Raw genomic sequence first — 72,089 nt, forward strand, 5'->3', positions numbered from 1 at the left:
GTCAAATCACTTAGCCTCGATGAAATTATACAGAAACAAAGTATTCGAGAGTATGGCATATCAAACTCGAAATTTGGCTCATCTTTATCAAATAAGTGCACAATAAAAAAGATATCAAGAGATTGATCTGAAATGATTTGCATATATATGATATTCTAATGTAGTTTGTTTCCTGAAATTTGGTGATAGGAAATGCTATACAGAGAAGCAATAATGAAGCAAAACTTTGCTATATTTTCGTCCTCATCCTCTCATCTTCTATCCGATATATAGGGGACAAATGCTTGTTATTTTGACATCGGCAACTGCTGCTACGTTGCTATTAGCTAGCTGGCTAGCATTTGCTCCGTAATTATACCAAGTGAGATTAAGCTTAATGTCCGTATTGATTAAGCTTCCAATTTAGCCGACTGAAATAATTTCAGCACTTAAATTTGATCATCTAATACTCCTTAATAGACTAATCTCAAATATGATTTAAGTAATAAATAGCAAAATAGGTGGTATTCATGCAATTTTACGTGTTTTCTGTATTTATATATATATATACTAGTCTTACGCACGTAATACTATCAAATTATAAAATGTTAATTTAATTCAATAATTTTATTAAAATATCATTAATAAATTAAACTAATTATTTATTATATTATACTAGTATAAACATTTAGATTTAAATCCAACATATAAATAAAACTTAGCATAAAATTCAAATATTAGAATATATATAATATTTATCTATTTTAATATTTTTATCTTTAATTATAGGTGAATTATTTAAAAGGTGAATATTATAATACTTTATTAATTAAAAATGATGTATTTTCAATTACGTATTAACTTAAAATTTGGTTTCAATTAGGTACTAAAAAGTGATTGATATTTATAAAAAAATATATCTTTTTACTTAATTAATAAGTTGTATAAATTTTTACAATTACAATTATAAAATTTATTATTATCTTATATTATTAATTATTTAGTTTTATATTAAATACCATTAACTATTATTTTATCTATAATATTTCACTCGTGTATTATAAAGGCTTAAGGGTGTAAAAAACCTTCAAACTTAAAAAAAAAGAGCAATTAAGCCCCTCCTTTTTTTTTACACTCAATTGAGCACCGGAACTTTAAAAATGCATAAAAAAGACCCTCAAACTTCTTCAAAAAAAATGCAATTAAACTCTTACTCTTTTTTTCACTCAATTGGGTACTTGAACTTTCAAAATACATTAAAAAGACCCTCAAAATTTTTCAAAAAAGCAATTAAGCCCATGCTCTTATTAAAAATTAGAATTTTTTTATAAAAAATAAAAAAAATAAATTTTAGAAAAATTATTAAATTTTAATAGAAACATAAAAATTAAAATTTATTAAAATTAGAATTTTTTATAAAAATCGTAAAAAATAAAAAAATTATAAAATTTTATAAATATCATTAAAAAATTAACGACCCCTAGCTTTTTTCAATTAAAGTTATCACATGTCGCAACACAACATGATATGTGGTGAAAAATGATAAAAAAGTAAAAATCAATAAAAATTATAGAAAACTTATAAAATATTTCTTTTGGTACGATAATTTTTATAAATTTTTTTTACGAAATTTATATTTCTTTACATTTTTTTATAATTTACTTACAATTTTATAAAATTTTATATTTCTATATATTTTATAAATTTTTACGATTTTTTTATAAAAATTTACAAATTTTTTTATATTTCTTTTATAATTTTTAGATATATTTTTATAATTTTTAATATTTAAATTTTTTTATTAAAATTTAATAATATTTATAGGTTTTATAGATTTTAATTTTTTATAAAATTTTTTTCTAATTTTTAATAAAAGCAGGGGCTTAATTATTTTTTTTGAAAAAAGTTTGAGGGTCTTTTTGATACATTTTGAAAGTTCAAGTACCCAATTGAGTGTAAAAAAAAAGTAGGGGTTTAATTGCTTTTTTTTGAAAAGGTTTGTGGGCCTTTTTGATGCATTTTAAAAATTCAAGTACCAAAATGAGTGCAAAAAAAAAAGACTTAATTACTTTTTTTGAAAAAATTTGAGGACTTTTTGCACTCTTAATCCTATTATAAAATATTTACTAAAATATTATGAAGTGTTTATGTCTTTGTTATTAATTGTTTATAAAATGTTATAATTTGCTATTATGTTAAAGATCATATGCTATTAATTTATATCTTTAAAATTATAAAATTATTAATATGCTATCAATTATTTATGCAAATTTTTTTTACTAATAAGTTTAATAAAAATTTCAACATCTAAAAATATATATGTTGAAAAATAATTATAAGTTTACATATTTATAAAAAAAATAATTTTAAAATGTGAAATTTAATAAATTAACCAATTAAATATTTATTAAAATTTTTTTTAAGAAAATAATTTTGTGGCACAACGAAATTTTAAAAATTTCATAAAATTGAATTATTGTTGTGTTATTTATGACAGTAAATTTCATCAAAATTAGTATATGTGTTTATAGACTAATGAGACTTGCATATTCTTGACTTTCAACCAAAATGATCTTTTTCACTATACTTGAACTCTTGGTTGCTAAGAGAGTGGTCTCTTATCACAAATAAATCACAGAATAAAATTATAACTTTCTAGTGGGGAAAGTTTACTTTATCTCCGGTAAACCAAAACCGAAAATTTACTTTATTTTGTAGTTAAATAAATTCTCCTAAAATTCAATAGAGTATCCATGTATATCATGTGTGTCAATTTAACTATCTCATAGTTTCTATTTATATGAAAAATCACAAGAGTTTTACTTGAGAGAGGGAAAAACAATATTTTAATTTAAAACCCATAATTCCCTTAGAATTCTATGTGGTGTGCGGCACTAGCACGCTGGAATACCTAGTGTGTCACCCACCCCTATGATTATATGGGCTCCTTGGGCCTTTCATATATTTGGTATAATAATATTTGCAGTCTATTTTTAATTTTAATTAAAATAAGCTCATATAATTATCCAACCCAATAACCAGTTTTTTATTATCAAAATATTATTTTATTCAATTAAATTATTTTCTAAACTCAATTCTAATTCTATCAAGACATGACGACTTTACTGTATTAGAATCAATTAACAAATAATTTCATTGTCCCGTTCAGTAAAATTATGATGACTAATTAATTTAATTTTCACTCTGAACTCAATTATTGAATTACAATCAATTAAATAACAATTGAAAGAAATTAAATTAAATTCTAAGTCATCTCTTGTTCCTTTCGAGAAATGCATTTACTGCAGATAGTAATACATGAAATATATTTCTCTTTCATTATTTTCATTCGTTCACAATATCAGTTCTTTTGCAACCCATGCAAAGTTGTGTTGAGCTAGAGGAAAATCGATTGAACATATATAATTAGAGTTTAAATAATTTGTAATTAAGTTCCGATTCTTTGTCTATTAATTACAACATTATTTAGTCATGGAATCAATCATCTAAAAAGTACCATAATTGGACTCCTCAATATACACCATTACAAAAGAAACTTAAATTTATGTTTTGTCCAATGATTTTGTCATTAGTGTGTTACCCCCATAGGGTATTGTTAGAGTTGTGTTACTCAAATTCTAAGAGATTGCTTGCAAGTCAAGTTAAACAAAATATATTTTCTTTTTAAAAGATTTAGTATTTATGAGTATAATATATTTAGCATTTATTAGCATAATATGTTTGAATTTGATTAGAATTAGATTTTTTTCAACCTATAAATAGATGTAGTTGAAACTTCTCTTGTAATCATTCGAATTTGAAATAGTGAATTTTTTTCTCCTCTACCCGTGAGTTTTTCCTCGAAAGGGTTTCCACATAAAACTCTGTGTGTTCTTTATTTTTATTTTCTTCTTTGCGATATATTGTCATTACCGACGTTCTATTTTCACAAATTGGTATAAGAGCTTTCGGGTTGTTCATCTCAATCATGGTAATGACGTCTTTGAAGTATGAAATTTCACTGTTGGATCGTAACACTAGATTTGCGTTGTGGCAGATTAAGATGCAAGCAATTCTTGCGTAGATGGATCTAGAGGATGCCCTGCTAGGGATAGATAAGATGCCTTCGACGTTAACAGATGAAGAGAATAAGCGTAAGGATCAAAAGGCATTAACAAAATTACATCTGCATTTGTCTAACAAAATTTTGAAGGATGTGATGAAAGAGAAGACAATCGCTACATTATGGAAGAGGCTGGAACAAATATGTATGTCGAAAACTCTAACCAGCAAGTTGTATATGAAGCAGCATCTTTATGCTCATTGTTTGAAGGAAGGTGCGTCTGTGCACGAACACTTAACAGTGTTTAAAGAAATTCTCTCAAACTTGGAGGCCATGGAGGTTCAGTATGATAAGGAAGATCTAGGGTTGATTCTACTTTATTCGTTGCCCCCGTCTTATTCAACCTTTAGAGACACGATTTTATATAGCCACGAGTCTCTCACAATTGATGAGGTTTATGATTCTTTGACCTTGTATGATGAGATGAAACAACTTGTGGTTAAACCCGACTCTAAGGGAGAGAGTCTCATTGTTTGTGGGAGACAAGAACGGAATCCTGATGATGATCGTGGAAGGACACAGGAACGGAATCCTAACAATAAATCTAAGGGTAAATCGAAGTCTTCAAACAGAGATAAAACTTGTAACTTCTGCAAGAAGAAATGGCACATTAAATTTGAGTGCTATAAGCTACAGAACAATATCAAAAGGGAGGTTACGAATTAAAAGGGAAAACAACCAGAAAATTCCGGTGAAGCTGGTTGTAGAAGACTACAGTGGTGGTGAACTTCTAGCTGCTTCTGTCAACAATTCTAAAGTGAGCAAGGAGTTGATCATTGATTCAAGCTACACCTTCTATATGAGTCCCATTCGGGATTGGTTTACAACTTACGAAACAATGTCTGAAGGTGTTATTTTGATGGGAAATAATGCTTCATGTAAAATTACAGGTGTTGGAACGATTAAAGTTAAGATGTTTGACGAAGTTGTCAGAACACTTAGTGACGTGTGACATGTTCTAGAATTGAAGAGAAATTTAATTTCGTTGAGTACTCTTGATTCAAAGAGGTACAGATACACAACTAAAATTGGGGTTTTAAAGATTTCCAAATGTTCCCTCGTTGTGATGAAAGGGTAGAGAAAGACTGCCAAGTTATATGTTTTGCAGGGTTTTACTGTTACTGGTGATGCAGTTGTCGCTTCCTCTTCCTTGTCAGATGATGATATTACTAAAATTTGGTATATGCGCCTAGGGCATATGAGTGAGAATGGCATGACAGAATTGAGCAAAAGAGGACTTCTTGATAGGCAAGGAATTTGTAAACTAAATTTCTGTGAGCACTGCGTTTTTGGGAAGCAAAAGAGAGTTCGATTCACTAGAGGAATCCATAACACGAAGGTAACATTGGAGTATATTCATTCTGATCTGTGGGTGCCATCTAGAGTGCCTTCGAGAGGTGAAGCTAATTATATGCTAACTTTTATTGATGAGTTTTCCAAAAAAGTTTGGGCGTTCTTCCTGAAGTAAAAAAGCGATGTGTTTTCTGCATTTAAGTCTTGGAAAACTATGATTGAAAAATAGATGGGAAAATAAATAAAATACCTCTGCATAGACAATGGCTTAGAGTTGTGTTCTGATGAGTTTAATAAACTGTGCAAGTCAGAAGGGATCGTGAGACACTTGACAATTCGTCTTACTCTACAGCAAAACAGTGTTGCAGAGTGAATGAACAGAATGATCATGAAGAAGGTTCGATGTATGTTGTCAAATGCCAACTTACCAATGTCGTTTTAGGCTAAAGTAGCCTCTACTACATGTTTTTTGATCAACTGATCTCCATCCATTGCCATTGAGAAAAAGACTCCACAAGAGGTATGGTCTGGTAATCCTGCAGACTATTCTAATTTAAAGATCTTTGGGTGTCCTGCGTATGCTCATTTTGATAATGGAAAATTGGAACCGAGCTCCATTAAATGTATTTTTCTTGGTTATAAAGCTGGTGTAAAAGGGTATAAGTTATGGTGTCCTGAAAATAGAAAAGTTGTGACTAGTAGAGATGTTGTTTTTGATGAAACTGCTATGCTACCTAACTTATCTCTTAAAGACTCTTCCAATAAAGAAAATCAAAAGTAGGCGGAGTATCAGATTAAGCCAGAATCTACAACAGAGTCGACTCCTCAAGCCAGTACAAAAATTTAGAATAGAGTTACTTCTTTACCACAATACTCTATCGCCAAAAACAAAACTAGAAGAGAAATTAAACCTCCAAAGAAGTATGCTGAGGCTGATCTAGTTGCTTATGCTTTAAATGTGGCTGAAGATATAGATGCAAACCAAGAGCCATCTAATTATTCTGGGGCGGTTAGCTGTGAAGACTCAGAAAAATGAATATTTGCTATGCAAGAGGAGATGGAGTTACTCCACAAAAACAGAACATGGGATCTTGTGAAACTTCCTAAAGGTAAAAAGGTTGTTCATTGCAAATGGATTTTTAAAAAGACAGAAGGGACTCCAGGAGTTGAAGAACCTAGATATAAAGCAAGGCTTGTTGCAAATGGTTACAGTAAAATTTCGGGAGTGGAATTCACAGATGTGTTCTCCCCAATTCTGAAGCATAGATTGATTCGAATTTTGCTTGGTATTGTGGCCATGCATGATTTGGAGCTTGAGCAGTTAGATGTAAAAACTACATTTTTGCGTGAAGAACTTGAAGAGGATATTTACATGCAACAACCAGAGGTTTTATAGTCTTAGAAAAAGAATACTATGTTTGCTTGTTGAAAAAGTCCATTTACGGTTTGAAATAGTCATCAAGACAGTGGTACAAGAGGTTTGATTCATTTATGACTTCTCATGATTTCAAAAGAAGTAGTTTTGACAGTTGTGTTTACTTTAAGAAGAACAGTGACGGTTCTTTTGTGTATCTGCTCCTTTATGTTGATGACATGTTGATAGCAGCAAAAGATAAATGAGAGATAAGAAAGGTCAAAGCCCAACTAAGTGAAGAATTTGAGATGAAATATTTGGGACCAACAAATAAGATACTTGGTATGGAGATTTTCAGAGATAGAAAAGCAAGTAAATTGTACCTAAGTCAGAAGGGGTACATTGAGAAAGTTCTTTGCAGGTTCAATATGCAGAGTGCTAAGCCATTAGTACTCCTTTAGCAACCCATTTCAGACTTTCATCGACTTTGTCTCCACAATCAGATGATGAGATTGAGTACGTGTCACATGTTCCATACTCTAATGCAGTGGGATCTCTCATGTATGCTATAGTTTGTTTATGTCTAGATTTATCATATGCAGTTAGTGCAATTAGTAGATACATGACGAATCTCGGTAAAGAACATTGGAAAGCAGTTCAGTGGATTTTAAGATATTTACGAGGTACTACTGATGTTTGCTTATAGTTTGGAAGAACAAGAGATGGAGTCATTGGGTATGTTGGTGCTGATTTTGCTGGAGACCTTGATAGAATAAGATCTCTCATAGATTATATCTTTACAATCGGAGGTTGTGCAATCAGTTGGAAAGACACTTTACAAACTATTATCGCTTTGTCTACCACTGAAGCTGAGTACATGACGATTACTGAGGCTTGTAAAGAAGCTATTTGGTTGAAGGCACTCTTTAGTGAATTCAATGAAGACCTTCAAATCAGTACAATATTTTGTGATAGTCAAAGTGCCATATTCCTTACAAAAGATCAAATGTTTCATGAGAGAACAAAACACATTGATGTTCGGTATCATTTTGTTCATGATATTATTGCTCGTGGTGATATTGTTGTGAGCAAAATTAGTACCTATGAAAATCCTACAGATATGATGACTAAGTCACTTCCTATAACCAAGTTTGAGTATTGCTTAGACTTGGTTGGTGTTCATTGTTGAAGTTAAACCCTTAAGGGGTTTTATGGAAGAGGTGAAAAACTTGTTTGTTGAGAATTTGTGTCAATGTAGAGATTGTTAGAGTTGTGTGACCCAAATTCTAAGAGATTGCTTGCAAGTCAAGTTAAAAAAAATATATCTTCTTTATAGAAGATTTAGTATTTATGAGTATAATATATTTAATATTTATTAGCATAATATATTTGACTTTGATTAGAATTAGGTTTTTTCAACCTATAAATAGATGTAGTCGAAACTCCTCTAGTAATCATTCGAATTGACATAGTGAATTTTCTTCTCTTCTGCCCGTGATTTTTTTCTCGAAAGGGTTTCCACGTAAAACTCTGTGTGTTCTTTATTTTTATTTCTTTTTTATTTGCAATATATTGTCATTGCCGGCGTTCTATTTTCACAAGTATCCTTAACCTCTTTGAGTTAAACTTGTTCACCCAATATGATATTATTTTATCTCATAGTCACTATTGCATCTTCCACGATGAAAAAGAGTATTACTAATAAATAGTAATAAAAATCACATGTCCCTGATGAATGACTTGTGGCCATGTTTTTTTTTTTTTCATAATTCATACAATGGTAGTAAGAGGATATTATTTACTCTTTAATGGAGTTATTATTTTCACTATCGTAAGTGAAGTCATGCCATACATACTTCATATACTCAACATATCAACTTTCAGCTATAATAATTACTGAGCACATGCTTCCAATATATTAAAGTATATGAGTTACATATGCATAGTTAGTCACTTACTTAGGAGTGAGGTAAATCACACTATGAATGTCACAAGTGAACAAATTCAACTTAGATGCTATCTGATATATTGTCAATCTAAACAATCACACGTATATCTCTATCTTTTTAGGAGTCATCTGTTTCGAAACCTAAGACAATATATCTCCCCAATTGGACTTGATAGAAAACATAACAGTCTCTTGAATCAATTGCTCAATTTTTATTCCTTTGACTATGAATAATTTAGTTTACCTATTGATATAAGTTGTCTTTCTACAACATAATCCATCCCTATAATGCAACTTAATATTAGTTAAACCTTAGGTAATCAATAAACTGATATTTGCTTTGTTATTTTACTTTTTGTGCAAAAACTAGTGAGGGCATTAATTATACAAAATATCTTAATTTACTATGGAATTTTATTAATCAATCTCTTTGAAAAAATACAAGTATAAATAAGGACACAAAATCTCAACAATATCATATTATAAAATTTAAAATATAATTAATTTCAGTATTATAAAATATGGTATGTAATCAATAGTTAATTGTATGTATCAATTAAAATATATCTTATAGGAACCTCTGATTCGTTGAAAAAATTTGGTTTAGAAAACTATTGTTGCTCAGCAAAAAATTTATTTTTTATAAAAAGCTCAAGTAGTTATATTATTTATAACAATAAACCCTTTACCAAATTCATACTTATGTTTTGGGATAAACAGTAAAGGCTGTTCTTAACTTTTGACCAACATGATCTTTTTTATTATTCTCGAACCTTAATTTATATATATGTTTTTAACTTTTATATATTATTTTAACTTTTAAAATTTATATTTATATATTTTATAATTTTATAAAATTTTATTTTTAAATAAAATTTTGAAAATTTAAATTATTTATATATTATATAGTTTAAGCAGCAAATTGAAATGAAATTAAATAAAAAATTGGGATAAGTTTATCAGAAATTGTATGGGATCAGTTTTCTTTTTAAATAAAAAATCGGCCATCTTAATTTGGGGCTGTTGGGCTTACATGACCTCAAAAAAGCAGCCCGACGGTCTCTCTCGCGTTTAAACCTAATGTATTTCTTTCGATATTAATTACATTTATTAAGTTTCCTTTTTGTTTTGCTTGGATTTTTATAGGTAAATTTTTAAAATAGTTATTTTTATGTTACATTTTAGTTATTTATTTTTGAAATGTTATGTTTTAGTCACCTACATTATCATTTTATAATATTTTAGTCACTGAGTTATTAATTATTGTTAACAGTGTAAAGGTATGCTGACGTGACACGTTAAATCATCATTTTAAACGAAAATTTTAGGTTAAATTCTACAATCAATTATCATATTTTTTTCGTTTTAAACAATTTAATTTTTTTACTAAAATGTAACTTGAACTAAATAAAATTGACTATTTTTGTACTTTACAATCTTTATATTAATTAATTATGTTTTGCTTACTTGTCAGTTTAACCCATAAAAGAAAAAGAAAAAGAAAGTGAGAAATGGCAGGAGAAAGTTATGAAGATCGTAATGCAATTGAAACGCCGGAAGATTTGGCGGTTCCTCTTCAACCCAAAGAGACAGAAATGCAGGGTGCGGGAGGAGATGGAGAAAAGAAGTGGCCTGGATGGCCTGGTGAGAACGTTTTTAGAATGTTGGTTCCCGCCCAGAAGGTGGGTACTATCATCGGCCCAAAAGGAGAGTTCATCAGGAAAATCTCCGACGAATCAAGGGCCCGGATTAAGATTCTTGATGGACCTCCAACTACCTCTGAAAGAGCTGTAAGTCCTCATCCAAATTCTTTCACTTCTTCAAACTTCCATCCACAATGTTTAATGCTACGTTATGATATGGCTTTTGTTTGTTTGTTTCACTTGTTTTACTGTGTGTTGTTTCTAAAGTCTCTTTTTTCCTCTTGTTTTCAGTATTAGGGATGCAATGCAATGAGGTCAATGTTTATCCAGTGGCTCATAACTGTTAAATCTTTTTAAACTATTTGAATTCGAATACTAATAGTATCATATTTAAACTGCAATACTAAGTAATCTCAGTTAATGTTTTATGTTCTAATGTTTGGGAAAGGAATTATCATCAGTGGTTTCAACAGTGTTAGATTGGACAAGACAGAGAGAGACAAACTAAACACAAGTTCTTAAAACAAGTGTTTGAACCTTAAATAATGTGGATAAGGAAAAGTTTTAAGAACAATGTCCAATTAATGTCAACTTAAAACAAAAAAGAAAACATGCAATATAAAAGCATGTTAGTATAACCGAAATGAATGTTTGCAGGTCCTTCGCAAATCTTAGGCGTCAAACCAATGACCAAAGTGGTTTCAAACTAGAAGTTAAACACTCAAGATTGCCGGTTGAACCTTACAAGTGCTGAAAAGTTCTTTTGTTTTAACAATAAAAAATGCCTTGTTCCCAAGAAGATTTGCACTTTATCTGGTAACTTCAGAACTTGAACAATTGATCTCTTTCCAGGAAAAACAAAAAACAAAAACCCTAAAATTGTCCAAGCTATTCGATTTATTATTTTAAATCGTACAAACTAACATCTACAAACATGTTAATTAAAGCCTGTTGTTATAAATGTATGAATCCTTATCACTTTGTGAGCGAAGTTCTATAGATATAGGTAAATTGTGCACAAGGATTCACATGGAAACCTGAATCAGCTACCTTGTTGATGGGCTCAGTTATATTTTACATGTCTAAGATATTTTGAAACTTATATATATATATGATGAAATGCTTGTTATAATGCTTTGGATTGTGTTTTTTGCATGTGGCTTTCATTATTATTGATTACATTCTACATTTAGTGGGTTTGAGATTTATTATTTGATGCAATCTATAATTTTGGGATCATTCTTTTTCATTTTTTTTTCTTAGATGGTTTCTTTCTTTCCATTGTTAAGACATACTGTTCTTACTTGATTCTTTTCTACTAAGTTGAATGATAGGGTTGTACCTGTTTTTATCCACCTGTATAAGCTCAGATAATTATGCGTATCAGTTGCTTGCTTTATCGAATCAAATTCCAATAACTAGTAGCATTAAAAAAAAAAAGAATTTGAAGAGGCCTTATTTTGATTTTAAAGCTCTCAATGTTATTAAATGAATTTTGTTTGCCTTCCTTTGAAGGCTAATCAAGATTGCTAATATATAGTCCTCTATGTTTTCTAACTTAAAATCCAGGGATTATCCCTACTTAGTGGATGAGTGTGAAATTGGTTACTTAATGATCAAATCTTTTTGTTCGCATAAGGTCATGGTTTCTGCCAAAGAAGAACCAGATGCTCCTATTCCTCCATCTATGGATGGCTTATTGAGGATTCATAGGCGTATTCTTGGTCTAGATGGTGATTATGATCATACTACAGCAGGTGCAAATGGCAGAGTTATCACACGTCTTCTAGTGGCAGATACTCAGGCAGGAAGCTTGATTGGCAGACAAGGATCCACTATAAAGTATATTCAAGATGCTTCTAATTGCAATATTCGAGTTCTTGGAGGAGGTAGTTATGAAAACTATGTTGATTGCTTGGCTGTTAGATACTGAGATGTCCTGCTCAGTAACTGTATTTTGTTTTATTAATATACCTGCTTCCACATTGCTACTCTTATCCTGTTGTTTCAACAGAACACCTGCCAGTTTTTTCTTTGAAAGATGATAGTGTTGTTGAGATAGAGGGTGGGCCCACATGTGTACACGCTGCAATTGAACTTATTGCAGGCCATCTCAGGAAGTTCTTGGTTCACCGCAGCATTATTGGGGTATTTGAAATGCAAGTAAGCCTTTTTTATCCCGGTTTAGTTGACTGGTTCCTGGCACCTATTTGGTTTGAAGGTTCTAATGTCAAATATTACCCTTTGTCTGTAAAAGCTCATTGTCAAGGGCTTTTTGTTTAGCATTACACCATGTTACCGGAACTAGGGCCTGTAGTTTATTCTCATGAAGGGTTAGCAATCCTTTGACCCAAATAGTTGGTATGGCCTTTAGCATTGCCCAAATTAGTCATTACAAATCTCTCAGAAAACTATGATGGTAAGCCAGCTTGGGCAAGTCAGCCTTGCAGATATTGGTGCTTGTGTGAGCTTTCCTAAATTTGGCTGTGGTTGAACTCAGTTTGTCCATTTTGCTTTTCATTTTGCTCGGAGATATATCATTACATGTGAGTTCTTTGTGCCTGCCCCAGTTGAACAATCTACTCAGAGTAGTTGTTATTCAACTTATTATATATAGGTGTATGATTCATAGAAATTAAATCGTACACTATAAACAGTGTGTATTATTGATTAAAGTTCTGCTTCTTGTCAGATGCAGAATGTGAGTGCCAATCAGAATATGGTCGTGCGTCAATCCCAGCACCATCTGCATGGTTTTCCGATTGCTGATAGTGAATCCCTTCTTGGTTCTAAGCCAAAATATACTTATCCTGAATCTCAGTTTGATGATTGTTATGAACCTCATGAGCTACCTTTGCATGACAAGAATTCCTATCAGGGCCCACCACTATATGGGACGCATGGTTCTATGGGAGGTCTTGCATCAAATGTGCAGGCCAAACAGTCAGTGGTGACAAAGGTGTAGTCTTCATGTCTAATCATCTTTCATTTTCTTTTCTTTTAGCTGCAGTAAACTTGCACCAGTTGTTGGGCTAAAACAGGTGCTAGAAAATAAAACAATATTGTTTTGAATGCAATATTTGGAAGGATATTAAGGTACAAATGCTTAAACACAACTAGTGTCCTTTGATGCCCCTTGAAAATGGCTGGGATAGAAGTTTGCACCCGTTCCTCTCTGCTGTGGATGTAACAATCTGTTAAATATTAGCTGATTAACTTGTTAATGCTGCTTCACTACTTTGGATGAACTGCTGAGTAACATTAGGCGGTAATTCACATGTTAGCATTAATCCAAACCTGTAATCATTGACCCTTAACATCTTTGTTTTCAATGTTGTTTAATAGTTGCTACTGATTTGTGAATCCTTGATCTTTGCTGCTTTTCTCTCCACATTAATGGTTGTTATTTATATTGCCTGTATTTCCTTTTACTTATTTGCTTCAGGTAGTAGTCAAATGATCCAAGTTCAAGAATGAATTACTAACTAGTGCTTATTATGCATACTGGATAGATCATACAACGCATGCAAATTCCTTTATCATATGCAAATGCTGTAATTGGGACATCTGGTGCAAATATAAGCTATATGCGCCGTGCCAGTGGAGCTGCTATAGCTATACAAGAGACAAGAGATGTGCCTGGGGATATGACTGTTGAAATTTCTGGATCTGCCTCTGAAGTACAAGCGGCTGCGCAGTTGATACAGGTAATCTGGTTTGAAAAGCTCTACTGTTATGTTGAATTTCTTCCCAAGTTTATGCTAACTTTTCAACTTTCCCTAGCATATTAACAGTGGACTTCGAAATATCTTTTATTCAACTACAACCTATCAGAACATTCAGTTTTGATCGGTATCAAAACACCATGAATTGTTTTCCTCTTTTCCCTATTTAAGACCTTTAAACATTCAGTTGTAATAACCAATATTCTATCATGCATCTTATGCATCACTCTTTTCTTGAATGATACAGAACTTTATTGCTGAAGCTGCAAGTGCGATGCAGAGTCTGCCAGGCGGATCAATCAGCGAGGAGTACAGTCCTTACCCGGTACATGCTCCTCTTTATGCGTCTTCTGATGCCAATGGTCATGTCAGCCATGCGCCTGTCATAGACTATGGTTCAATTTATGGCACTGGTTATGGTTGATGAGGTAGTACCGGATTACTTTAGGATCGGAAGTTTTGTAGTCCCAATCAGCACTTGATTACGTTTGGCCCAATTGTTCCTTCCTTTATTGGTTTATTGAATTTTAGGATAAAATTGTGAATTTTGTCTAGGATTGTTACTACATCTCAATTCTAATATATATATATTAGATTTATAGTTAAGAAAAACTATTAGTGATACATCATATCGACCGGAATATTCAGATTTAATACTGCAAAATGAACACGAGACAAACTGGTAACTGTTGGCTGTTTTCGAAGCAATCTTTTCGGTATTGCATAAAAATTAGAAAATCAAAACCAATGCTGATAACAAACAATATAACCACAAGGGAACATCTATTTTTACATAGCTATGTATCAAGGTATTACTGACTGTCGCCAAAAATGTGTTAATGAACTCACTTGAAGATCTTCTAGTAACCATTTCAATCTGATCCCAATCGTACTCGTTCTTGAGTTTACCATACGTATACTTTAAACCATTGTTGAGTATCTAATACCTGTTCCAATCCATCAACATGACAGTGTGCCCTCTAGTTGACTTGATTTAAGCTTAGGCAGCAATTCAGAAACTGCCTTTTGAAATGTAACACGATTCATCCTGCCATTGCTTCCATTTAAAATCATTTTCGACAGAAAAGTAACCTCTTGGGAGTCCAAATGTTCACCCAATAGCTCATTCCAAAATTCATCATCCTCGTTGAGGTTGGGTGCTTCCATGAGTTCTACTACTTGCTTCAGTGCTGCTACATTCCTACCGGCACCACAACCCATGGCAGTAGCAGCCCCCACAGCATTTGCAAATGCCAATGTTGTAACCAAGGGAATATTGTGTATAAAACCGAATGCAATAGCTGCAACAAAACTATCTCCACAGCCGACGGTGTCCATGACTTTCACCTGATGAAATATTTGAAATAATCGAGAGACATTAGAATGATTAATTTCAAAAGAATGGCCAGATATAACTTAATGTATAGTAATGGAAAACTTTCAGACAATAGATGTCATATTCGGGGACAAATAGATGTTTTAAGCGTGGCTGGTCTAAATTGTTAAGAGAAACATATATATGTTTTGTATGTCCCTAAAATTTTTGTAAATCATATCTTACAGTATCAAAGAGTTACAAAAGTACATTTTCAAGAAACAGAAAAAAACCACCTTAGCTTAAAGCAAATTGAAAAGATATTCAAGGAATTGCGACCTATAACTCACCTTAAATGCAGATGCACATGTAATATTTGACGTGGTTATCAGAATTGAACCCCTAGGGCCCATCTTCACAACCACCCATTTAGTGCGGACCCCTGTCCTCAGCAACTCCTGTCCTGCTAGTATTGGGTTCGCTATGCCAGTCAATGATTCGGCCTGAAAATTCATTAATGCAAATGCAACTAATTAGGTAAACAGCCAATAAAGCTAGGAGATAGAAAGATACAGTTCACATCAAATACTATAGAAGGCCAAATGGTTCCTACAGGAATTCAAAGTTCCAAACTCCATAGTAGCAGGCATATTTATTATCTATGAAGGGTAAGGAGTACTCCTCACCAACGCTCAATAATCCAAAAAACTTCGTTTTCAGGCAGACAATGTTGGCAATACACTACACATTACTCATCCACAAAGATCATCAGATTAAAAATGCCCATTGATTCAGTGAAAAGAAGTGCCACAAACCTCATCAGATGTTAGAAGGAGGACATCACTCATCCTCAAGAAATGCCTAAGTGCCTTTTGTTCTTCCATGGTTCCGCGTAAAAGACTCTTCCCACGCGGCCCTGGATCGAAAAACACTGATGTACCAGCTTCAATTGCATAGTCAACAGCTGACAATATCAAACCAGGGCAAAGCTCATCAAAATCATAACCATTACAAAACAGGATTCTCGATCGCTTAATCCCCCTCTTTACTTCTTCAGAAAGTGTACTCATCCAGCTAAAAGCAGGCTCCTCAAAAAAATCAGCTGGACTAATGAAACAATAAACAGGAACAGATAAAACGTTTAGCAACCATTTTCTCTAACAAAATTGGCGACCCTTTGTTGACGAACAGAGAAAAGACATGTTTTGATTTTTTACCTGCAAAAACCATGCTTTTGTAAAGGATCAACAAGCACCCAGCATAAGAGAGTTTGATGAGAAGCACTTGGACTGTTAACAACATCAGCTTCTTCATTCATTCCCACCATGCGAATTCCTTCGTCACGAAGCACATCTAGAAGAAACTTCCCATAAATTTCATTACCAACATAACCTATTGTAATACAATTGAGTCCCAGCCTTGCAGCTGCTATAGCTACATTACAGTTTCCACCAGCTTCCCAGTATTGCTATAACCCAAAAAGAAAACATAGACAAAAGTTAGTGATTTTTCCATAAAACCCATGAATTTGTAAACCCCCGTTTGAAAAGAGTATTTTTCTTTTACCTTGTCGGGAGGAGAAGAGGATAACTGTTCCATGATGGCTTTGCGAGCGCCTTTAGAAGACGGGGGTAATTTGGGAACATTGAGAACAATATCAACACAGAGATTGCCGAGAGTGGCGACATCGACGGTTTTGAGGGCGGCGTTTTTGGTGGAGTTGGAGGAGGGGAGGGAGCGAGGAGGGTGAGTGGGAAGAGGGATATGGAAACTCTGGCAGCTAGAGGCAGAGCAGGGAGAATAAGCGGTGGTGTTTAGATGGAGGGGAAACAGGCGGCGAGAAGGGATAGCGTTAGGAGGGTGAAGGCGGGGCGGGAAAGGGAATTGGAGGGGTTTAAAGGCTATGGATTGGTGATGCATTCAGCTGAATCAAATAGTAAACAACGAGTCAAAGAAGAAGCGTAAGGGGGAAATTGAGAGAAGTAATAGAAATGAGTGAAACTCGGGATAGTTGAAGTTTATTTAAAGGGAAAGTAAGAAGGATTGACTCGTTTTTTCTGGCAAAGTTGACGTTGCGAGTCTTTTAAGCATATTTCAAGTTGACATTTGAGTAGAGAATGGTTGAATGGAATGAAATTTCATTTTTCATAAATTTGGTTCAATAGGTTTCAAAAGATTGGAAATGATGGATGTCAAATTTTCAAACCCATGGGTTCAAATCAGTAAATTACAAGCATAACACTAACCAAAACTGGTTTATGAAATACAAGTATTATTGATTATCTTATTTAAGTGATAAAATAAATTCGAAAGTCCTAAATATATAAAATCAAGAAGTGAAACTGTATCATTCGAAAAACTCAACTAAACCGAACCAAACTCATCTCTATTGCAATCTTGTACTAAATTGACAGCGGGCACTAATAATATCTTAGTATAACAAGAATCATCTTCATGCTTGTGTCTGATGCAGAGACAAATATAGGTCATAGAGAATGCAAGAAATGTAGCATTAACTGCAAATTCAACACAGTGCTTGCCAGACAATGTTAAAAGATTAAAAAGCACTAGGAAAAGAAAGTTTCATGAAGATGTAACTCAATCTCCAAAATAAGTGCTAGGTGGAGAGTGAGACAAGTAGGCATAAAACTCCTGCAGCTAATTTTCTGCTGTTAATGCTTCTTTATTAGCTTGTGCAAAGACCATATTTATGAGTAAGTATGCATCCATGTGCCTATTATGGACTAAATTTACAAATATACGAAATGAACTTGAACATTATGTTAGGTGATCACAGATGACTGAACAAGCTATGTAACTGTTAACTCTGCAATGAAACCCACGAAAGCACTGTCAGATAAGACTTCTAATTACTTCACACCTGTTGCAACTAATGGATAATCAATTGATATGCAAATACAATTGGAAGAGAAGTATTAGTCTTTGTGGATGTTGATCATGGTTGGAACAGATGGTCTGTATGCATCATCATCATCAGGTTGCGAATTCAAACTAACATTATCCCCAGGGTGGCGTTTCTACCCCATTAGTCTGAATAGAATAGACCTGCAGTGGTACCTTCACCGTCCAGAAGCTGACGGTAATCACATCTTTGACTGTTAATTCTCAGCTAATCAGTGCTCAGCACTGCACACCTCCGAGCTTCTGCAAAAAGATGCAAAAAGGAAACCATTTTTTGATTTAACCCAAAAATGATGCTCAATTTCTCAACAAGACCAATGAAGCTTTAAAGCGAAACTAGAAACCAGTAAAAGCCAAGTAAAGAAGAAAAGCATTTTATCTTAAAACAAAGGGCCGCCTGAAGCCCTTCATTAGGGAAGAAACCCACCCACAAGTTGGAAATCTTAACTAGCAGTTGCCGAGTCTCAGAAACACATTTACAGAAAAAAATTCCATCTTCCCTCACCGACATGTTGGGTTTATTATTTATGTTTTTGAGTTACTTGTCCCACATCGTGCTGCATAAGGAGGTTAGTGCTAGGAGAACTTATAAAACGAATGTGAGCACCAACATTAAACTCACTTACCTGGACGGGGCGTATGGGCGATCAATGAGGCCCATGGCCTAGGTTGGCGACTCACATTGCACTCGGTGAGGGCGCCAGCTTAACATCTCCCCAAGTGGGAGAGTGCACGTCATAATTTGTGAGAGAGGGGGCCTGCGTACGCGCGGTCCCTGCCAAATTTAATATTTTAAAAATTTGTTATTTAGAGCATGTTTGGTTGGGAGAATGTAAGTAGATTACAGTCCAATTGTTTGGTTGATTTTCCCTTTACTCAATGGAAGATTGAGCGTGTGAAATAAAAAATTAACCCCAAATTCTCACCATCCAACCCGACAGCCTCGTTATATATACTTCTGAATATTTTAAGCATGCCCTTCAAGGGCAGCGTTAAGAGCTGAGCCCATGGAGTAAGTGTTAGACTTGGATATTCCAAATACATGGATTGGAGTATAATAGTTCTATTATATATACTTCTGATTATATTCCTTCTACATCTTTTGTTTCTGCGTATGTTCACTGCTTGCTCAAAAATTGCTTTATTGGCTGTGAAATTGTATTGTTCACAAAGCTTTATGGAATTTTGTCTCCTGTAATCAGTTTTATACGTGGTCATTTACAAATTAATCAGCTATAGTATTTACTAGTTAGGACCATTTCCTTTTAAGTGCTGCGGCTCTTCTTTGAGTTTTTAAATCAGAAGCATATTTAATGTGCTACCTGAGGTTAAAAATGTCAATAGTCTCCTAGATTTGTGCTAACATTGACAAACCTATGTTTAAGGAAAGCCTTAACGCAATCCGTGAATATAAGTACTAGAAATTGCGATTAATAAGTGCCTATATGGGATTTAATTGAGACTAGGCTTTACTTGCTGGAGTTCGCCGGCAGTTGCTGCTCTTGCATCAGCAAATTGTTAAATTCAACCAATATGAATTCTAATGCATGAATATAATCAGTTTACTTCCACTAAGGTATTTTTTGGTTCAGTACAAATATGTCATGATTTCTTAAGATTAAAGAATTGAATCACTGGTCATGCATCATACAAGTTACTGTCCTGCTCATGCAAAATATTATTAACCTGTTAATTGCATGCATATGAATGGATAGTAGGAGCTCTTATGGTTAGCCATTGTTCGTTAAAATTTGGAGAGGAAGATGAAGATGAATTTGGAAGAAAGAAGAGACTAACCAAGATGAAGAAGATAGAGAAAATAAAAAAAATCTTTTAATATATAATTTAATATAAAATATTATTTCAAAATTTCAAAAAATATAAATATAAAATGTTTTAAATATTTAAATATAATTTAATATAAAATATTTTATATATTTTAATATAGAAAATATTTTAATATTTTATATTTAAATATTATTCTTTAATATTAAATTGATTTGAAAAATACATTAAAATATAAAAGGGCATATTCGTTATTCGAGCATTTTTTTTGCTATTACATATTTATTCCTCTCAACCAAACGCATAAATACTATTATAATACTCATTCAATTACGGCTTTATTTCATTCCCACAGAATGATTATTCCATTACAGTCCTATTTCATTTTAGTGAACCAAACGTACTGTAAAAGATTTAGTGTATAAAAATAGTAGGGTTTTCTTAAATGGTTAGCATTTATTCCAACTTCAACAATTTAGCATTCAAGTTTTCAACATGAACCCAATATTTGGAACTGTTTTTGAGAACTGTGATCAATCAATTTATAAAGCCTTTAAGGCTTTGTTTTGACTATCAATGGATAAGAGAAGTGGCTTTCTTTCATTTAGTGTGAGTTTTACTTTTTCACACTTTTTTTGGTCAAAATAGAAGGATAATATTAATCAAATTAAGACTCGTTACATAGTGAATCTATAGGCATCAAATTTTAAGATTGCTTCAATACAAGTCTAAGGGTTCCCCACAAAAGCACAAATATTTCTATTACAAACGGTGCTTTGGTTATCTTGTTGAAAGATGTTCTCTAGTCGAGCTAACTGGTTTGCACATTGGTTACCGTCCTTATAAATGTGCTTGAGTGAAGTCGAAATGAACTTAGACATTAGGGACTTGCAACCATTCACAAGTGTAAACGAAACAAGATTGTTAGTTTCGCTATTACAGATAAAACTAACATCAGTAGTGGCATCACTTTCAAATTCAAGATGAGCAATATTGTGTTGTAAAGCTAAGGCTAACCCATCGCTAATTGCCCAAAGTAAAGCTTTGACATTGGTGACGAGCAAAATATGCCTGAAGCATCCTCCAATCCATTTGCCTTTATCATTTCTGATTGAAGTGCTAGCCCTTCCTTTTCCTTGGTTACCAATAAATGATCCATTAGTGTTTAATTTAAAAACCCCTTAAGCTACAGGGACCCAAGAGATCAGGGTTATGTTGGGAAAGGATCATGTAACACCCCATACTTGACCCGATCGTCGGGTCCGAGTTACGACATGCCACATTCATTACCGGAGTAACTATGATCACAATTCCAATCAATTCAACCATTTATACCAATTATTAAGTCCAATACACAATCAAATACATAGTCAACCATATTTTTCATTTTATTCATATTAGTCCCTATATTTGAGATACTTGTATTTTTCAATATTTAATATCATATCAAAATTTGATTTCACATTATTTCATTAGAGACCTTGTACTTTCCATCTATAGCATAGTCTCATGACAATTTTCAATTTATCCCCTGATGTTACAAATTTATTTAACAATTTCAATTTACTTTCTAATTTAGTCCTTATCATAATCTAAGTTTACGAACTATCAGTTTCTTCAAATTCAAGCCTAATTCATCAATTCCTCTCTAATGGTAACTTGCTAAAAACTAAATAACTGAGCAAATTGATACATGGGCTATTTAAATCAAACTCCCATGACCATAAATCTATAAAAATTTGAAGAAAATAGATTAATTACTTTTTTAAATTGGTGGTCGAATGCTTGAATGAGCTTAATGTTTTCTTTCTTTGCTTTCCTTTAGAATGGACGGTTGGAGAAGATGAATACTTCATCTTTCCTTCCACTAACTTAACATTTATACTTAGATTAGTATTTAATTAAACTTAATTAATTATAGGTAATTCATTGATTGAGTTATTTTTAATTATAAACTTAAACTAAGTGTAATTCATCATTATTCTCCATTAACTCTTATTTAAAATTTGTTAAATAACTTTTTTGACCCTTTGGATAATTGCTATCTAAGTCCTCAAGCTTTTTCTAAATTAAAACTCAATAGCAATTAGACTTTTACACTTTAATTCCTGAGCTTGAATTAACTATTTTCCCAGTTAAATTACTTAACCAATCTTTAATATATTTTCATAATAACTCCGTAAATATATCCACTTTACCTTTATAGACTCAATTTATAGAAATGAAGCTCTGAAACTACATTTCCTGAGACCACTTAAAATTTGGTCATTACAGGTCAGATATTCATCTTACCAGTTATAGCAAAAAACTCAACCACCCTACTAATTACCTTTCTCCCCGAATCCTGAAGGTTAAACTTAGGGTCAAAAATCTTAGCATTTCACAGCAACCATATCTTCTAGAGGTAGAAATTGAAGATCAAATACATTGGGATACGATGCTTGTTATGAAATGCTTTTGATTCAACGTTCTCCTTTAACCATACCCTCTAATTTAGACTGGTCAAAGCCATTTAAGTTAAGTTCCCCCAATCTTTGTGTTAATTGTACAATGCTAAAACAAGTGCTCTACTGTTTCTTCATGATTTTTGCAGAGCACACAGCAATCCTCAATCTACATACTTTTTCTGCTCAGGAAGTTTAAGGTAGGGAAAATAATGGGATTATTTTCCTAGAGGAAGAAATTAAGTTTTAGAGTTAATTTACGTTTCCACAACCAATGCCAATTTCCTTGGCCCAAATCATTATTAGCATTTGATAGATCCAGAACCAGTTACAAACCGCATCCATTGTAAATTGACCATCATTTTATTGACCCCAGCTTGTAATATCATCCAAATCTTCAACAACTAAGGTGGGAATGCTGGTAAACTTATCCATAATATTTCTTGGGAGGATGAAAGAAAGTTGATTGTTATGAGATGCATCCAATACCCTTTGAGCCTCATTGAAAGTCAACATTTCTTCATCGAGGGGTCTTTCTACTATACTATGTAATTGGCCCTCACCAAGCCAATTATCATACCAGAATCTAGTTTTCTTCCCATTACGAATTAGCCATTTTGTACATTGCTAGAGAAAAAAAGCCTATCTTCTTAATAGTGACCATGTCACCGAGGAATTCCTTCTAGCAACTGTATTTTCTCTACCGCATATATATATTTTATGAAGGATACGAGCCTAAGGCTTAGAACCTTCCTTCCCTAGATGCCAACCCAACTTCATGAGATAAGCTTGATTTTTCCCCCAGGTCGATCATATGCCCAAACCTCTCTCTCTCTTTCTTTTTTAAGCTGTGTAATTGTTTCCCAATTGATGAGATGAATATGTTTTAGAGAATCTGAATACCTCTAAAGAAAGTTACGTCAAATTTTATCCAGGTCATTACAAATACTAGTTGTAAGTGATCAACATTGCATGAAGTAATTTGGAATAGTAGCTAGGTTGAATGAAGAAGAGTGAGTCAACCTACTCGGGATGGAAAGTTACTCTTCCACATACTAAGTTTCTACTTCACTTTCTTAATAATGAACTTGTAATCAACACGATAGATTTTTCCATTATGAATAGGAAAACCCAAGTACTTACCTAGGAGGAAGTAGATTGAATTTTTAGAGTTCTCAAGGCCATATCCTTTTGTTGTTAGGCCGTGTTATTTGAAAACAAAATGTAACACCCCTTACTTGACCCGCTCTCCGAGTCTGGGTCTAGGATGATACAGATCCTAAATAACTGGCTAACACATTTAAATTCTATTCTCGACTAATTAACAATACACAATATCCTACACTAGCATGTACAACTTTTAAAATCGCTACTTTACAATCCATTTAAAAGTTGACTATCAAACTTGAAAGTTTATGACTCGACCCAACCCTTGAGGCGTAACCTCTAGGAGTGTTCCTCTATACGTATGTTACGACGACCACCTCATTCTCCTTCAAATTGGCGAAGACTAGCTCAATCCTCAACTAAATTCCCAGGGGAAAACTTTATCCTACAAATAAGTAGACCACTGGTAAGTTCGTTAGAACTTAGTGTGTTTCTGAGTGACAGCCATAACAAAATTTAAACTTAAAGAATGAAACAATAAAAGATATTTTTCCACTCCTTAGGGTGGGTTTGGATGGGCGATTGGGTGCGATGCAATGCGTTTAGCTTATTTTTTGTCTCACGCTACAGTATCACTACAGTATCTAATCTCACCGCTACCGCTATTTTTACACTAACCGCAGGTAAACGCACCGCCCATCCAAACTCACCCTTAGTCATCTTTGGCCATTAGCAGATTGTATCAAGGTGGTCTTTGTCTTCCCTTTTTTCTTGAAGTCCACCACTAGTTGACTCTTCTTAATTTGTAGCATGCGCCTTATCCAAGTTCTTCCCCTTTTTTCTTGCAACCTTAGATGGGAAACCTTATGTCGGTCATTGGATATATAACATTTACTCCTGTGGGTTTCAAATTCTTATCTTCTCGATTTCCTAGGAGATTGCCTGCCCTAGATAATTCATTGGCGGATTCCTTCCTTTGCCAATCCAAGTGACTTAGCCTTTACCTACTGACCCTTAAGTTTCACTTTTTCACTTAGTACATCCTCTTGTTCAATAAGCCTTAAATTCTATTCCATTTGATAAGATTGACTCAATTGTTGCTTGTACACTAAAATAATCCAACTAAACAAGTCATTTAACTACCTAAATACATCAAGCTATTATCTACAATACTCTAGTTCAATTCCAACTAGGTTTCAACTAAACTCTAACGATACTCACTGCCATAGTTTTCACGCTAAAACATGAAAAGTAAGTCTATCGATCCGCGAACTAATGAGTTCACCCCAAGTATTTGGGGTTGGCGTATTGCCACACAAAAGAGTCCGCCAAACCCTAGAATTTGCTAAATGGCAAATTCCAGCAAGGTGTTCCGCCAATGGGTGTACTTCGAATCCATGCAATATGCCACCCAAACTTATAACGGATAGTTCAACAATCTCACCCTCTTTCTACCCTGGCTTATTCAACTATACGCTAAACAACATATCGATACGGTCTACGTCGGGTGAGCTGTTACATGTTGAAATTATGAAAATAGATACATGTGAATGATATGAATGATACATTAGTTGAGTTGATTTGGAATATATTAATTAAACGAGACTTAGGTGGTAAAACTTGAAGTATGGAAAAATGGACGAAACAGGGTGCACATCGCGACATCAAATGTACCACATCACGAGGAGCTCAAGTCAGTGAGTGACATCATAACGAGGAACCCCGAATGTTGCAGCAATGGCTCGAGGTTTTGAAAACTTTTTAATTTAGTCCTGATGCAATTATAAACTGTTATGAGTGCCACTGAAAGTTCGAATTGAATTAAGATAGGTTTTTAAATTATGTTGTAAACGCTATTTGGTATTAGTAGTACGATTAAAATGATGAAATGAATTGAATTTAACATCAGTTGCTCCGACAACGAATGTAACACCTTGTGCTATGACCTGGCAATCGGGTTTGGTATGGGGGTGTTACAAACATGGGTGGATAAGTCAATCGATTTGCCATGGTAAACCTAAGTAGGGTGATTAGGGTGGCAATTGGACATGTTGTCAATCATTTCGGATGAGATATGGAAATTGGTGTCATAAATGGTTGTTAGGTTGATCCTTATGCCTCTTGGGGTTCAAGGAGTTCTCTTAAAGAGGTTTCTCAAGGAGTTGCACCGAGAAGTTGGCTACGAAAAGTGGTTCTTAGGCTTAATCATGAGGGATAAGGATCCAAAGACTCTGTTCAAGGTGTAGAGATATATATAATAGATATACGTCTCATCAAAGTATTTAAATTTTTTATGTAAGAAGTCGTAATCTAAAATAATGATAAATATTTACTAGTGTTGAGATATATTTCCAAAGAGGGAGAAATGCATAAAACAAAATAAATTAAGCTCAATTTCAATTTATTTTATGCATTAGTAATAGATTGAGACAATCAATGAATATTTTATAGATTTATTAAATTAATCACTTTATTAATTTTTTTGTGATATAAAGATGATTAAAACTTAGTTTATTCTTAAAAAAAAATCAACACTTCATTAACATGACACATATCATCACTTTATTAAATTTTACAAATTAATGAATCAAACATGAGTATTTTACTTGTATTTAATGCTAATAGCTTAGCTTATTCAAGCCTTTTGCGATTCATTGATCCATGCACACAGCATAAACGATTAATTGTTAGCCAATGTGAGGCGTGGTCTTCACAATTCCATAGTTGTCCACCCAAACACGTACTCGATCACAACGAAAATCCATGGTCACCATCATTCCTTTTACGATTTGGACGCTAACCTTTGGATTTTCTTTTGCGATGATGTGTGCCGCCACCTCGCCGTTTATTCCCACCAGCTCTGCCCACGAGCTCTTTCCTGAATCTGTAGTCGGCAAAGATTTACAAACATTGTTAATTCTGAGAAAGAAAATAGGTTTTATTAAAGACTTAAGCCATGATTTGTTACTTTTGGCTTCAATTGGGGGGGGGGGGAAGCTTACCGATGCAATCTGTCATTTTCTTTGATATAGATAGCCGCTTACTTTTCTTTGTTCTGTGATATGATAGGCAAGAATTTATAGATGGGGTAATGAGTTAATACAGAATTAAACGTTGAATTTTAGAGAGGAGATTATTTGGAATGAAATGTGTTTTCCGTTTGTTTGAAGTTTTGACTTTTGAAAGCTTTGACCTTGGATAGCTTTCGTATACTTTTTTCTTCTGTATCACAGGGGGCCTTCAATCCAGATAGAATTACAAATATTAATAATTTGTTTAATATCATTTTTGTAAAAATGATGGTATAAATTTATTGAATTTTCAATACGAAGCTGCTATCAACATAAACTATTAAACATCTTACATTTTTTTGGATTGCTTCTCACAATTACTTTGCCTTCAAGTCTTTATTTGGAACTAAAAATGTTATTTATATTTTTGGTACCAAAACAATTATGTACTTTTGGATGAATAAAATCACAATTTATCAAAAGATAATGAGTGATTTTTTTATTATAAAGTTACCATGAATGGTATAAAAAATTATTGAAGGAAGAGGAAGAAGAAGAACAGGGGGCAAAACTAGGGGTTGGTAGAGCCCTGGCCCTGCAAAGAAAATAAACCCTTTAAAATTTTAAAATAGTAGAGGTAAACATTTTAGCCTTCCTTAAAAATATAAAATTTTGATTTAATCCTTTAAAAATTATAAAGATAAAAATTATAAAAATATAAGCTATTAAAATGATGAAATTGTATTTTTGCTATTATAAAAATTACAATTTAATTTCGGCTCTCTAAAAAATTTTTCTAATTTCACCGAAGAGAAACTAACTTTCTTAATTATGTGAAAACCAACTAACTTGACTACAAATGAGAAGTGAGAGAGCTTCAATAATTAAATCTCTGACTTACATTACAACACGTGATTAATACAGTAATAACAACTTGTAACTGAACAGTCTAAACTCTTAAACAATTAAACTGACTTGATTTAAAACAAAATATATGTAATGTATGCTCTAGTGGTAATAAACAAATTTTCTTTTTATCAAATAACAAACTAATATTAAGCTTTATTTTTACGTAAAACAATTATGTTCATATCGATTGTATATACTTTTAATTAAAGGATTTTACTAAAAAATATTTTAATGTCTAAAATAATTCTCCTATCCAACTTTACGCTTTTTTTTTTTTACTTTGTTATTAAATGAAAATTTTCCATCTCCAACTGGCAAACAGATAGGATTAGATCAAAGGGAAGCAGTTCATGCTAGGCAATTAACGTGGAGATGAACTTTAAAAAAAGATATACTAAAACTAGAACAAGCTTTTTACTTTGATCAAATTTGATATAAATGGGAAAATTCAACTCTTTTTGAGTGCCTGCAAAAAGGATAAGAACTTAGCAGATCACAAATCAAGCCTTGCTAAGCCAACCACCACGTACGCATAATATCGGCATTGAAAAAGGGACGGCGCCAAGCTTATTATGAGCATTCAAAAAGGTCGGCAGGGACTTGAGACCATTTACATTAATGTGTTCATACTTTGGGACATGTATTTAAAGATCAAACACATCCTGCCCGATACAATTCGAAACTCACACAGCAATCCAAGAGAGAAGGAGAAAGAGAAAGCAATATGTCTGGGTGTCCTGGTAAGGCTAATTACTTTAGGGGTTTATTTTCTTTTTGGGTGGGATATTCCAGTTTGATTAATGAGTTGTTTGAAATGCAATAGGGAAGAACTCGTGGCCAGAGTTGGTGGGCAAAGATGGAGAGAGTGCCAAGACAACGATAGAGAGGGAGAATTCAAATGTGGACGCCATAGTGTTGCTGGATGGAACGCCAGTCACTAGGGACTTCAGGTGTGATAGGGTCTGGGTTTGGGTTGATAGCAACGGCCACGTTGTTCGTCCCCCTACAATTGGCTAACAAGCTTTATTATTCTGGTTAATAAAATTATGATGGAGTGATAATGAATAATGTAATAGCTATTGTAATGTATTAAGACATCCATGATGACATAGTAATTATATGTTCATCTCAAATCTGCTTGTTTCTAATAAAACTCAAGACAAGTTGGTACAAATTCATACAAATAATTCTACCTATAACTAGAGTTATTAAAAAACAAAATGAAAATAATTGATTGTAATTTAATCTAACTCTTGTCCACATTTATAATCAAGTCATCTGATCAGACTGATTTTTGATTTTACAACTCAGCTGAAATTCGTCCTCTAACCAATACGCCTAAACAAAAGCTTGTTTTTTCTTTTCTCAAAAATTTCAACTTCTTTTAAATCATCTTGATGGATAGCTAAAAAAATTGTGATATTATGATTATGATGGAACTCTCAAGTTTTGTACTTTCTTTCAAACTTGTATCTCTCGTGCTATTCGTGTTTTATAATTTTTTAAATAAACTCTCTTAAAAAAATTATCGAATATTTATTTTAATTAAACTCTATTTGAATTTCTTTTCAACCATAATAAAATTTAAAATTCTAGTTTAACTAACAAAACAACACTTATTAATTTAAATAACTCAATTATTTTATTCTATTTGATTCGCTTGAGTAGTTCTCCTGCGTTAATAAACTTGTAACACTGCCTTTGCCCAACGAAAAAAAGATTTTAAAAGTAAAAATTTATAGGGTAAACTACAATAGAGGTCACTCAACTATGATTTTTTCTTTTTTTGTCAATCAACTATGAAAAATTACAAAATAACCACTCAATTATTCAATTTTATCTTTTTGTCACTGACTAATGTAAAAAGAGAAACACTCAAAAATCCGAGATAAAAAAAGACAGAATTGAATAGTTGAGTGACTATTTTGTAACTCTTCATAATAGAGTGACAAAAAAGAAAAAAAAACATAACTGGGTGACTATTAATGTAGTTTACCTAAACCTATATTCCGAATTGACATTTTTTAACATTTATACCTTTTGTCAATTTGACCCTCATTTTGTTTTAGAAAAACTAAATTTGGCTCTCAAACCTTTTTAAAAGAGTCAAATTTGAACAACATTTTAAAAAGGAGTTGAATCGCTTTTTGTAACGAAAATTCTAACTAAAACGTTAAATTTTTAAATATAACAACTAACATATCAATACACATGTACTTCATGCAATTTTTAGAATTTTTATGAAATCTTTATTTTTAATTGTTTAAATAAGCATAATATATAAGATAAATAGTGTTATGTTAATATGAAGTACTCATGAAGTGCAATGTTTGTTGTTACGCCAACGTCGTTATTTGTTAAAAAAACGATTTGACTCTTTTCAAAAGATTAATGATCCAATTTAATAAAAATAAATATCAAATTAATAAAAGAAATTATAAACATTGAAAGCTAAAGTTATCATGGGTTAACGTTTGAAGATAAACCAATAAAAGCCATTCATTTTTATATTTATTATTTTCTTTAAAGGAATTCATTTTTATTGATTAAGACTTAAATGTTTAGGGTTTATAATCAGTATATCAAGATTTAAAAATAAACATATCTCCTATTAAAAAAACGAAACATATGTTTAATTTTTAATTATACAATTTTTGTCAAACATTATAAAGTTCTAAAACTATTTTAAGAAAAAAGCAAATGACAAACCTATGGCATCTTAGGATTTTACAAACTAATTTTATTTATTGCAAGTCTAATAGCTTAGCTTATTGGTGCCTTCTGTGATCTTCGCACATGGTATACTGTTAGCCAATGTGAGGCGTGGTCTTCACAATTCCATAGTTGTCCACCCAAACCCGCACCCGATCACAACGAAAATCCATGGTCACCATCATTCCTTCTTTCACGATTCGGACACTAACCTTTGGGTTTTCTTTTTCGATGATGTGTGCCGCCACCTCGCCGTTTGTTCCCACCAGCTCCGGCCACGAACTCTTTCTTGGATCTGTAGTCGACAACACGCTTTGTTAATTCTGAGAATGAATAAAACATGGTTAAGGGAGAAAAAAGAAGCTTACCACTGCAATCGGTCATTTTCTTTGATGGATATCCTCTTGGTTTTCTCTGTTTTGCAAAAGCAAATCCGGAGGGAAGTAATTTGTAGAAGTTTAAACGTTGAATTTTGGAGAGCGATGAAATGGGTTTGTTTGAAGTTTTTGACCTTCGAAATATTGGAAAGCTCTGACCTTGGATATGCTTCCGTAAGCTTTCGTCACTTTTTTTCTATTTTCAGGCTCAGCTAAGTTTTTCTACATTGCTTTCGGAAGGAATAAATTAAGTTGCTTTTTAAGTCTTCATTTGTTTTAAATAATAAAATAGTATTTGATGTATAATTTTTGTATATTATTATATTTAGTACACTTATTTTGTTTTTCCGTTCAATGGAAAGAGCTTTATTTTCTCAATTAAAAATAAAATATTATTAAAATAATAAAACCACTTAATAAGGGTTACAAGTGTATCTTGATTTTTTTAAAATAATTTTAATTATTTCTTCTTCTTCTTTTGATATAATATCAAAATCACTAAAGTAAAAATCCCTAAAAAAACATAAGCTCACCACCTTCAAACACAAACAAAGCCAAAATATCACCGCCACTCTAAAGCATCAAAATCATAAAATGTCAACACATGTCATAAACAAAACACAACTCATAAACACTTGCGCCCTTAACAAGGCAATGTCACACCAAAATGAGAACGAATCATCACTAAACACCATTTGAAGCTGCATTTGAGTTGTCAGATCGTGAATGCCACAATCATAGAAAGTAAATATGTTAATGCATAGCTCAAGTAGTAGTAGGTTTGCTCATAAGGTGTCTGTAAAATTAAAATTAGTGGTTAGAGCTACGACGTTTTAGGTACTTTCATAATTATTTTCTATTCAATATTAATAATTATCCTTAATTTTATAAGTATAAATCTCCATCAATTAAGGTGTCCTTTCCATAAATTGTATACAATTTTTCGTAGAAAGTGAGGATAAAACTTTAATACATGAATAATACCTTCAATTGTTGACCGCTTAAGTTGGCTATTCAAAAAACAACACTTTGAAGATTTCTTACAGAGTTGATTCTATTGTTAATAGTAGTAGAGTGAGGATAAAACTCCAATACATGAATAATATCTTCAATTGTTGACAGTTTAAGTTGGATATTCAAAGAACGACACTTTGAAGACTTCTTATAGAGGAGTTGATCCTATTGTTAATAGTAGTCATCAAAGTTTTATGGTAAAAGACAATTAAATTTATTTACTCAAATTCTAGTTGTCATGATGTTAACGAAATTAGACTTGGATTGAAAAAATAATTTAAATGGAAAAATTAATTAAATTTATTTTAAATAAATAATATTTTTGAGAGTAGAAAATTTGTTATTGAGTAGGATAAATTATATGAGTTAATTTAAAGACTAAATAACATATATAATTATATCAATACATGAAAAAAGACCCAATAAACCGATTACATTAGAGATGGATAGCACATTGAATTTGGGAACTTAGTGTGCACTGCCCATGTGAACTCCTAGTGAGAGTTAGTCTTTTTTATTAAAATATTATTATTTTGTCTCTTCGTTTAAGTAGAATTCATGTGGATTTTTCTTATATGTAGGGATTGTGGGTTAAGTCATAGATACACATCTTTGAGCGTAGTTACTCCGTAGAGATTTAGTGAGATTTATTTTTCAAAATAAGTTTTATTTTTCATGAGAACCCAAGTTTGAAGTTTTGGCTTTTTTACGTGTAGAGAGAATTAACTTTCCTTACTAGAAGGTTAAAGTTTTCATTGTGTGATTAGTTGAGATGTTAGAGTTCACTCTCTAAGTAATTGAGGGTTTGAGAATAATGGGGAAGATCATGTTGTTGAAAACTAGGAACCGACGACTCCTGCTAAGGATAACTGGATCTATATTTATCTATGATCGAATTAGATTTGTTCAATACACTGTTGTCAATATGATTGTAAATTTTGAGTATAAATGTAGAGAGTTGAGAAAAGAATAAAGAACATAAAAAAGACTAAAAAAATACAATGAAAAAAAAGAATTATTTTATTATTATTAATTAATATTAATATTTTCTCTTTTTATATTATATGTTATATGTTATTTAAGCGAATAACACATGTACTAAATTTTGTAAAATTTATTGTTATAGATAACATACAGGCTTCCTTTTAAAAAGAAAAAATTCTAAATTGATTTCTCCAACACTACTTTTGTGGCTATTTGAATGGAATTAGGTGATTATAATTTAACAAACCATGTTAACTCTTGTCATGGTTGTTTAAGTTAATACAGGAATTTATTATTAAGTATAAATTGTAAGTAAACTGAAGCCTCAAAAAGATATTTATTAATATTAATGAGAGAGGTAATGGATTAACTGTTTAGATAAATTTCCACAAATATAAGAAATTTATAGACTGCATGACTAAACCTTTGTATGCATCTATATTTTCCATTAATAATCCAATTACAATTCAACGTATAATTAAACTAATATTGAATCAACAAACTCACGCAAATCAAATATTTTCTTCCCACCATACTCTCTCCATCGCCCCTACTTACACTCAACAATTATTTAAAACATCATCCCAACAAATGCTATATAAAATGCCAAAAATGGCGCACGTAACAAAATAATATTTTTCATCATTTTTATATTGTAATAAATTTCAAATGGTAAACATCAAACATATCAATTTTGTACTAAAAAAATATTAATTGACATTATCATATAATATTTTATTCATCAATGCAATCAAAGTCATTCTATTTATATGTCTTTAAATGTTTTTTTTATTAACGAATCTATCAATTTTAATGTGCTCTATAAACACTTTTTTTTATTTCTGAGCTTTCTCTCCTTAATGGCAAATATAGTTTTTATTTTTGAAATATTTTGTTTATTCTTAGAAAAAAATATTGTTTCAAAGTTATTACAATAAATTTTCAATATCCTGGTAATATTAAAGCATGAATTGTGACGTTAAGAACATGCAGAAGGATAAGAAGATGCCATATCCCAAATAAAGCCTGCCCGACCAGTACGCATAATAGCAGCACTAAAAAGGAGAGGGTGCCAAATTTTTTATGAGCATTCAAAAATGTCGGTGGGCAGCTAGGTCCATCCACTCCAATATAAACACAAGTCGACAATCAAATCTGTAAGGCCCAATTTTATGCCCAGGCCCGAATATTAAAACAATAAACAACAGTCCAATTACAAAATAACAAACCAACCCACTACCTAGCCCAATAGCAGAAACCCTAGCCCAAATAAAAAAACAAATGTTTGCAGCAGAAAACCCTAGGCGCAGCATGCCTAGGGCGCGCCGCTCAGCCTCGTCTGTCCCCCTCACGCTCGCACGCCTCAGCCTTGGCCACCACGACGCCCACGCGTCTGACACTCCCACCTGCTCCACCGTGCCCACCACCTGCAACAAGAACAGACACCACAGCAAGGAAAGCATGCAAATGATGGGGAAAACAATAAACAAAAGGAACAAAACAAATATATTGGCTTTAAAAGCCGAAATCGGTCATGGGAACGGGGGGATTTTTCCTTTCATTTTTCAATTGTAGTACTACTTAAGAATACAAGAATAAAAGCAGATTCAAGCAAGAAAGACCAAAAACAGAAAAGGCAGAGATCTAAGGTCTTTTTTTTTATTTCAAAAACTCATCTATTAGATATTTTTTACATAGCATAGGTTTATAAAAAGGAAATAGCAAAAAAAAATAAAAAATTTTACCTTTGTGGCCGGCGCCGGCGCCGGCGAGCCTCCGGTGGCCGTCCGGTGACCCCCCCTTGGCCGGAAATCGCTCCGTGCCCTCCCTCTCCCTCTTTCTTTCTTTTTTTTTCCCTCACTTGGTCTCAAATGAATTTTTCAAAAAAACTTAGCTTTTATAGGGGACCAAAACGCACCGTTTTGGTCCCCCCTGTTTAATGATAAAACGACGTCGTTTCGGACGTGGGGCGGGTCGACCCGACCCGCACCAGGGTAGGATCCGCGTGTTTTTGAGCGGAAGGGCTATTTGCGCAATTGGCCCTTCCGCATTTTTATATTTCGCAATTAAGTTATTCGTTGTTTATAAATTGACCCCGAAATCCATTACACTTTGCGATTTAGTCCCCTTTCTAACGGTGTCGTTTCAAGTGTTTGGATAAATTACTTATTTGATCCCCCATAGTTTAACGCGCGTTCTGATAAGTCCATTCTCCTTTAATTTCTTTCAAAATTCGCCCCAGAGATTTGGTTTTAATCCAATCTCATCCCTTTTTCATCTATTTTTTTTACCTTAAATTTCATAATATTTTTGGCTGTTTAATTCAATTTTAAATATTAATCGTTATATATAATATTATTATCATTGTTGTTTTATTATTATTGTATTATTTAACTATGTATGTATTTTGTTTCGTTTCTACTATTATATACATATATCATATATTCTTTAATATTAATATTTGTTCACATATTTCATTACATATATATATAGGTATTTTTGTGTATATGGTATTATTTTCATGTATTCATTTATTTATATCATTTTTTAAATAATTATATTAAGCATACACTTGTAAATATCGTGCTATTCGTATATTTCCCATTATCTCATACAAATATCTTTGCATTATCCGTCATACATTTCTTTCATTTTTATGTATATGTTTTTAGATATCACAACATTTATATATTTTTGCATTATGTTACGTGTACATTTTTTATCTTTACTATTGTGATTATTAGTATATGTTTTCGTATTTATGAATATATCTTTAATACATATAAGTATATATTTATTATTAATAGATGTTTTCAACATTATTATTATATATATTATGTGAATATTTTAACATTACATTATATATGTATTTATATATTACGCATATATATATACCCCCTTTTTTAATATTATATTTTTTACACATATATATAGATATACGTACTTATACCTACTTAAATATATTTTTTCACATTTCATAATTCTTATATACTTACATATATTTATGCATATTTTACATCATATGCATACTTATATATTTTATACTCTTAAAAATGTTTTTGTATATTTCACATATTTTATAATTCACATACATATATTTTATATTATCACGATTTGTAAATATATAAATACACATTTACATTTTTTATAATATTTACCGATTTTATATATATGTACGTACTTATCCATGTTTTCATATTCTGTAATTTATATATATTTCTTATTTTATGGTTTTAAATTATACATGCACATATATATATTTTACATAATTGTATTCATTGTCATCATTGTTATTTGGTGTTTGTTTATTTATCCATGTACACTTGTGCTTTTTCTAAAACGTTAGTTCTATTTATTTATTTGTATGCTTTGTTTATGTAATCGCCTCGTCATTTCATTTTGCCTATTGTATTGTTGTTACTCACTTTACTTTGCTTACATTGTCGTATTCGTTATTGTTTCGTCAAGCATTAACACCAAACATCAAAAGGAAAATTTTTCTAAATAAGGCAATATTTCGCGTTTGGAAAATCGAGAAAACGTGCCCTAACGTGCTGGGTTTTGATTTCTCGTTCGACCAAATAGCCAAATATCCTTTTTAAACTTTTAAATAAGGCAATATTTGGCGTTTGGAAAATCGAGGAAACGTGCCCTAACGTGCTGGGTTTCGATTTCTCGTTCGACTAAACAGCCAAATATCCTCTTAAAGCTTCAAAATATGGTTTCATTAAACTATAAGGTGATCTTGGTTTCGATGGTTTAGGGTATCGTGTCCTAATGTGCTGGATGTGATATTCCTTCGGAACAAGAGAATCTTATATTTCAATTCACGTTATCAGAGTTTTCTTTTAAGGATTGTATTTTTAAAACCCTTCAAATTTTCAATTTTCGACACTAAGACACTAATTAATCAACTAGGTACCAATTTTGGGCGTATCGAGGGTGCTAATCCTTCCTCGTGCGTAACCGACTCCCGAACCCGTTTTTTTAAATTTCATAGACCAAAATCTTTGTTTTAATAAAAATTAAATCGTTTATTAAAAACAACCACTTTTCAAGGTGACCCGATCACACCTCATCAAAAAGGATCGGTGGCGACTCCCGTTTTCATTCTTTTTTTAATCCAAGTCGACCCCGTTTTCATTCAAAAAATGGTGTCAACAAAATCGATCAACTCGGAAGAGAGAAAGAGAAAGCAATATGTCGGGGAATCCTGGCAAGTTTAAGTTTATGGGTTGATGTTTTTTTTTTCTGGTGGAGCAATAATTAATGGCTTAATTGAAATGCAACAATATGACTGAGAAGAAGTCGTGGCCGGAGTTGGTGGGCACAAATGGAGAGAGTGCGAAGGAGACGATAGAGAGAGAGAATCGTAATGTGAAGGCGGTGGTGTTGCTGGATGGAAGTCCAGCCACAATGGACTTCAGGAGAATAGGGTCCAGGTTTGGATTGATGGAAACGGGCTGGTGGTTCGTGCTCCTACAATTGGCTAACACCCTGTACTCTATCCTTATGAATTCTGATGGAGTTAATAATAACCGATCGCCATTATCAATAATGTAATAGCTATAGCTTTTGACATGTTGGTGAGCTAATTGAAATCATCTAAGAATGAGCACGTTGATGAAGAGAAGAATGTTGTGATGAATTCTTGTTTTATGTTTATAAATTTACCTTAAAAAGTTACCGATGTTGGTAGAAAAAGTCATCAAAATTATATAAAATAAAAATAAAAATTTCTCATGTCTTATTGATAGGAATGTTGGAGTATTTATACATGCGGTTGGAAGTACTATTACAGCTCATAGCAGAGCCCCACTATTTTGTCTTGATTCTATTGGCTTCGGTATTGACATTATCTGTCCCCAATACTGATATTCTCTGCGAACTCCAAGCTTGCTGGACATGTGTCTACGGAGCATACAGTCCTTTTTGTTCCTGGGATTGATATCCTGAGCGGGCTTCGTACTTGTTGGACATGTGTTTGAGTGGCCTATGGGGCACATGGTCCTTTCTGCACGCTCTTTGGGTGCGTGCGAACTGGGGTTGCGGCCTTCCCTGCATTCTTGCGAGCTCAACCTGCGAGCTGTGCTCGTTGACTCCCTTGTGTGAGCCATGTCCGCAAACTCTCCTTGCGAGCTATATCTGCGAACCCGCCTCGCTATCCTTGCGATATTCCCCTTACGCTTAGTCTCCGAGTAGGATCTATCCGGGTCGCGGGTCGAAAACCCAAATCCTTTCTACGGCTCAGGCTAGTGGCTACTGATGTATAACAGCTACTAAAACGGTAAATATCAAAAAGTCATCAAGAAATTATTTAAAAAATTATCAAACTTGTATAAAAGAAAATTAATAAGATTATATGAAGTATAGAAAACTCCAATAGAGTGAATATGAAGTCAACTTGTGGTTGTATTTTATTCACATTTAGGGGGATGGAAATCTCATGTTTGGTTTGGGCTGATGTTGAACAGGTTTTATAAGTCATAACAAAAGAAACTATAACCATGGCATGATGTTTCGAATAAGTCCAAGGCAATTAAAAAGATTTATAGGTAAGTTTTATATATATTGTTAATATCTACAGTAAGTTGAATAAAACTAGAATGTGTATTGAATGAATTTTGTATTATCGTCTTTTTAATCAGTATAGCAATAGTGTTTATAAAGTGTATGAGTAACTACTGCTAACAATTTAACAGCAAAACTTCTTTGAATAACAGACTACAACTAACAACTAATAGACTAATAGAGTTTTTATTTATACTCTAACATTCACTTATTTTCTCGACAGGCAAAACCCGAAGAAGACCACGAAATCGAGCAAAGAATGAAATAGACAGAGGTTTGGTAAGAATGTCAGCAATCTAATCATAAGCAGGTACCTCACCAGCGACAACAGAACCATCAGCTACTTTCTCGCGGACAAAGAACAGGTCAAGCTCTACATGTTTGAACTTAGAATGTAAGACGGGATTAGCAGCAACTGCGATGGCACTAGAGTTATCACACCAAATAGTAAGTGGATCGTTAGAGTGAAGTTGTAACTCCTTTAGAAACGAGACCAACCAAGTAACATCGTTGGTAGGTGCAGCGAGACTCTGATATTCGGCCTCAGCCGTAGACCACGAAACAACTTGTTGTTTTTTTTAACACCAGGAGACAGGTGTGTGACCAAAATACACGAAGTAGCCTGTTGAGATTGACGATCATCAAAATTTAGTCCTCAGCTAGCATCGACATAACCGACTAAAGAAAGCTTGTCAGATGGACGAAAGACAATCCCATAATAAAGAGTACCACATAAATACTGCAAGATTCATTTTAATGCAACCAAATATACAGTAGTAGGCGTATGTATGAACTGATATATACGATTTACTGCATAGGCAATATCAAGTCGAGTTAGGACCATATACTATAGAGCACCCGCAAGACTTATGTATTCAGTAAGGTCACGGAGACGATCCCTGCCATCCTTGGACAAGGTAGACGAGCTTATCATTGGAGTATGAACACTCTTAGCATTAGTCATAGAACTTCTGTCCAACAGATCGCGGATGTATTTTCGTTAGCAAAGATGAAGACACTCGGTGGATGAATGAGTAACCTCAATCCCTAGAAAATAATGAAGATCACCCATATCTTTAAAGGAGAACTCCTTATTCAACTGCTGAACAAAATTACTTATGCAGTTAGGCATACTTCCACTAACGATAATATCATCCACATAAACAAGAACATAAACAGTGGAGTCAGGCCTAACTCGAACAAACAGAGATGCATCAGACTTTGATAGGAAAAAACTTACAGAAACGAGAAAACACTTCAATTTATCAAACCAGGCACGCGGAGCCTGACGTAGCCCATACAAAGCTTTCTTCAGACAACATACTAAAGATTCGCCAGTCGGACCATATTGAACATACACTGGAGGTTGTTGCATGAACACTTCATCAGCAAGATCGCCATTTAAAAACGCATTATTCACATCTACTTGACAAAGCTACCAACCTTTGAAAACAGCAACAGACAATATGGTTCGAATAGTAGCATGTTTTACTACCAGACTAAATGTTTCCTTGAAATCACATCCAAGTACTTAAGAACATCCTTTTGCTACTAACCAAGCCTTACGACGGGCGACAGCTCCATCAGGATTTTTCTTTACTTTAAAAAGCCACTTACATCTGATCACCTTGTGACTATTTGGTAACAGAACAAGTTTCCAGGTGGAATTATTAACGAGGGCATCATACTCAGCTTGTGCTGTTGCACGTCATTCTGCGGTAGAAAAGGCTTCCTCAATCGTGTGGGGTTCTACAACTTCAATAGACATAGCCTTAGGCTTAAAAATACCGGCCTTAGACCGAGTAACCATTAGATGAGTATTCGTCATAGGCAAAGGAGACGACGAAATAGTTGACATAATTGTGGTTGGACCGGGAACACTGTCTCCAGTGGTTAAGGAAGAGAGACGGCGTGGCTCACAGTCAGAGCCCAAAGCCGCCTAGGGAACTCCTAAGACAGAGGGCGAGGGACAAAAAACAGGAGCAGGAGATGATGACGCAGGGGGTTGAGCGAACAAGGACTTCGTGGGCCGACAAGAGAGAGGTTGAACAATAGGAACATATGTTGAGATATACTGTCCAAACTGAGGCTCAGAACCCTTAGCAGATATAGTAGACAAAAATCGTTGTTCATCAAACACAACGTGACGAAAAATGACTATCTTACCATCCGGTGTGAGACATTGATAACCTTTATGTTGGGAACTATACCCCAAGAATGTACAGGGCTAAAAAGGAAAATCCAACTTATGACGCAGAAAAGACACAAGTACGAAAAACAACAATACCCAAATACTCGTAGATGATCATATGTGGGGTCTTGTCTATGAAAAACCTTGTACAGAGACTAACCCTTCAAAACTGAAGTAGGAAGATGATTAATGAGATAAACAGCACAACAAAATACATAGCCCTAATAATCCATAGGAAGATTTGCTTGGGCCAAAAGTCTGAGACCCACGTCAACAATATGCCGGTGTTTGCGTTCAGCCACCCCATTTTGTTCGGTTGTATGTGAACAGGACAACCTATGAACTATCCCTTGAGTAGCCAAAATGGACGTGAAAGCTCGAAACTCTCCACCCCAATCACTCTGAAATTGTTTGACATTTCTCCCAAACTAAGTTTTGACTAACTGCTAAAACTAAACAAAGCAATCCACCACCTGAAATTTTTGGCGAATAAGATAAATCCAAGTAAAGCGAGTGCACATGTTAATAAACGAGACATTATACCAATTACTTCCACAAGCAACAGACGCAGGTCCCCATAAGTTGGAGACAACCCAAACAAAAGGATCATTATATTCAGTAGTAGAGTTTGGAAAAGGCAATTTATGATACTTCCCTTTCTGATATGCAGTACAAACATTATCAAGGTAAAATTTATCGAAAGCAATATTACATTTATCTAAAACAGATTTAACAATAGAAGCAGAGGGATGACCAAGACGTTTGTGCCCGAAAGTAAAAATATTATAGCTGGCAAGACGAGTCTGAAGTCCATTGTTGGCAATAGAAGGAGCCACAACAAACTGATCAAAAGCATTCGGCGAAGAAAAATGATAAAGCCTATCACGAATGTGGCCTCTCAGTAAAATTTCCTAAGTCTTTATGTCCTTAATAACACAATAAGTCAGATGAAATTCAAAAAACACGTTATTGTCAGTGGCAAACTGAGACACAGATAGGAGATTTTTCCATATAGTCTGTACACACAAAACATTAGACAAACGAAGCAATTTAATCTGTGTAGGTAAAACAGAATATCCAACAAATGAGATCCTGGTGGGAGTCCCGTCACCCATTAAGAGAGAGGATGTACCTAGGTAAGGTGTAGAGTCATTCAAAGTAGAGGCATCGCGACAGACATGGTGCGTAGCCCCTGAATCCGGATACCAAGACTAGACCTGCTCATGGGTCAGGCCACTCGGCCCAACCCGAAGGCCCGGTAAAATGTAGGAGAAGGGTGTGCAATATTCGGGTAAAACCAAAACAATTCGGTTTCGGTCGGTTAACCGAATTTTTTCGATCGGGATCGGTTAATTATTTTTTAATTTTTTGGTTAACGGTTAATTCGGTTTGAAACCGGTCGGTTAACCGGATTTTTTCGGTTTAACCGAAAAAATTAATAAATAAAATTATAATATATAATTAGGCCCACTATTCACCTAAACCCAATCCAAACCCAAGTATTCAACCCAACCCAACCCAATCATAAAAATTAAAAATAATTTAATAAATAAAAATAAAATTCTAAAACTAAAACTAAAGCTAAAGTCTAAAAGTCTAAAAATAATTTAATTATGTAGTGATTCAATTCGGTTAATTCAGGTAATTCGATTAATTCGGGTAATCTGGTTAATTCAGTTAATTCGGGTAATTCGGTTAATTCGGTTAATTTTTAACCAAAAATAAAAAATATATAATTTTCGGTTAATTCGGTTAACCGACTGAATTAACCGAAAAAATTTCGGTTTGGTTAATTTTTTTTGAAAAAATTTCGATTTGGTAAACGGTTAAAAATTTTGAAAGGTCGGTTAATTCGGTTAATTCGGTTAATGTTATTTTGGGTCGGTTAACCGAATGAACACCCCTATGTAGGAGGGTTTGGGCAAAAATATAGACCCGAAAAATGGGCTTGAATAAAAAAATAAGGCCCGTATAAAAAATAGGTCGGGCCTCGGGTAAGGCATTTTTTGCCCAGGCCCGGCCCGAATTCACTAAAGGACAAAAAAATTTTACTTTTTTTAATATTATTTTCTTGTTGTTTTCTCTCTATTTTGCTACCATTTTACTATTAAGTTGCTACTATTTTGTTGTTATTGTTTGGATATTGTGTAAAACTTATTTTATTTTTAATTTTGTTATTATTTTAAAGACATTTGTTAGTTTTGTTATTATTTTAGAGACATTTGCTTGTTAAGTTGCATCTATCTTAGTGTTATTTAAGTATACATATTTTTAAAATTTATTTTAAATTTGTTGAGGAATATTTATTTTGATGTTTTTAGTATTTTTGATGTATTATATATTTTTTAAAATTACATAAAAAATAATATAAAAATTAATATGGGCGGGCCGAGTCGGGTATGGGTTTTAGCATTTTTATCTGGATCAGGCTAGGGCAAAATTTTATGCCCATTTTTTGGGTTGAGCTTGGGCCTAGCAAATGAGCCTAAATTTTTAGTTGAACCCAGCCCAGCCCATGCACACCTCTAACCAGGACGCAGTTCCTACAGGCATAGGAATATATGAATCATTACCATCAAAATTGGACCCAAAATGAGAGGCATTAATATTAGACCCAATAAAGTTAGAGATATCTGATGCATATAAATTGGGTAGTCGACATAGCCCAATGCACGGATCTGACCCAGTATAAACACAAGCCATTGGTTTGGTCTACCAGAGAACAGACGACCCAGACGCATTATAGACATCTCCGCCTGAAATCCTAAGCTCGCGGCCATAACCAAGAGAACTTGCAAACTCCACACAATTTGATGTCGACCCATTTGAAAGAATATTAGAAGTCAGCCCAAGTGAAGGATATTCACCCTTAAAATCTTGGCCTGGGCCAGATGACTTAGCACGCACGGGCGACCCAGTATGTTGGCCAAAATCATAATGCCTGATGAACCTAACAACAGGCCCAAACTGCGAACCCAACCCAAGCGCAAATTGAGTCTTATGTCCAGGCCCAAATGGCTGGCTTGACCCAGCATGGTGCCCAAACAACAGACCTACTCCATCATCAAATGTAGCAAAAGGGTTAGAAACCTTAGTGTGCGATATAGGCATGGGATGCACAGTAGACGGCAAATGACCACCCCAACAGTTACCACTAGAAAAAAATCCCTACGACGCCATCGACGTAGGACAACCAAATTGACCAGAGGTTGGCGACAGAAACGAGAAACCAGCATCCAAACCCTGTCCAATACAACCGATCGATTGGAAGCTCAAGCAACCGACGGTTAACCATCGTACTCGCGGTTATAACGATAATAACATCATTGGGCTAAATGTCCAAATCGATCACAAATCTGACATTGGATTTGGGATTGAAACCCTTTCCCGCTACCACTAGATGAGGAACGCCCACCACACACAGAGTCCACCACCGGCAGCGATGGAATAGACTCCAAAAGATTAGCATGAAATGACACTTCTTGAACCGTACGCATCTGACGACTTTCATATTCCAACAGTACATCAATGAGGTATTTTAACGATAGGGTTTCCAACGAGAACAACACTAAGGTAAGCATGGCGTCAAACTCTTGAGGCGGGCTCGCAAGGACGATCTTCACTTTCTCCACCTCTGAGATCTAGAAGCCTCGATTAATGTGTTGATATTATGAATCTTTGCTACATACTCTTTTGTTGACAAATTACCTTTCTTAAGCGAGTGTAAACTGTGACGAATGCGAGATAACTTTGCACCTGTGACCGCGACGAAGAGACGAGTGGCAGTATTCCAAACATCACATGTCGTCCTAGCATCTGTAAAAGAAGACAACAGTGAATGACTAATAGTGGAAAGTAACCAGGAGGCAAGTAACCTATCCTGTTAGACGAACGCCGAGGCATCCAGATTTGGAACTAGAGATCCCTCCGGAGACTGCACAAAACGCGGCGGAGCAGGTAACGTTCCGACCAAAAAACTAGTCAATTCATAACCTTCAATGATCAAGCAAATATGTTGCTGCCATTGAACAGAATTTTCATTATCCAACTAAACAATGTCATGGCGAGGAAAGGACTGAACGATCTGAGCACCAGTGAACCTCGGACAACAATGCTCGATAGGGGCAAAACCAACAGAAGCAGTGGTATTCATGGAAGCAGACGAATATTAGATCTCTAGAACCTAGGCGAATGATACCATGTTAATATCTACAGTATGTTGAATAAAACTAGAATGTGTATTGAATGAATTTTGTATTTCATTTAAAGAACTTAGAAAGTCGTCATTATTCATTTAAAACATTTGTCTTAAAACATCCCTCATTGCGGAAGCTTTAATAAAACAGTCTAAGTGATCATGCCTTTAGAAACTATTTTAACTTTTTAAAAACCGAATTTCTTACGACCAGCAGGTATAAATCCATAAAGTAAAATAAATAAATAAAAACACAAAATTTAAAACCAAAGTCCTAGAGGATCCTTAAATTACAACCCAAATAATCAATAATAATTAAATCATAAAACGTAAATTGAAGTCCATGAAGTCCAAAATTTCTATGGTCACCTCTGAGTCCTCCGTCGCACCGATCTGTCTAAGTCTGGAGATTACCTGTGCACATTAAACAAAATGGGTGAGTTTACGTAAACTCAGTGTGTAATCTCGCAGAAACAAACAAACAATCAGTATTCACAGTACATAGTTGAACAATCTTGGGCCTAAGTCTTTTTCAGTATCAGTGACAGTTTGGGCCTTAGCCCAACTCAGTACAGTGTCAAAAATGCAATAGAGCCTTAGCCCATCACAATATCAATAGCAGTAACAGTTATGCAGTAGCAAAATCCTACCCATCCAACCTCTATACACCACCTCCGTCCAACCCTACACTCCATGTGGGGATATAATCAACCCACCCATCCTTACACTCCAAGTAGTATTGAATGCGGCACAACATAGTAGTTTCCAGCTGAGCTGCTAGTAAATTAGGCTTAAAGCCTTTCAGTACACTTCCTCCGAATAACAACCCCCAACCCCATGCATTGCAACATACTATGGATGATATGCTATTATGCAATTGTAGTGCATATATTCGGTTCAGATATTAACATGCTCAGTACAGATATCATTCAGTCAATTTCACACATTTAGGGGTTTAAGCAGCGCTTACCGACCTTACAGTAGGTTCACAATCAACTTGGGCAACCCGTGAAACCTTAGAAACATTTCGGTAAAAATGGGCCCACATGCTCGTGTGTGCCCGTGTGGCCCACTCGGCCCAAACTGGCCTTGGTTGTGCGATCCATTTTTAATGTAATCCATGCTAGCTAAATATTCATATATGTTTTCACTACTTATTTATATGTTCATTCAAAGTTATCTACTTGAGTCATTGTCACTAAATTATTTATATCTTGAGCTACAGAATTCTAAATTAAGATTCGCTTGATGTTTTCGAAACTAGGCTCAAATACCTTTCTGCCATAAAAGTTTTAGATTTTATATTTTATCAAATAAGTACAGTAAAATCTTCAAATCTATCCTAATTCTGTTGTTTGACAGCTTCAGCCTTTCCTTACTAAAAATTATTTATCTCTTAGTACGAGATTTGAATGATGTTTCTGTTTGTTTCTCTTAAAAACAAACTCGTTAAGGATTTAAACATATAAATTTAAGCCCCTAATTATTTTTTTACAATTTTCGATGATTTTTCCAAAGTTAGAACAGGGGAACCCGAACCCATTCTGACCTTGCCTCACAAAATTCATTATACCTCATAACTCACAATTTCATTACTTACATTCTTTCTTCCATGAGAAACTAGACTCAATAAAATTTAATTTCGCATTTTATTTAACCTCTAACTCAATTTCCACTATTTTTGATGATTTTTCAAATTTAGGCTACTGCCTTTGTCCAAAACTATTTTAGTGCAGAATGTTGATTTCTAAGTTTATAACACCCTTATTTCCTTTCTCTACAATTTTGCACATCATTTTCTCTTATTTATCTTATTTCTCGACAGCAAGTAATTTCGGCTTTTCGCCAAATCCCATTTTTTGCGTTTCGGGTACACACCTGGTATCGTTTCTAATGCGTAAGCACTCCTAAGCCTTCAGAGCCAAAAAACCGACCAACAAATCTCTAGATTAATCACTTAATTCATTTTTAATCAACCAATTTTGGAAGGAACTCGACTAAAAACGTAACAAAACACTTATCTCGCTTGAGTAACCACGACTTCGCACAATTATAGCGTCGATTCAAAACCACCATCCCCTTGATTAGCTCCTAAACACCAAAAAGGAATCTCCCTTTCAGAGATTAATCAAGAATGATTAACAATAGACAAAAGTGTTACTTACCGAACACACGCAACCAACGATGAACAACCAAATCAATTAGAAAATAAAGAAAGAAATGGAAGGGGAAAAAATAATGGAAATTTCGGCAGCAACTAGGGGAAAGAATCGACAGAGGAGGGAAAAAGAAGAAGAAAACTTCAAAAAAAAATTAGGTAATTAGAGAGAAAACCGAAACTCTACTTTTTTTCTACAACAAAAAGATAATCAAATTATTTTCTGATAACCTCTCCCCCATTATCTCCTAAAATCACTTCCTATTAACCCACTAAAACACAACTACTCAAAATTTTGCCCCAACACAACTTTTAGCCGAAATTGGAGCAAAAATATTGTCTCCAAGCCATCACAAAGAATTGAACACAAGACCTCCTTCACACCACCACTCTACTTATCCACCAAACCAACAGACCCATTCTATTAATTATTTACCAACTTTTACTTAAAAACCTAATGACCAAATATAGGGCTTATTCATAAAAATACCAAAATTTGCTTCTCACACACCCAGAACACTTAACCGCTGAAGCAGATACACAGTTATGTCACACCTTCGCAAGAACAAAAATAAAAATTCTGGGGCGTTACATATTTAGTATTTGTATTCAATATTTTATATATAAATCCTCAATAAATCATACAAGAGTTTTTAAAATTATATGAATAATTATATTTTTTATTAGATAACATAACACGATTAATTGTGTATACAAATTTATATGCCAAATTAAATATAAATTCATAAATTTAATTGATAATCATCTATATCTATATCTATATCTATATCTATATACCTATATAGATTACGTCTGTCGTCCTAATATTTTACATAGGCTATAATAACTGTTTTGGGCTAGCTGTTGTCTTTCAGAAGGTTCGATTTGCTAATTCTTTACTATTATTGTTGTTGTTCTACTGCTATTGCTATTGCTATTTTTGTTGTCACTTCCATCATACCTTAGTGGAGATATTGCATCAAATTAAGAGGTATAGATCACATTAGAAACGTGGTGTTTTAATTTAAATGTATCGGACAAGCAATTTTTTTTAGACTATTCTACTCTTTTTTACAAAAAGTTTCTCTATACTATTTTCTTTTGTACTTAATTATATGGAGGAGATAATGTTATTTATATAAATTAAAACATTAATTGTTGCTCTTCCTAGTTTATCTCTTTATTTTAATTGGTGCTTTGGAACACCATAGGAAGCAAACCTAACAATTAAGAATTTTATGAAGGGTGTTAATATTTAAATTATGCGGGTTTAAATATAAAATCAACAAACATAAACTCCAATCCAAATAACATAAAAGGCTCAGCCAATGAGTAAGCTAGCGAATCATTAAGAGTGTGTTTGGTTAGGTGGAAAAGTGGAGGGATGGAAGAAAAGAATGGAAAAGTGAAAGAAAATAAATTTGGAGTGTATTTGGTTGGGAAGAAAAGTAAGAGGAAAGAAAATAGGAGGGTGATCATTTTTCATCCTATTGCATATGTTAAAGATATGTGACCCAAATTCTTGTTAATATAAAATATAAGTGGCAAGATCGGGGGATCTACATCAAAAATAAAATATAAGTATACTACCTCCATTTGATGTTGATTAGAATAAGGTGTTTTAACCTTACTGCATTATTTCTATTTGACTTTGTTTAGAATATGGTTTTACAAATTAACCTATAAATAGACGTAGTTGTCTCACATCTTGTATCATTTGAATTCGATATAGTAAATTTTCTTCTCCTCTGCCCGTGGGTTTTTTCCCGAAAGGGTTTCCACGTAAAATTCTGTGTTCTATTTTTCTTTCTTTTCTTTGTGATACATTGTCATTATCGACATTCTATTTTCACAGCATAAAAATCAATTCTTTCAAATTGGAATGATGAGAAAAGAGAAAATGGGAGAGAAGTGTATGTTAGTTCAAAGTATACATTTTTCAATTGTTTTATTTTTTTCCTTTCACTTTTCAACTATACCAAGCAATAGAGGGAATTATGATGCAGCGGGAGGGGAAATCAATACCGCACTTGGTGGCTAGGATCCACCTAGTAAGGAGCCTATTGAAGGTGTTTAGGGGTTGTAATGTTGAGAATTAATTTTGTTTTTGTAATATGTTTTTCATAGTAATGGAAGTTTCCATTTTTCTCTCAGTGCTTTGGTTTTATTGCTTCATTGTTGTCTCTATTACGAGTGGTATGCATGGTAGTAATATAAATCATTTCTTCATAAATTGCCAATATTTTCGCTCTTGATTTCTTTGCAATATGAATAGCTATAAGGTTGCTCCTTCTAAATATTTATTGCAATTTATACTAAGTATTAATTGTTGGGATTTTATCCTTTGCAACAATATTGCTCATAAGTCTTGCATATAGGTGGTTTGTTTGTTTAACATAAACGTATTTTGGAGTAAAAAAAAAAGATAAGTATTATGACCTTGCTCTTAGATGCATGAGGGAGGCTTACGGAAAGTAAAAATTATAACATTGCTCCTAGACATATGGAGAGAACTTACGAAAAGTAGAAATAATGTCCCTGCTCTCAGATTCATGAATGAGGCTTATGGAAAGTAGTAATAATGGCCCTACTCCCAGACGCGTAGGGGGAGGCTTACAAAAATTAAAAAAAATTATAACCCTACTTCCAAACGCATAGGGGAGGCCTATAGAAAGTAAAAATTATAACTCTGCTCCTAGACGCATGGGGAGAATTTACTAAAAGTAATAATAATGGCCTTGCTCCCAAATGCATGGAGAGGCTTACGAAAAGTAGTAATAATGGCCCTAGTCCCAGATGCATTGAGGGAGGCTTACAAAAAGTAGTAATAATGGCCTTGCTCTTAAACGCATGGGGGAGGCTTACGAAAAGTAGTAATAATGGCCCTGCTCCAAATGCATGGGGGAAGCTTACAAAAAGCAAAAAAATATATATTTATCTATCGCATTACCCTTGACTTTTATAGAATTACATGGGAAGTATGACATTTGTAGAAAATGGAAGGGATTAAGTTACTGAAAGACATAATATATTCTTTAAAGAAAGTTAACACAATACATGTAACTATACCAATATCCATTGTATTTGCACTATCATAAGGAAAGTATAGGAATAGATAAAATAAAATAATAACTTTTAAAATACGAGGCTTACAACTTTTATGCATAGAATTTACGAAGGTTGCGAACATTCCATGTAAGTGGTATGCGGGTTCCGTCTAGCCATTCAAGTTTGTATGTTTCGCATCCTAATACTACTATCACCTGATAGGGTCCTTCCCAAGTGGCTAGCAACTTTTCCCTTTGACCGGCTAGCTAGCTAGCTTACACATTCCGCATCACCAAGTCCCCTACCTGGTACTGTCTACTGTAAACCCTTAAATTGTAGTACTATGTCACTTGTTGAGCTCGTACCACCATCTGAATAGATTCTTGTTCCCTTACTTCGATGGTTTGGTCCGCATGGCGAACCACTCGGTGTGTGTTAAGGCCAATCTCGATTGGTTTCGCAGCTTCAGTGCCCAACATAAGGTTGAATGGGGGGTTCCCCCTATATCTAAGTGTGGCGTAGTTCACAAGGAGGTTGGTTCACCCAATTGAGGCGAAGAGGCAAATGTTATGGAGAGTGAAGGTGTTGAAAATGCTAAGGTTGGGAGTTGAAGGTATGTTGATAGAGTATAAGTTTGGTATTCTTGAAGAGTTGATCCCCTCCTCGTTGTTCCTAGAAGTAGTTATAGACAAGGGTCCCATGCAAGATGATGTTAACGTGTTGGACTTGTCATCTAACCATCATTACGGAGTGTGAGGGGGATGTCCTCAATGGGACGAGAATGTCTGTGACAGGACAGATCTTGTCATTCATTCTAACTTGATCGGGTAAAACGGTTGAGCCCACATGATGTTTGATGACCAAAAATAACTTCATGTTTCCAATGGAGCTCAAAGATTTGGATAACGGATGGTATGTGCTTGTCCAAACAGTTATTTTGGAAATGAGAGCTCATGGGTGGCCTTTTTGTTTGATGGTGACAGACTTACTATTTAAACGTTTTTTTTTCTTTTTTACTTTTTCTTTATCATATCAATTATGGTTTTTATCATGATATAAATAATTTGACTAAACCTCCGTATTATCATTTTTTTCATCTCTTGCAAACAATCTATCAAAATTTAGAAAAAGGAAAAAAAAATTCTCAGTTTTGAGAAGTTCGGGTTCGGTAATTGGTGTTGGGTATGGGTCCCACTATGTGGGAAACCCATATTTTATGCCATAATGTTTTGTCTCTCTATTATTATTGAGTGTCAAATTCTCAATTTAAAAGAGAGAAAAACAGAGAGTGAGATTAAAAAAAAAAAAGCTCGTTGGAGAAAAAGAGAATAAAAAAAATCAGTTTTTTTTTCAAGCTTGGTGCAGCAGTGATCAACTCCTCGATCGAAGGTCCATCCGTGGTTCGATTGAGCTGATTTTTGGACAGCAGCTAGGTGATAAGGTGTTCTTGACTTTGTACGGTCGGATCTTTCATCCGAGTCTTGTAGCGTCGGAAATACCCATTTTTCAGCAGCTACGTTTTTTTTGGTGATGTTCTCTCATTTTTCTCTCTTTTGCTAAAGATTACATATTGTTAGCCTTGTCGGAGTTGAATGCTTGTTGTAGGCTTGATATTGTGATCTTGTAGCCGAACATTTAATGATAGTGGAGCTCTTTATCGGACTCTAAAGTCCCGTGGTTTTTTTACCCTTGATTTAAAGGGGTTTTCCACGTAAAAATATCGGTGTCTCTATTTATTTTTGTTGTGGTTGCATTAGTTGATTTGTGGTTGATTAAGGTTGCTAGAGAACATATCTTGTGCTATTGTGCTTGCCATAATTTTTACAGGAGTTATAAGGAGAGAAAGAACACCGGTTGTGCTTTCGCTTTGTTTCGGTTGTTCGGTTTCTTCCCAACAAACTGGTATCAGAGCTTGGTTATTGTGTCAGATAATTATGGAAATTAATACGAGCAAGATGATTATGTTGAATGGCACAAATTATCAACTTTGGCGGAATAAAATGAAGGACTTGTTGTTTGTGAAGGCTTTGCATCTTCCGGTCTTTACTACTCAAAAACCCGATTCGAAAAGTGATGAAGAATGGGAATTTGAGCATCAACAAGTGTGTGGCTTTATTCGGCAATTTGTTGAAGAAAATGTTTACAATCACATTGATCAGGAGACACATGCTCGAACATTGTGGGAGAAGCTTGAAAGCTTGTATGCTTCGAGGTCGGGCAATAACAAGTTATTTTTGCTGAAGAAAATGATGGCGCTGAAATATAAAGAAGGAATGTCTATAGCTGACCATGTTAGTGAATTTTAGAGTATGATGAATCAGTTGCTTGGTATGGGTGTCAAATTTGATGACGAGATTTTAGGACTTTGGTTGCTTGCTACTCTACCAGACTCTTGGGAGACCTTTCGAGTCTCACTCATTAATTCTGCCCCACAGGGTATTATTACTTTGGATTTGGCTAAGAGTGGTGTGTTGAATGAAGAGGTTAGAAGAAGATCTCAGGGTTCTACATCACAGTCCGAGGTGTTGGTTATCGAGAACAGGGGGAGAAACAGAGACAAAGATGGAAAGGGTAGAGATAAAAGCCGAAGCAAGTCAAGATCGAGATACAAGAATCTTGAGTGTCATCATTGTGGTAAGAAAGGTCATATCAAGAAATATTGCTTCAAGTGGAAGAAAGAGAACAAAGGTGGTGGTGATAAACACGACCGGAATGACGATAAAAAATCCGAGCGTGTTGCTACTGTTACTCGTGAAGATTTGTTAGTTATTTGTGATGAGAATTTGGTCAACCTAGCATGCGACGAGACTAGTTGGGTGATTGATACTGGTGCATCACTTCATGTCACGTCGAGGAAGGAATTCTTCACATCTTATACTCCTGGTGATTTTGGGGTATTGAAGATGGGTAATGATGGTTTGGTTTCAGTTATTGGTATGGGAGATGTTAGCTTGGTAAGTAACAATGGAACAAAGTTAACTCTCAAGGATGTCAGACATGCACCGGATGTCCGTTTGAATTTGATTTCTGTAGGAAAGCTTGATGATGAGGGATTCTGTAACATCTTCAGTGAAGGGCAGTGGAAGCTGACTAAAGGCTTTTTGGTTGTGGCTCGAGGAAAGAAGAGCTCAAATTTGTACTTGATGCAAGCTTTGACTTCTCGAGAGATGGTGAATGTGACACTGAATGACAACTCAACTGAGTTGTGGCATAAACGACTCAGTCACATGAGTGAGAAGGGGCTTAGCTGTTTAGCGAAGAAGAATCAACTTTCGGGTTTAAAGAATACTACACTGAAGAATTGTGCTCATTGTCTAGCAGGAAAGCAGAAAAGAGTTTCATTTAGAAGCCATCCTCCTCATAGGAAATCAGAGTTGCTAGAGTTGGTCCATTCAGATGTTTGTGGTCCGATAAAAGTAAGATCACATGGGGGTGCACTTTACTTTGTGACTTTCATTGATGATTGTTCAAGAAAGCTATGGGTTTACACTTTAAAGTCTAAAAATCAAGTCTTTGAGGTGTTTAAACAGTTTCAAGCATCAGTTGAAAGGGAAACTGGGAAGAAGTTGAAGTGCATTCGTACTGATAATGGTGGCGAGTACACAGGGTCGTTTCATGAGTATTGTCTGCGACAGGGAATCAGACATCAGAGAACACCACCAAAGACTCCACAGTTAAATGGGTTAGTTGAAAGAATGAACCGAACATTGATTGAGAGAGTCAGATGTTTGTTGTCAGATGCAAAGTTACCAAGATCATTTTGGGCTGAAGCTTTGAATACAGTGACACATGTGATAAATCTGTCTCCTAGTGTTCCTTTGAAAGGTGATGTGCCAGATAGAGTTTGGTTTGGTAAAGATGTGTCATATGATCACCTACGTGTGTTCGGTTGTAAAGCATTTGTTCATGTTCCAAAGGATGAAAGATCCAAGTTGGATGCCAAGGCTCGACAATGCATTTTTATTGGTTATGGTCTAGATGGTGAGTTTGGTTATAGACTCTATGATCCAGTTCAGAAGAAACTCGTGAGAAGCAGAGATGTTGTCTTCATTGAGGATCAGACCATTGATGACATTGATAAGACGGAGAAAATGGATTCACAAGGTAGTGGTGACTTGATCGATGTGAATCCGGTTCCCCTAGACTCTTCACCAGATCCTATCCAGGATGATGTGCATGGTGATGTTAGTGGTGACTATCAGACTATAGGTGACTTTGATACTCCCATGGATGATGTTGTGAATGATCAACAACAAGCACCTATAGCTCCACCAGCAGTTCCACTTCGAAGGTCTTCCAGAGATCGACGATCTTCTGTCAGGTATTCTCCTGATGAATATGTTCTTTTGACTGATGGGGGAGAACCTGAATGTTATGAAGAGGCTATGGAGAGTGAATGCAAAGATCAGTGGGTTGAAGCGATGAAAGGCAAACTTCAATCATTGCATGAGAACCATACTTTTGAATTGGTGAAACTGCCTAAGGGCAAAAGAGCTTTGAAGAATCGGTGGGTTTACAGGTTGAAGCAAGAAGAGAAGTCTTCATCTCCACGATACAAAGCTAGATTGGTCGTCAAGGGTTATACTCAGAAAAAGGGGGTTGATTTTGAAGAAATATTTTCTCCGGTTGTGAAGATGTCCTCTATCAGAACTATACTGAGTTTGGCAGGTTGTTATGACCTAGAGGTTGAACAAATGGATGTGAAAACTGCTTTTCTTCATGGTGACTTGGAAGAAGAGCTTTACATGGAGCAGCCAGAGGGTTTTGTTGCACAAGGGAAAGAGGACTATGTGTGCAGATTGAAGAAGAGCTTGTATGGTTTGAAGCAAGCTCCAAGGCAATGGTACAAGAAGTTTGAGTCTGTTATGGGGGAGCAAGGCTACAAGAAGACTACTTCTGATCATTGTGTGTTTGTTAAGAGATTCTCTGGTGATGATTTTATTATTCTTTTACTCTATGTTGATGATATGCTTATTGTTGGTCAGAATGCTTCTAGAATTGAGAAGTTGAAACAAGAGTTGAGTAAATCCTTTGCAATGAAGGATTTGGGGCCAGCAAAGCAAATTCTTGGCATAAGACTGACACGTGATAGAAAGGCCAAGAAATTATGGTTATCACAAGAGAGGTACATTGAGAAAGTACTTCAAAGGTTTAGTATGGACAAAGCTAAAGCGGTGAATACTCCCTTTGCTATGCACTTTAGATTGAGTGTTAAGCATAGTCCTTCCACAGAAAAGGAGAAGGAAGAGATGCAGAAAATTCCTTACTCTTCAGCCGTGGGTAGTTTGATGTACGCAATGGTTTGCACGAGACCAGACTTGGCTTATGCCGTTGGTACAGTTAGTCGGTTTCTTTCTAATCCAGGCAGAGAGCATTGGAATGCAGTGAAGTGGATTATGAGATATCTTCGTGGCACTTCCAACATGAAACTTTGTTTCGGCAATGAGAAACCTGTTCTTGTTGGGTATACAGATTCAGACATGGCCGGAGACATTGACTCGAGGAGATCTACTTCAGGTTACTTAATCACTTATGCAGGGGGAGCTGTGGCATGGCAATCGAGACTGCAAAAGTGTGTTGCATTGTCCACCACCGAATCAGAGTTCATTGCAGCAACCGAAGCGTGTAAGGAGATGCTTTGGATGAAGAAGTTTGTGCATGAGCTTGGTTTTACTCAGGAGAAGTATGTCCTGTACTGTGATAGCCAGAGTGCTATTCATCTTGGTAAGAACTCAACTTTTCATGCTAGATCTAAGCATATTGATGTGAGGTACCATTGGATACGAGATGTTCTTGAAGCTAAGCTGTTAGAGCTTGAGAAGATACACACTAATGATAATGGTGCTGATATGTTGACGAAGGCCTTACCAAGAGGAAAGTTTGAAGCATGTTGTTTGACCTCCGGTATGGAGGCATTCCCCACATAGTTGGAGGGGGAGATTTGTTGGGTATGGGTCCCACTATGTGGGAAACCCATATTTTATGCCATAATGTTTTGTCTCTCTATTATTATTGAGTGTCAAATTCTCAATTTAAAAGAGAGAAAAACAGAGAGTGAGATTAAAAAAAAAAAGCTCGTTGGAGAAAAAGAGAATAAAAAAAAATCAATTTTTTTTTCAAGCTTGGTGCAGCAGTGATCAACTCCTCGATCGAAGGTCCATCCGTGGTTCGATTGAGCTGATTTTTGGACAGCAGCTAGGTGATAAGGTGTTCTTGACTTTGTACGGTCGGATCTTTCATCCGAGTCTTGTAGCGTCGGAAATACCCATTTTTCAGCAGCTACGTTTTTTTTGGTGATGTTCTCTCATTTTTCTCTCTTTTGCTAAAGATTACATATTGTTAGCCTTGTCGGAGTTGAATGCTTGTTGTAGGCTTGATATTGTGATCTTGTAGCCGAACATTTAATGATAGTGGAGCTCTTTATCGGACTCTAAAGTCCCGTGGTTTTTTTACCCTTGATTTAAAGGGGTTTTCCACGTAAAAATATCGGTGTCTCTATTTATTTTTGTTGTGGTTGCATTAGTTGATTTGTGGTTGATTAAGGTTGCTAGAGAACATATCTTGTGCTATTGTGCTTGCCATAATTTTTACAGGAGTTATAAGGAGAGAAAGAACACCGGTTGTGCTTTCGCTTTGTTTCGGTTGTTCGGTTTCTTCCCAACAATTGGTAATCCATTGCTAAGAATTGGATTTTGTGGAATAAATTCAAAGTTGTATTAGCAATCCTTCATATTTTCAAATGGTGGAGAATATGGTAATTCTGCTTTTCTAGAAAAAAAAATGGTGATTTGAAGGTTTAGTCTAAGTGTAGATATAATTAATTGGAAGGAAAAATGATGATATGAATACATTTTTATTAATAATAAACATAGATCATAAAATAATTTGTTGAATAAAACATAAATTTCTATCATTATATTTGGATTTAAGAAGGCAATAAATTGGATTGGGTGCTTAATTTAATCAGAAGCAAGTAAGGAGAAAAAAGATATAAAATTAGTCTGAAGCGAAGCTGGTAAAAACACACAAAACAGAAAAGATTACTTTGGAATAACCATAATCTTTTTTACTGTTTTCATAGTCAAACTATGGATTATCCAACTTAATAAAAACCTTGTTAATTATAAATAAAACATTTAATTGGCTTAGCCATTGTTGGTGGGGTCAGCTCAAATTCAAACTAAAATCGAATTTGACTCCACTTGCTAATAATTAATTTATTAAATAATTTTTAAAACTTATATATTAAAAAAAATTGATTACTATTATTAGATTATAAGTGAGTATAAACATAAAACAAATAGAGTTGAATTGTTAGAAATCAAAGCATTTAACTTCAAATCAGAGATATTAACTCAAATCATAGATTCATGTCTACTACAACCAAATTTGAAACTTCAACATGGTTCAAATGTTGGGACTTTGGAAGTTTAACCTTCTCTACATGCACGTTACAAATACAATGCGGAAATTATGTAATATTCTATGAAAATACAATAAATCCTTGACCCCGGAAGGGAACCCAAACCAGACTCATAATATATTCTCAGAAAAACTGCTACTGATCATTGACCAACTAATTGGGTCGTAATGGCATTAGTATACTATGATGCCCTTTGCTTCAAATGTCAAAGGGAATAAATGAAATTTGAAAACCTAAATTGAAAGCAATGACATTACTCTTTACTTTTTCAAAGTCTCTATCTATTTATAAGAATTGAATATAGAATCGATATCTGTCGAGCATAGGTAGGCAGGTCTGCATGCACCACTTGTTAGGTTTTTCCTCCTAATTACCCTTCTTATTAAATTCTCAACTCACCCAGGTTGGTAGCTTCCTCATCAAAAACTTGGTTAATTTGTTCATATATAGGACCAGTTTTTCTATTTAACCCCCCCTTCCTCTAGTTTTCTACACGCACTCGACACTAGAAAGAAAAAGAAAAGGTTAATATATACATTTACAGTATCTAATCCTTGCTTAAATTCCTTCCTCTCCTTCCTTAAAAAAAAAAAAAGCAATGGCGTACCTGTTCACAAACACAATAATCCGTAGTGCAGTCAAATTGTTTGCTATTGCCTTGCTCCTAATTATTGCTTGTCAAGCTGCAGGTAGCGTGGTTCCTGATGATCACTCCCGACCACCCATCCCTGGTTGTGATAATGAAGGATACATCCCTCCTTACTGTCCACCCTCACATTAAATGAACTTCTCTGCCCACGAATCATGGTTTCTGTTGAACTTCGGGTTGGAAATAATCCATATATATATACATATATATTTCTTATTTCCTTTCAAGGAGGTTGTGCAATCGTCCCTGAACAACTCTTCTAGGTTTGTCTTAATACTTTGATGCTTGTATCTTTCATAACAAATCTATAACATATATCTGTTTTAGTTCCCTTTCTTAATTTCTTTTATATTTCTCTCTACTATTTTGCTAAACAATAAAAGTTTTAAAAAGTTTGTATTTGATACCCTTCTAATATTTCTATAGATTCTTGAATTATCGAGGTTTTTTAGAACCAGACTAATTATGGTTGAACGATCAAGCCACCACTTTATCTATTCGGTCGATCTAATTAGTTTATACGGTTTGATTAAAATAAATTATTAAAAATATTTTTTAAAAATCGATTTAATTCTCGATTCAAACTGGTTTTTTAGCTTGATCCAACAAGTCATTTATAGTTCACAAATCAACCGATCAGATATCTCTCTTCAACTCAATACTTCAATTGGTTCTCAATTCAATCTAGTTTTAATATCTATTTAAATTACACTAAGTGATGGAGATATTAAATTTCACATTTGATGTAATTTTATAATGTGGCTTTTTTTAAAGAAAAATCAGACTCAAGGCCAGTTCTTCATTGCTTTTGAAAAGTGCTTTTGAAAAGTTTAGTTTAAAATTTGAGTGTTTAGCATTGCTGTCAAACATGTTACTCAATTGAAGACCATTTATTATATTATTTGATTATTCAAGACCATTTTAGTATTCATTGAATTTATGAATTGTTCATTAAAACATGTTACTCAATTGAAGACAACAAAATTTATTAAATATCATAATATTATAACATTTATCTAATTATTTATTTTAAAATATCATTAAAATATCTCATGCTAATTCACCATTTTGCCTTTATAATCTTTAAAAATTTTATTCTTGAATTATCACTTATTTTGATAAAATTATAATTTAGTCTCTCATAATTCTCCATTTATTCAATCTAGTCCTTATTCATCCATTTTTCTTATTTTCTATACTCTTCCACCCTTAATATATTTGCATTATTGGCCCTTCATTTTTTTCATATTTATATTTTAATCCCTTAAATTTTTAAATATTTACATTTGGACTACAAAACTTTTCATATCTTTACGATTTAGTTCTTGGCTCAAATTAATATTTTGCAGCATACTTATTATTTTGTTTTTCTTTAACCGTGTAAGTCTTTTTGCATAATTTATAAATAATAACATAACACTTTATGGTTAAATAAAAGAAAAAACAGTAGATGTCATGTAAATAAATATTAATCATTTTATTTAAATATAATTAATTATAAATAAATGCTAAAACCCTAAATTTAATACCTTAAACTTCATACTCTATCCCGAGATCTTAAACTCTAAACTCTTAAACCCAAGATCGTAAATACGAGAGATGTTAATATTTATTTGTAGCACTTACCTTTAATGTTTAATTATATTTAAATAAAATTGTGAGTATCTATTTACAGGTCTTCCATTTTTTTATTTAATTTAATGATGATATATTGTATTAATATCTATTGATGGTGCATGAGACTTATGTATGAACAATGCATCTAATATTGTAAATATTTTCATAAATGTATGGCATTTCAAGTCTCATAATTCTAAAAACTTATTTTTTATATTCGTAAAAAAAATTAAGAAAATTATAGCCGTAGCTTAATTTTCTTATTTAAATATTTGTAACTTGTAGTGATTGAAATCCAATAAATAGACTTACAAAAAGAATTGTTCTTTCATATTGATGTCTCTCATTTTATTATAAATTTATTTAATTTTATAATAAAATATAATTAACCGTTGATTCACAAGCTGAATGGATAAAGCTGTATAGCATAGGTTTAAAGTGTTTCAAAATTGAAGTCGATATGTATTCAGAACATTAAGTTATTACATGTTGAAAGGAAAAAGTGAAGCAAAATAGCAAATGAAACATACATAAAATTTGGAGGATACATATGGAGGAGGAGATGGTTCAAGCCAAGGAAACAAGTCAGTAGAGTAAGAGAGCAGCAAACAACAAACAAAAGGTGCCACGCACAAATAAGAGATATTTCCTGGAAACTTTGCCACAGCCTCCAGGGTTGAATAGCAATAGAAGAATCGGGTTCCACAACCAAAGCAGCTTTACCCCATGCGAAATGAGAATGTTAAAACTTCAATAGTGGAAAGGGGGGAAGAAGAAGAATGTTTCTATTGAGATAAACATATATATATAATGAGAAACGCACTTCCAAAGTTGAAACACAGCTAGTCAAAAAGGAATTAATACTAATCGAGGGATGGAATATGTTTCAAATCTATCCAAGTGTTTCTATTTCCACTTTCTTTGACATCTGAACGTAAGCTTGTATGGAATTTCATCTTCAGGCAATCACTCTTTTTCTTACTTCTTATTCCACTCACCACCAATGAATCTACCCAACATATAAATTTTCTGTATTTATAATTATATATATGGTATTATTTTCTTCTTTTCTACCTAAACAAAATAAATATTATTGCACATAAAAAATATTTAAATAAGACATATTGGCTGTATTATAGACATGCCTATCCATGTTACTACACTTGTCTCTTTTTTTATGTACCTTTTGAAGGTGGGTAAGAAGAATATAGAAGGGAAATAGAAAAGAGAGGAAAACAAGCGAAGGAAAAGTACACTGTTTTTCTTTTCTTCTGTTTTTATTGTATTATAGATTTATTTTATAATTTTTTTTGTATTAATTACTTTTTTACGTTTTTTTTTTGTATTAATTCAAAAGTGGAGTTTCGTTAAAAAATGAAGAGAAGCAATGGATGGATGAAGAAATTTCTACATTTTTCCTTAAAATATCTTATATTAATTAATTAAATGTTAAAATATCTTATAAAATAATAAAATATTCAACCAACCAAATTTCAACACTTTTCATCCTTAATTATTATACCATATAATTATCTAATTTGGGTATTGACTATTTTACCCTTCATGTTTCTTCAAAATCTCATCCTTGAGTCACTACTCGCTTTGGTAAAATTCAATTTTAGTCCCTCTTATTTCTACACGTATTCAATTTAGTCCTTGCATGACAATTCCATGCCATAAAAAAATTGAGTTATTTTCATTCTTGATCTTTAACTTACTCATGTTTACATTTTGACCCCTCAAATTTTGAATACTATACTTAAGCCATAAGCTTTTCACAGTCATTGCTTTAAATTAATGTAACACAACATACGTCTTAATTCAATTTTTTTTTATTGGTAGCACTCAACCTTTCTTTTATCATCTTTATACCATTTTTTCACTCTACCAAAAAAATCAATTATACACCATTTAATTTGATACCGTTTTCCAATATGCCCAATGTAAAGGTGCATGCTGGATGAATCCCATAAAAAAGAGTTGATGAATTTATGCAATATCATCCCAAGTACTTAAGAAGGGAGAAAAAAGACACTGACATAGAAGAAAGGTAAAGCCTGAGTCAGTGTTTTAAGAAGGACCTCTTTATCTGTTCTTCCAACCAATGATGGTTTGCTCAACCTGAAAGAAAAATTGTTTTAATATTAAATGTAAAAAGAAAATACAATTGGATTAATTACTTGCTGGAAATGGAAGGGGGCCAAAACTGTTGGGCCTTTCCGGCGTTTCAGCCCATGAAATAAGAGGGCAAAGAATGGCCCAAAAAATTGAACAAATCACTCGCTTTCCTTCTTCCATTGACGTTTAAGCATATAAAAAAGCAGGCGTTTTTCTCGCTAATTTCACGTGACAGTGATTTTTTAAAATTTTATTTAAAAAAATCAGATGGAAAGCAATTTATATGCTGGGACCCCTGACGTGGCATCAATAAATGCCGATAAATTTAAGAGATAAGAACCGAATTTTTAAATTAAATAAATAGAATTTGCAAAAAAAAACAAAAAGAAGAAGAAGAAGAAGAAACCCTAACATTTTGAGAGATCTGAAAGCCTTATTGTTGTCAGGTGAGGCAGGGGAATCTTGCTCAAGTTCAAAGCCACTAGTTTTCCATCTCAAGTAAGGATTTTTTTTCTCTTTTATTTATTGGGTTTCGCATATTTATGCTTACCTTTAAAGCCTTTGACTTTTGCATTTGCTTTGTGATTTGGTTATTTGATAGGTTCTTTTTTTGAGATTTAGTTATTGGAATGATTTTTTTTTCAGAAGCTGTTAGTTTTGGAAATTGAATGTTGATGAAAATCTGCTAAGTAGTTAAGAAATTTGTCGAATTGCAGGTTAAGGATTTTAATTCAGCTGCTAGATGTGGTTTTTTTGGGATATTTTAAGTGCTTGAGTTGAATGGGCACTGTTGATTATGGTTTAGGAATTTATAGGGTTTATGTCGTAGCTACTGGCTACTCTGTTATAATTGGGGCTTTCCTTACCTAATTCTGAACTGTAATAAAGAAATGGGTGAAATGTTTTGGGCAAATGAGGAAGATAAGGCTAAGGTGGAATCTGTTTTGGGCACTGAAGCCTGCGACTACTTGATATTGTTGGCTTCTAAGAACATGTTGTCAGATTTCATCTCTCCACCACCTAGTTATTTGGGTCTGCAACAAAAGCTTTGCGAGGTCGTAGAGAGGTCAAATTGGAACTATGCAATTTACTGGCAAGTGTCAAGCTTGAAATCTGGTGGATCGATCTTGATTTGGGGTGATGGGCATTGCCGGGATCTTAAGCTTGGTGGAGTTGGTGATGCAAGTTGCTCAGCGGATGCCAAATTGGAAGGGGTTGAAAAGATAAATGAGGTGAGAAAGCAGGTACTCCAGAAGCTTCGTGCATGCTTTGGTGGGTCAGAGGAGGATAACTATCCTGCTAAGTTGGATGGCGTGTCAGATAGGGAAATGTTTTATCTCACTTCGATGTTCTTTAAATTTCATTGTGATGCATCATATGGTCCTGCAGAATCCTATAAGTCAAGCAAACCAATTTGGTCCTCAGATTCGAATTGTTGTTCAGATCATTATCAATCAAGATCATTTCTAGCTAGGTCTGCTGGATTGCAAACAGTGGTTTTTGTACCTGTGAAGTCTGGTGTGGTTGAGCTTGGATCCATCAATTTGATTCCTGAAGATCAGAATGCTGTGGAGACGGTGAGTGCTATGTTTGGTGGATCCAGTTCTGTACAGGCAAAAACTGTACCGAAGATATTTGGACGTGAACTAAGTTTGGGTGGTTCGAAGTCTCAGTCGATTAGTATTAACTTCTCTCCAAAAATGGAAGATGAATCAGGCTTCATGTTGGAATCTTACGACGTTCAAGCTCTAGGTTCCAATCAAGTTTATGGTAACTCTTCTAATGGATGTCAAGGTGATAGTGAAGCAAAGTTGTTTCCACAGTTGCTTGTTGGAGGTCTGAATACACAAGCAAGAATTTCTGGCGTGGAGCATCCTAAAGATGACTCACCTTCTTTACCTGATGAGCGGAAACCAAGGAAGAGGGGAAGGAAGCCAGCCAATGGGAGAGAAGAACCATTGAATCATGTTGAAGCAGAGCGACAGAGGCGGGAAAAACTTAACCAGCGATTCTATGCATTAAGGGCTGTTGTCCCTAATATCTCTAAGATGGACAAGGCTTCTCTGCTTGGTGATGCCATTACCTATATCACCGACCTCCAGATGAAGATTAGGGTCTTAGAAACTGAGAAGGAGATGGTAAACAATGGGCAAAAGCAGTTGTCAATGCCTGACATAGATTTCCAGCAAAGGCACGAAGATGCAGTTGTGACAATGCTTTACCCTTTGGATGCTCACCCAGTCTCTAAAGTCTTAAAAGCTTTGAAGGAAAATCAAATTACAGCACGTGAATCTGACGTATCAACAACAGATAATGACAAGATTGTCCACACCTTCACCATTGGAGCCCCAGGTGGTGCTGCCGAACAATTGAAGGAAAAACTGTTGGATGCTTTATCTAAATGACCAATCAGGTAACAGTTGTGTTGATAATGTGCATCTAAGCGAATGCTGTGCATCAACTTGTAGAAAAATGGGATTCTGCAGTTACTAACAGATTAGTGGCTAGTGCCTTTTGTTTCAATGAATCATATGTACCTTAGTTCTTTTAAAAGATATGTACCCCCCAGAGTGCATGGATTAGATGCATGACAAGGGAACACTCTTAGCTTGTACTACATCTTAAAGACTTCCAATTAGAAATTCTATCAGGGGTTGTGGCATAGAAGCTTATATTTCCTTGTGTTGGTTTGCAAGTTGCAATCTGTATACCATTACACTTCATTTGTATTCCTTGCATAATTTTTCTAGTTCCTCTTCTCATATTGAGCTAGAATTAAACTTTTCTATATATGAACAGTTAAATGTTAAATAGCCAACAAAAATAGATGAAGCCTACGCTTGATTATGATAATTCATCAAGAAAGTAGGCACAGCCATCTCAGGCAGCCACTTGCTCCATAAATTTAAGGTGTGACTATCTTGTGAATGCAGACATGTTTTCTGGCCTCTGAAGTCAGAACCCTTCATTGTTCAAACAGCGTATGGTTATTTATTCAGGAAATGACTTGAAATATTCAAATCAATCTTTAAAGTTTTGTCAAATGATGCGGTCGTTGCCTTGTTCTAAATTCATGCCGTTGTTTGATTTTGAAGTTTGGAATAAGATTGGCCAAGACTGTTGCGGGTTGATTTGAAGCCTTTTTTGTTTTTTGTTCTTTTTTTAACCAAAAACTCTGCACCTGAAGGCATACAAGAGTAGGAAAAGGTTCTTTTCGAATTTATTAGCACAGATGATTTCATTTCAATTAGCAATAAAAACAAAACTATGTTCTCTCTTTCATTCTCTCTACTTTCCAATATAGTTTGTTTTGTTTTTTTCACATTATATAATTTGTGGGGGTGGATATAGATGATCAAACCATGACTACATTCTTTTGAAAACAAAATAAACAAGTACTATTGTCAAACATTTCCCACTTTTACGACTGTGTGAAGGTGCCGTGTTGTTGATCAGTTCCAACTCGTTTCAGTCATCAAACCATGGCTTAGTCAAATTCAGAAATTTTATTAAAAAGTCCTTTAAGGTTGCAGTCAAACCGCACCCATAGAATAAACATGGGGGAACACGGCTCAATATATTGCTATAAATCCATAACCCCCTTGACAATTCTCAGCCAATTCAGCATATCAACTCTCTCCTCAATACTCGAGCTAGAAAACACTGAAAATATACACAAGGAAAATATTTTTTTCCCAAAACAAAAAAAGGGATGGCATTCTCCAATAGGAAAAACCTATTCAGAACTCTATTGGTTTTGTCGTTATTAGTAGCTTGGATTCAAGTTGGAGCAATGAGGCCACTGGATGGGGAGCTTGTGGTTCAATCACTCCCTCGAGGACCGGTGACACCATCGGGTCCCAATCCATGCACCAACATCCCTGGAAGAGGAGGTGGCGTCTGCAAGCTGGGTGTCATTAACGTAGCCGGTAATGTTATGCACTCTCCTGCTGTATTTCCCGGCGTTGTGGCTGAGTTTGGGGTGGCTTCCACTGCCAAGAGGTCTCATGATGAAGACATGAGCTCTTAATAGCTAACAACTTAAGCAATCCAAAACTCAAAAATATACATACTAATCTGATCAAAATTTTCTACTTTCTGTATTTTTTTCATCATATACTTGTAAATTCTTTTCATTATTCTTTCTTGGGACAGCCAATCCAAATAATCTTTTTTTTTGGTTGAGAACCAACTTTAATTGACATTTATTGAAAATATATAATCGATTATTTGTTAAAAAAAAAAACATTTTCTTTACCCTTTTCATTTCTAATGTTGAATGCTTATTTTATATTTTAATGAACAAAACGCAGAAAACAACACATCAAACAGTTAGAAAAAATTATTTTGTGTTGTGCCAAATAAATAACTTATAACACCATTAAAAAAACAAATTACAACAGTTGGAATTTGATTAAGTTAAATTAGAAGCCTAAATGGTTTTAATATACTTTAAACAGCTTCAATTGTCAATTGATGACTATTTAAATTTAATCATTTTCTTGTCCTTGAAATTGAAAATTGGAATTAGATATTAAAGCAGGAGCATCGATATTTATGTGTCATGTTCAACAAATAGCATGTTTTATTCACAATTCATCTTGTGTTTAGTAAATGCTCAATACATCACAAAGAAGTCAAAGAATTAATAGGAGAAAGAGAGCCTCAATCGATGAACATCAACACACTAAACTTCGGCTTATAGGTTTAAATAAAAAATTTTATTATTAAAAAATAGACTTAGATAAAAATAAAATTTATTAAAAAAAGTTAATTCTGTAAACTTATCTTTCAATTATATTATCTATACAAAGTTGCACATGAATTTTGATTTAATGTGTAATTTAATACATGAATTTTGATTTAGTGCAACTATACACATGAAACTTTGATCGCGGTTTAAATGTATACACGAAATTTTTATTGTAATTCAACCATACATATTTAGAGAAATAAATACATCACTTTATTTTCATATTAGATAAATATAATTATTTTTGCATGTAATATGACATAAAATAGTGCTATATTGTAATTGTTTTTTTTTCTTCTTCTTTTTTTCTTGCTGCTCGAAATTAAAAGTTTGTAAATTTATTCTTGTCCCTGTTTGAGATAGACATAGTTATAGTTTTAAAGAACGTTTGAATTTACGGTGGTGTCGTGAGTATGGAACCATCACCCGAGAAGCCGAATCACGTTGCAACTTAAGGTTCAAGTTGACAGTGATTATACGGTCTGGGGTTGAAGTGCAACTAGGGCTTCAAGTTTACAAAGGTTATGTTGTCAAAGGATGGAGCATAAATAGGGCCCCAATTGACAGTGGTTATGCGGGCACGAAAATTAATTTTTTTCTGGTGCTTTATAAAACCCAAACAAATGTACGAAGAAGAAAAACACAGTGGTCTTTTAGTCTAATCAAGTATTTTGTTTTATCCATGTCCACCAAAGACGATGACCCCGTTATTATAACCTGTGACATAATTGGGGTGTAACAGGTTTTACTAACAAGGTCATTGCCTATGGTGGACTTGGACAACACAAATTACTTGATTATACTGGAAGGCCCCTGCGTTTTTCTTCCTCGCACTTCTGTGTGGGTTTCATAAAGCATGCTTCTTTGATGAGGAAAAATTGGTTGTCGTGCCCACATAACAACTGTCAACTGGGGCTCCAATTATACAACATAACCTTTGCAACCTTGAAACCCTAGTTACGCTTCAACCCGAGACGATATAATCACTGCCAACTTGGACCTCGAGTTGTAAAGCGATCTCGGTTTCTCAAGTGATGGCGCCATACTCACAGGACAAGTGAAATTTGTATGTTATTGAGCTCCATGACATCACCATGAACCCAAACACAACTTAAAACTATGACAGTCTCCCTCAAAGTGAGAGAAATAAATCTTTAAACCTAAAAATTTCAACACGCAAGAAAAAAGAAAAACAATTTAGGATATTGAATTAGGGGGATTGGAACGTGCATTTATATAGGGGATGGGGCGGGATAAAAAGAGAATTTTTTTTATCCTAAGATTCTCGAGTTGCACGATTCAGAGGCAAAAGCAATCAAGTTGGCTTAGAGGTTGAAATGGCCAAAGAGAAAACACTCCCTGTAGGTAGCGTTTTCACTCCTTGCAGGAGACGTTTTCATCTAACATGGTAGTGAAAATGCTTCTTGCAGGACGCGTTTTCCTGCCACATGCTAGTGAAAAACGCCTCCTGTAGGAAACGTTTTCTCTCTGGCTATTTCAATTAACCACGTTTTTTAAACTTGCATTCTATAAATTATCAAAATACTTTGATTTAAGATGGTTTTTAATGTTGAATTTTTCTTACTTTGCCTTAAATTACTATCACGTACACACTACGCCTTGAACTGACAAAGTGAGTTGTGGAGTAAATGCCCATAGCCAATAGGTCAAACATTGAGGTTCAAAATTTTTATTAAACATATATATTATTTTATTTAATATTTAAAAAAAGTATATATTTTTATTATTAAAAGATAAAAAGAAACAATTTTATATTTTAAATATTTACCTGTTAATGATGATATAGAATTGAATTATACTGAATTGGGCTTGTGCTTTAAATTTTGAAGCCCAATTTTAATTATATTTTAAACGGATGTTTATCTTTTTTACGGATTTAATAGTTTTGTTTAATCCAATCGAATTGTGGGATGCTTACACGTGTCCAATGAATTTTGATCAAAATTATCTCTTGTTGTGAGGGTTCGACTAATCTCTAATTGAATTACCAAATTAACATTTTATATATATACGGTGAAAACAATGATGTTTATAAACGTAGAAAATAACTTGAGACTTTAAACACTAATCTCTATTAAATTTAATTAATGCTTAAATTTTTAATTTATCAAACACCCCGTAAGTCTTATCATATGCCAAATTTAAATATATATATATATTATTATGGGTTTAAATTACATTTTATATATAAAATATAAAAAATCTTAATAAGAACCTTTGTTATTTTGTAAAAAAAAATTAATTATTTTTTATTTTAGTTAGTCTCTAGTTCACTTTTGATGTAAAATTAAATTTAATAAAAAATTATTTGGTACATTCAGAATCATAGAGGTCGATCGCAGTCACGTTATTGTCGTCCTTGTTCTTCTTCCCATCCTTCTAATAGTATTTGGTATCATCTCTTTCTCCCTCTCACCACAGGCTCAATCAAATTACATCTATCTTACCATTCCCTCAACCACTTTTCTGGGCACAATATTTTGCTTGTATTTTCTCACCTCAACGATTTGATTACAGTATTTCTAATAGTTAGCTAATAAGATTGTATTAAATGTATATAGTTAAAAAAAAATTCTCCCTGGATATACAGACGTGATTAATTCAAAAAGCAATTTGTAATCATTAAAAATACATAAACAAATAAATAAAATTGGTGGAAATTTTGTACTGCTGCCATTTTCCCGTGTCTGTATAACCAAGCAAACCTGCCCTTTTAACATATCTAACCTACTCTTTAATATTAAAATGTTGGCCTGCAACTATATATATAAACAGATATATATGTTTAGCAGGAGAGAAATAGGAAAATGACTCAACTTCAATTTGGTGGACATTAGCTGCTCCATGCCATAGAGATAAAACCAAAGAATGTATATGCATGCCAGACATATTTTGATAACGTAGCTACCAACTTATGCATATCATTAATTCAAAACTTGAGATAATTCTAAGATTCTTCAATCATCAACCCCAGATTTTTCTCTACCCTTTACTTTCTGGGTTTACTTTATTACTAAAGTATTTTAAGGTGATCAAAGCAAAACTGTGATCAAGTTAACTTTTCCAATACAAATATATTTATATGCTTATCGGTTGAAATTAACGTAAATCGAAGTGGTTAAAAGATATAAGTGTTTCCCATGGAAAAAAGCTTGTACTCGAGGACAAATGCAATGTACAAAAATACATTGTTTCCCTTCATAAAATATTTCTGCAGGAAGGTTCCTACATCTTTCGTCACCAGTGTCATAAGCAAGGCTTCATTATACCTATTTTATATATACACCAGTTATGATTAATTTGATTAAGGCTATTTTACTCTCTTTTTTTTATGAAAAAATTCATAAGCGTGGACTAATGAATACGTCTAAATATAGCAGTATTAATTCTAGATGGAACATTCTTTGGTGTTAATTATAAAAACAAAATGCTTTAACTTCCATCTATAAATTGAACTTAGAAAAGGTTATAATGACTTGAGTAAAGAAATAGGGATCCAAAGTTAATTTTGAAAGTTTTATAGGATAACGTATTTGACACACAAATATTAGTAATTGGCAAATTGTATTAACTATAGAGTTAGGCCTCAATGTTAATATGTAAGAAATCAAAGATTATGGGGATGAAAGCAACAAGAGAGAGATTAAATAGGCAGATAAACAAATATTTAAGGAATGTGTTGTAAAGACGGATCTAACCAGCACAGCCGGCTAACAGAAAAGCACTCAAAGCTAGCATCTAAGAGACTTTTTCTCAGTAAATCTTGACACCCAATGCCTATGTCCTTTATTTGTCTCTTGTCTATCTCTTTCTTCTCACCTTTTCTTCCTTATAATACCCCCATCTTTGTGTTTCACTGCACATTTAATCCCTCTATCAAATTAATTTCTTAATTCCTAATTGGCACTACTTTCCATGGAAACCAACCATCAGCATGAAGATTCCAAGAGCTCGAGCGAAGAATCCGATCGGTCAGAGCAAAGCAACGATGATGTGGGCAGTGGCCGGTCCTACGAGTGCGTATTTTGCAAGAGAGGGTTCACGACAGCACAAGCCTTGGGAGGGCATATGAATATTCACAGAAAAGATAGAGCCAAGAGCAGTAGGCCTAACTCAGTTCCTATAGTTTCGGGCAAAGTGGATGATGAGAATTATGCAAGCCTTAGATCGTCTTCTTCATACCTGCCAATAATCCAAAGCTATCAGCCGCATTACGTAAGTTATCAAGCTTTTTTCCCAGCTTCATCAGGTTGGGATTTCAGACCCCCACACACACCCCACGGGGACGAATTATTTGTGGACAATTCTTCACGGTATCTAAATCCGTTTAGAGAGGAGGATTGGCCTAGGAATCTAAACTTGCGAATCGGTCCATCCCATGATGAAAACAAGAAGATTGATCATGGAAGTAGTCAAGATGATGAATTGGATTTGGAGCTTCGATTAGGTCATGATCCGTAGTATATTTTTATATAATGTTTCATAATAGCTAATACTAATAAATTAAGAAACCTCCTCTCTATATATGTACAGTACAATAGTTGTGGATACTCTTTATGAAGTACTACAAGCTAGGAAGGCTATATATGTTTGCTGATGTCGACGGTACAATACTACAACTACTACATGATCAAGTTGTTTCTTCCACATCGATAAATGTATGAATTTTGGCCTATTTTTATGGCGATTACGACCGAGAAGACACCAAGTAAGAAGAATAATGAGGAGAAAGAAGAAAAAATATGGATTCTGTAAGATGTTCTTCTTTATTATTTATATATGTGTCCTTCTGCATTATCTTGTTTTCTCCCATTTGAGTACTCATCTGGAAATTTTCTGTAATTTCATGTTTTAATGGAGTCGGAAACTTGAATTATATATCTTCTTATGGTTCCATTAATAATTTGAGAAATTATTAGTAGACATAGATATGGAGCTAGGAGATTGGCTATTAACTTGCATATATATTTTCAGCCCTTTTTGTTTGCAAGGTTTTTAGAGTATACTGGAAACCCTAATTTCCTTTCCTATAGTTGCCCCTGGAATCATTGTTGATGTGAAAAGCCTCATGATTTAGACAAATACTAATAATATGAAATTGAAAACAAGTAATAATCAGAATTCTCCCGGTAGGGTTTTTCTATTATTAATCCTATTACGTTAGATTAAATCTGTTGTTCATGAATTAGGTTTTTTTTTTTGGATGTATTAAGCTTGTTTTCTGGTGCAATAAACCCATGTAGGCAGTTGAGTTGCAGGACCCCATCATGGAAACATATGCCTTTCCTTTCAAAATCTTTTAAAATATACTCTACTATTTGCCTTCGTTGTTATGCATCCAAACCAAAAGTAAACAGTGGTTCCTTGTCTTGATGTACATCTATTCATACATACATACATAAATGCAAAAAACAAACATACAAAAAAGTTATATAGACCTTTTAGCATGGATGTTTTTATAACGATCATGATCAGATGGTGTTAAGTTATTGATACTTGTTTACAGCAATGGATTTCCATTTCTCATGTCATCCATGGAAGTTACTTATGTTAGGTAGTGCGTAATCACTGATCCTTTGTCTTTGCTCCAACTTTCATCATCAGCAGTAGCATATATTTTCATGGCGAAAAGGTTCAAATATGGAAGATACGATCTAGTTTCGGCTTATAAGGCCATATTTTCATAGCCACATTTCATGA

At 33.9% G+C, this 72,089-nt stretch overlaps 6 protein-coding genes and 1 non-coding gene across 9 annotated transcripts; 5 read left to right on the plus strand and 2 right to left on the minus strand.

Annotated features, from left to right (window-relative positions):
• The first annotated feature begins 10,169 nt into the window (after positions 1-10,169).
• On the plus strand, positions 10,170-14,672 carry LOC107924531 (flowering locus K homology domain). The gene is made up of 6 exons (XM_016855024.2): positions 10,170-10,487; positions 11,980-12,229; positions 12,355-12,503; positions 13,033-13,299; positions 13,853-14,047; positions 14,313-14,672. Exons 1-6 carry the CDS (start codon positions 10,209-10,211, stop codon positions 14,487-14,489), a joined length of 1,317 nt encoding a protein of 438 aa, XP_016710513.1. The 5' UTR covers positions 10,170-10,208; the 3' UTR covers positions 14,490-14,672.
• Positions 14,673-14,761: 89 nt separating this feature from the next.
• Positions 14,762-18,860, minus strand: LOC107924530 (fructokinase-1). Of its 2 annotated transcripts, XM_041106112.1 has the most exons (6): positions 18,730-18,860; positions 16,947-18,545; positions 16,598-16,848; positions 16,196-16,487; positions 15,731-15,883; positions 14,762-15,412 (listed from the first exon to the last, which is right to left on the minus strand). In XM_041106112.1, exons 2-6 carry the CDS (start codon positions 17,298-17,300, stop codon positions 15,026-15,028), a joined length of 1,437 nt encoding a protein of 478 aa, XP_040962046.1. In that variant the 5' UTR covers positions 17,301-18,545; positions 18,730-18,860; the 3' UTR covers positions 14,762-15,025. The 2 variants fall into 2 exon arrangements, with proteins under 2 accessions (XP_040962046.1, XP_016710512.2); XM_016855023.2 differs by having other exon boundaries at positions 16,947-18,803.
• Positions 18,861-18,920: 60 nt separating this feature from the next.
• On the plus strand, positions 18,921-19,081 carry LOC121223847 (U1 spliceosomal RNA). Its single transcript, XR_005921313.1, has one exon. It is a non-coding gene; the product is annotated as a U1 spliceosomal RNA (small nuclear RNA).
• An 11,002-nt stretch (positions 19,082-30,083) lies between these two features.
• Positions 30,084-30,901, minus strand: LOC107923669 (inhibitor of trypsin and hageman factor). Its single transcript, XM_016853848.2, has 2 exons — positions 30,639-30,901; positions 30,084-30,565 (listed from the first exon to the last, which is right to left on the minus strand). Exons 1-2 carry the CDS (start codon positions 30,652-30,654, stop codon positions 30,366-30,368), a joined length of 216 nt encoding a protein of 71 aa, XP_016709337.1. The 5' UTR covers positions 30,655-30,901; the 3' UTR covers positions 30,084-30,365.
• A 30,899-nt stretch (positions 30,902-61,800) lies between these two features.
• On the plus strand, positions 61,801-64,377 carry LOC107924232 (transcription factor bHLH3). 2 transcript variants are annotated; one of them, XM_041106113.1, is made up of 2 exons: positions 61,801-62,113; positions 62,217-64,377. In XM_041106113.1, exon 2 carries the CDS (start codon positions 62,506-62,508, stop codon positions 64,018-64,020), a length of 1,515 nt encoding a protein of 504 aa, XP_040962047.1. In that variant the 5' UTR covers positions 61,801-62,113; positions 62,217-62,505; the 3' UTR covers positions 64,021-64,377. The 2 variants fall into 2 exon arrangements, with proteins under 2 accessions (XP_040962047.1, XP_016710067.2); XM_016854578.2 differs by having other exon boundaries at positions 61,904-62,113; positions 62,332-64,377.
• Positions 64,378-64,554: 177 nt separating this feature from the next.
• Positions 64,555-65,887, plus strand: LOC107924233 (uncharacterized). Its single transcript, XM_016854579.2, has one exon. It carries the CDS (start codon positions 65,328-65,330, stop codon positions 65,643-65,645), a length of 318 nt encoding a protein of 105 aa, XP_016710068.1. The 5' UTR covers positions 64,555-65,327; the 3' UTR covers positions 65,646-65,887.
• A 4,417-nt stretch (positions 65,888-70,304) lies between these two features.
• LOC107923342 (transcriptional regulator TAC1) lies at positions 70,305-70,850 on the plus strand. Its single transcript, XM_016853545.1, has one exon. The coding sequence runs from the start codon at positions 70,305-70,307 to the stop codon at positions 70,848-70,850; it is 546 nt and encodes a 181-aa protein (XP_016709034.1).
• Positions 70,851-72,089: the final 1,239 nt, after the last annotated feature.

The sequence above is a fragment of the Gossypium hirsutum genome, chromosome D11 (genome assembly GCF_007990345.1).
Source record: "Gossypium hirsutum isolate 1008001.06 chromosome D11, Gossypium_hirsutum_v2.1, whole genome shotgun sequence".
NCBI lineage: Eukaryota > Viridiplantae > Streptophyta > Magnoliopsida > Malvales > Malvaceae > Gossypium > Gossypium hirsutum.

What these genes read in the sequence shown, in the direction of transcription:
- LOC107924530 (XM_041106112.1), bottom strand. Translation starts at nt 17,300, where the DNA reads ATGCATCACCAATCCATAGCCTTTAAACCCCTCCAATTCCCTTTCCCG. An exon ending in CCTCTTCTCCTCCCGACAAG is followed by an intron (nt 16,849 to 16,946) that starts GTAAAAGAAAAA and finishes TTTGGGTTATAG; the next exon opens with CAATACTGGGAAGCTGGTGG. An exon ending in CATGTGCATCTGCATTTAAG is followed by an intron (nt 15,413 to 15,730) that starts GTGAGTTATAGG and finishes ATATTTCATCAG; the next exon opens with GTGAAAGTCATGGACACCGT.
- LOC107923342 (XM_016853545.1), top strand. Translation starts at nt 70,305, where the DNA reads ATGGAAACCAACCATCAGCATGAAGATTCCAAGAGCTCGAGCGAAGAA.
- LOC107924233 (XM_016854579.2), top strand. Translation starts at nt 65,328, where the DNA reads ATGGCATTCTCCAATAGGAAAAACCTATTCAGAACTCTATTGGTTTTG.
- LOC107924531 (XM_016855024.2), top strand. Translation starts at nt 10,209, where the DNA reads ATGGCAGGAGAAAGTTATGAAGATCGTAATGCAATTGAAACGCCGGAA. An exon ending in AACAGTCAGTGGTGACAAAG is followed by an intron (nt 13,300 to 13,852) that starts GTGTAGTCTTCA and finishes CATACTGGATAG; the next exon opens with ATCATACAACGCATGCAAAT. An exon ending in CGGCTGCGCAGTTGATACAG is followed by an intron (nt 14,048 to 14,312) that starts GTAATCTGGTTT and finishes TGAATGATACAG; the next exon opens with AACTTTATTGCTGAAGCTGC.
- LOC107924232 (XM_041106113.1), top strand. Translation starts at nt 62,506, where the DNA reads ATGGGTGAAATGTTTTGGGCAAATGAGGAAGATAAGGCTAAGGTGGAA.